Source organism: Nyctereutes procyonoides, unplaced genomic scaffold (assembly GCF_905146905.1).
Source record: "Nyctereutes procyonoides isolate TBG_1078 unplaced genomic scaffold, NYPRO_anot_genome, whole genome shotgun sequence".
NCBI lineage: Eukaryota > Metazoa > Chordata > Mammalia > Carnivora > Canidae > Nyctereutes > Nyctereutes procyonoides.
Genome location: NW_026575112.1, coordinates 708429 through 780517, shown reverse-complemented (window position 1 = coordinate 780517; position 72089 = coordinate 708429). Strand labels below are relative to the sequence as shown.

The following is a 72089-nucleotide window of genomic DNA, read 5'->3' as shown; positions in this document are numbered from 1 at the left end:
AAGGGAATTAATTAGAGGGAATTGGGACAATTAAGAGGTTCAATTGAGGAAAATGAGGAATGACATTAAATAATGGAATGTCAGTGATGATAAGAAGGAAACATCGGATATTTGCCATGTTTTGCAGATTAAATCAATTGTTCTTGTTCAGTTTTTAGTTAGAGAATGTTTCTTATTTGGACTATCAATGGAGGTGGGAGAGATATATACCAAGATAGGGATAGAATAGGCATAAATTATAGGAAGTGATGGTAATTACATTTTTGTTTTAAGCATGCTGAAATGCACATGTGCCTGCTTGATAGCTCCCTTTGAGTTTGGACCCATGTTTTGGAATGGGTATGTGAAAATTATCACTATATATTTGGCATTGTAAGAAAAGGCACAGAATTATGTAGAGAGTATATAATAGTGAGGAGAGAAGTAGGTTGAGAATGAAGCCCTAGGAAAGTGCCACCATGTATGAAGGAGGCTGAGAAGGACTGAAATCAAGAGAGAAATCTAGAAACTGAAAGATGAGGAGATGTTAAGAAGAAAGGAGAGATCAAAGCTATTAATGGAATAGAGAAATAGAGTTTATTACCTACTGAAAATCTCTGGATTTGACAGCTAGGATGTAGTTTGGGATTGAAACAAAAAGGACTTTAAATTGTAAGGATAAAAATCCTATCGGTAGGCTGAAGTGAGAAACTGGAAACCAGTGTAGATGTCTGTAAAAAAATATTGAAAAAAGGAAAAAAAATAAATGGAAGTAGATACAGAATATTATATTTAAAGGTGAAATTGACTTCAATGTGATATGCTGCAAGTTTATAAAGGAAAGATTTGTAATAATAGGATAAGTATCTTAATTAATGCAGATAGTCAGAATTGGATGCACAGTTAAAGGGATTAACTTCAGAGTGGCAGAGCACGATATTCCGAGAAAAGAAAGGAAGGGCCGGAGGAAGTCACTGATGAACCCAAAGGCTTATATGATGACTTGATGAGAAAGTTGAGCACATACTTCTTGGCTATCGGGTATTTTTCTCTACAAGGTAGAAATCATTTTCTGACAGTGAGAAGGTCATAGAGTGAAACCTAAAGAGAGTGATGCAGGTTTACAATAGTGATTAAAGGAGGAAAAAGGTTGTGTGAGATATGAAATAGTAAAGAACAATTTTATTCAATCATCCATACACATATATATGTCTAAGAATTGTGACTTTTATACAAATATAAATTGGAACTGTGTCAATGATTTTACTTCATTCATTCATTAATTCATTCATTTAACTGTTCCAACTGGTATAAAAGATAATGCAAAGGATTATAGATAAAGAATTCACAAATAAATATACAAATAGATACAAAATTGACTTTTTCCACAGGAGGGAGGGCAATTTATTGTCTGTACACTGAATAAAATGTGTATGTCTGTAGACAAGTATCATGTGTGTTGCTGTTGGTTGTCTAATAGATTTCTAAACCAGAGCAAGGACAATGAAAGGCAGAAAGGTATAGAGGTAGGTGCATGAGGATTTTTCCATATATTTTACAATTTTTCACTGTGGAGGGCATGGGAACATTCCTGGATAGCATTATCACATTGCCTGAATTGAATTTAACATGTTTGTAGGCATGAGGATGTCACTAGTTGTATTCCATAGTTTGAATTCCAAAAAAATAAAACAGATGCCTGGATTGACTCAGGATTGCTATGCTGCCAGCTTTAGAACCATGAAGGAACAAGATGATGAGGAGACTGAATCTGCAGAAAGACATTCCTTTAACACTTACAGTTTGAGGGGAAAGGTACTATCACTCTCATATTTTAGATGATGGACGGAAATTCGATGGTTCATTGACCTGACCGAGGTCTCACAACTTCTGAGTGACAAGAGCTGGGATTCAGTGACTTTTATAAATAATGCATAACCTTTCTTCTTTCTATTTTATCAGTGGATTTCAAATAACTCTAAGGTGTTCCTTAGTTCCTCAGAGGTGAAACCACATTGTAAGGTTAGAACTTCTGTTCCTCTATTTATACAGGGTTTCACCTGGAACAGCAATGCTGTCTGTTGTGAAAACAAAAACAGCACAAATGGGGACAGGGGATATTTTTCCAGTTTGCTATATAACCATGTGGTTGACCACAATTCCTTGATATTTGTGGAAGATGAGGGAGTTGAAGAAAGTGGAGTTCAACAACTGATTTGATGATGGTGCTCCTAAATTTGGAAAAGAATTGCTTTAAGTAATAGAAGTGATACATTCTCAATTTACTAAAAATGCAAAAATCTGGGGGGCCTGTGTGACTCGGTTGAGCATCTGCCATTGGCTTGAGTCATGAAAATTTATAATGCATGATACTACATGAGCTATAGATGTGCCTAGATGTTATGAGGATGCCCAAGTGGAGTTAGAATTCCTCTTCTATTTATTTTGACTGTTTTATTTCTTATTTTTTAGTGAATGCTGAGGTTGTTGTTAATATTGCCATCACTACCGTGCCACCACTTCAGAAGTCCAGGGACACTGCGGAGAATGGAGTTGGAGAACCACACTGTGAAGTCTGAGTTCTTTCTCTTGGGATTTAGTGACCATCCAGAACTTTGGAGGGTGCTTTTTGTTATGTTTCTTTTTATCTACTCTGTTACCCTCATGGGGAACCTTGGGATGATCTTATTAATCACAAGTAGTTCCCATTTGCACACCCCGATGTACTTTTTCCTCTGTATATTGTCCTTTGTAGATGTATGTTATTCTTCTGTTATTGCCCCCAAATTACTTGTGGACTTGATTTCCAAAGAAAAGACCATTTCTTACAAGGGCTGTGCTGCACAGTTATATTTTTTCTGCTCTTTGGTTGACACAGAATCTTTCCTCTTGGCTGCTATGGCTTATGACCGGTACATAGCAATCTGCAACCCTCTGCTTTATACGGTTATTATGTCCAAGAGGGTTTGCTCCCAGTTTGCCATTGGAGCATTTTTGGGAGGTACCATGAGTTCAATTATTCACACTACTAATACCTTCCATCTGTCTTTCTGCTCCAAAGAAATTAATCATTTCTTCTGTGATATCTCCCCACTCTTCTCTCTGTCCTGCACTGATACTTACATGCATGACATCATTCTGGTAGTCTTTGCTGGTTTGGTGGAAGCTATCTGTCTTCTAGCAGTCCTTCTATCTTATGTGTGCATCATAGCAGCTATTCTTAAAACAGGGTCTGCTGAAGGAAGAAAGAAAGGGTTTTCCACTTGTGCCTCCCATCTTACTGTAGTCACGATCTACCATGGTACCCTCATTTTTATTTATTTGCGCCCCAGCACTGGTCATTCGCTGGATATTGACAAAGTGACCTCTGTGTTCTATACATTGATCATACCTATGTTGAACCCCTTAATTTACAGTCTAAGGAACAAAGACGTCAAAAATGCCTTTAGGAAAGTAATAGGCAGAAAATTGCTTTCTTAAGGAAGAATAAAACTGAGCCTGACAATTTTTCAATAATGTCTGTTCTTTGAACTTTGGTTCTGTTGGGAAAGTCAGTTTAATATGAATGTTTCCCAAATTGTAGGTAATGAGGTCTCAACTACAGAATACTGCCCAGGCCTAACATCAGAGCCAGATCCCATCATATCATTGTATTACATCTCTCTATATATATATTATTTTAAATTTGACATTTTTAATATATATTCCAGAGTAGATTTACCTTTTGCATAATGTCCTATAGTCCATAGTCTTACTCCTTTTCTCTCCCATCCTAAACTTTATCATAATTATTCTCAGTATTGAATAAGCCATTAAATTATCACAACTTTCTTTTGCGGAAGAAAATAAATGCAATTAACTAAGACTTTTTCAATTAATTTTTATTTCCATGTAAATATGTGTGCATTGCAGCTAAGCTATACTCTCTCTAAAAATTTTTTTCCTCAAATTTTAACTCCTATATGATTTTTTTCTAATACCCTTTCAATTAGAGATGGTAAGTAACATCCTAAACCTCACTAGAACCTTAAGGGTACTTCTTTTAAAACTCTTAGAATTTTCTGTCTAATCTTGTAGTTTGTGTTTATCCCTCTACTAGACTCATCATTAATTATTGTTCCTTATTTGATGCCTTACCTCTTTATCACATTTTCTCCAGTGCAGTTACTGAGTAAGTTTTAATGAAATAAATATGAGTATATTTGCTAGTTTTTGTTTTTAATTTGGACTATACACCTATAACAGGCAGAAACTATTTCTCTTGCAGTTTTGTTTGTTTGTTTGTTTCCTTCTCTGGAGGAGTACTGTATACACATGTGACAATTGCATGATATTGTCAGTAGTGACTTATTAGAAAAAACAATTTGCAAATATCAACAAAATTAAAGTCTGGCTCTAAACTATTTCCTCAAGGATAGATTCAGTCTGAAATCTCTTGATTGTTAAGCAAACAGCTGAACTTTCTGAAGGAGGCTATCCTCTGACAACCAAATACGGGATCAGAAGCCAACAAATGGTGAGATCAAAGTTATGTAGGCTGTTGGGACATGACTAATAGAAATCATAGCTGAAAGCCTAAAGAAAGTGCTGAACCAAAGGAGAGGTTGAATAATGGGAGAGAAGGTAAATTAGACAAGAAAGTCGTATGACAGTGAAAATGCATGTTGGGGTATAAACCAACATCACAGTTCCATTCTCAGCCCCAGGCTTTAAAAGTAGGTTTTTGTTCATATAGCTCAGTGGTGAGGTAAAGCTCTGGTCAGTGTGGACTATCAATAGGGAAGAGTGGAATGTCAGCTAGTGCCAATGAAAAGCAAGTGTTTCATCCTAAACACTTAGTAGAAAATGTTCACCACAGTGTATGGGTTCATCACAACATATGGATATTGATTCCTTTTTCGTTAAGTGTATGCTGGTTCATTAACCTCTCCTCTCTCTCCCTAACCCTATGGAAAGTAGAGAGAGATGGAAGAAAGAAGCAGACAACTCCAGATCGGTAGGTGGCAGGTGCAATGAACTTATGTATGAGGGCTTATTTTGGGTAGCCAAAAGATGAGTAGATCTCCACTCCTGCCCTCCAGAATCTTAAAAATTTATACAGAGGCCTTAATTGAGCTTAGTCATATTAAGTGTCCAGGTAGTGTCAACAACACATTGATTTCTCAAGGATATGTCCTTGGAACAATTCAAACTGTAGGAATTGTAGGCAGAATGTACATTCCAAGGACAGAGGAGGGGTGAGGATCATTTGATTCCTTGAGTCCTGCTAACAGATCAACCAGTAATCACCTCCTCTCCATGACCTTCTCCAACAACATCCTATTTCAGCTGTGGCTCTTGGGATAGAGCTGCACAAATAACATAAAATAAGTATTCTGGGATTAATTATCTAAACTCACTTTTTTGCAATACGTCTGAGACAAATAAGTCTGAGACTTAGATCAGAAGTACAGATTCAGGCATCTAGCCTGGATATGGGAATGATGTGTCCAGCATGGGTAGTGGTGAATAAATCTTTGCTCAGCTCTAATGAGGAATGAAGGTAGTATCAGGAAAAACAAGTCCCAAAGTATCTGGACAGGGAGCGCCATGATGTACAACTGGAATCTGAATAACTGGGTGAGCAGGCTCTCAAGTAGATAAAAATGGATCTTGGAGATACTATTTCATGACAGGACACCAAGGATTATACCATGTTTTCTTGCAGCCTGAGGGTTTAGTTCTTGAGAGAGACTTAGTTGGCTCTGAGTGATCTTAGAAACTCCATTATCATCCTCAGATAAATAGATATATACCTGGTTATAAAAATAACTATGTCTATGAGGACCCTTAGTGTTCACAGAACAAGTAATCTACAGTCCCACAGCTAACAAGTAAATGATAGTATATAGATGTGAACCAGGTCTGTCTCTCTCTGAATTCCAGTTCTTATCTTAAAATTTCTCTCATCTTTACCATTCTTTAAAATGAAAATAAAGGGGATGCCTGGGTGGCTCAGCAGTTGAGCGTTTGCCTTTGGCTCAGGGTGTGACCCCGGAATCTTGGGATCGAATTCCACATCAGGCTTCCTGCATGGAGCCTGCTTCTCCCTCTGCCTCTCTCTCTGTCTCTGTCTCTTATGAATAAATAAATAAAATCTTAAAAAAATAAAATGAAATGAAAATAAAGCATAAACAAAAAAAAATCCTGGTTTCTTGACCATGTATAAAGGCTATTCATTCATATGGGGAATATAAAAAAAAATAGTGAAAGGGATTATAGGGAAAAGGAGAGAAAATTACTGTGAAAAATTAGACAGGGTAACAAAACATGAGAGACTCCTAACTCTGGGAAACGAACAAGGGGTAGTAGAAGGGGAGGTGGGGAGGAGGATGGGGTGACTGGGTGACGGGCACTGAGGGAGGCACTTGACAGGATGAGCTCTAGGTCTTATGCTATATGTTGGCAAATCAAACTCATATATATATATATATATATATATATATATATATATAATTAAGGTTTTTAAAAGAAAATATAAAGAAGAAAAAGGAATATCTTTTATTCTTACATATATATATATGAAAGCTGACCAGTGAATCCAATTTTGTATAATATGGATAGGTTTAATCTTTACAGATAGGAATATATTTAATACGATTTCAATAAAGTACATTGTGATGGGAAGGGATTTGAACAGTGATGGAGAGGTCCTGATATATGATATATTCTATGAACAACAAATTATTAAGATTGTAAATTAAATTACTCAATAGATAATGAAATACTAGTAACTTGCTGAAAATTGCAACTTTTAAATGTGTCATTTAATTCTTATGACATTTTGAAGTACACTTAGCCCATTTTAAACACTAAAGGAACATATAAAAATATGTAAGAAGATTTAAATGGAAAACTTTGTACTGCCATTATTTTCTCCTCATGGAACCAGAAAAAAAAAAATGCTCCTATATTCCCTTCTAGACAATGACCTAAAATAAAATGAATACTCTTGAGAACCTCTTGTTATGTTTTTCAGAAGTGAATTAAGTCTTATTTGATGACAGTACAAATAACATATGCAATTGAGTTTATGGAAATGATACAAGATTACTTAATATCAGGTACTCAGTAATTAAAATTGTGTTTATTTCATAGATGCACAGGGATCCAATTATTACAAATAGAATTCTATGTAAATATTACTTTGTCTTTATTTCATTAAACATAATATTAATACATTTTCTTTTCCACTTAAATTGTATTAATTAGGAATTTTAGGTTTTTTTATTATTTTGTTAGTATAATGCTGTGAACACATCAAGGGAGACTGAGTCATCTTTCCAGTGGCCTTTGGACAAGGTAAAGACCCTCAACTTTCTTTTGTACAGTTTCTGTACAGTTGTCAACAGCATCATATCTGCTCCCCAGAGTGAGAGCAAGAAGGGAAATTCACAGGCTAATGTGCAAATGAGGTGCAGCATAAATTAAGAGCAATTTTTCCTTCAGATGTCTACTGGGCCAGAATGATGAGGAATACATGGTCCAAAAAGATTTTTACTGCAAGTGTTATCTGTCCCTGATGGTTATTTCAGCTTAGGCCAAAATAAAATATGTGCAGGAATATTTAATCTAAGACAAACGTACTAGAATAATATTTAAAAGTCAAGTTTGTGTGTGGGTGTGTTTGTGTGTGAGTGTGGGTGTGTGTGAATTTGCAAAGGCTCCTTTGCATCAGTTTTGCAGGGGACACAGATTTATTTAATAAATGTTTTAAATGACATCTGGAGCTGAACTTTGTAAATAATAAAGTAGAAATATTGGTGAACAATCCTGGAAAGGGCATTGCATTTATGGAACTTTGAATTAGGGCACGAATTTTGTATTTATTCTTATGTATTTACTTACTACTGATATACATCTAAGTGCTATGATGGAACGTTTATAGGGTGATACCAGTCCCTAGAAAGGATACAAACAAACTCAGCTTAACTCATTAATACTACCTTCTGGCTGGGCAAGTTTATTGAATTCACGGCTTCAAAGATATCATAACTTTAAGTGCAAAAGTTTAACTGATGTGAGGAGAGTAGTTGCTATTCCCATGTGATTTCACTGAGCCATATCTATGAACAGAGAAGGCAGGTATAAAAAGATCTTTTGTTTTTTTTTTTTTTGCAAATCAGCAACCGAAACTAGTCCTACTCTTTCTTAGTTTAAACGGAAAAATAAGATCAATAATGACTCTCCCCACATTCAGTTTAGGTACAATGATAAATAGTAGGAAACATCTAGAAGCTTGTATTGATGAGACTACAGGAATTGATGTCAAAGGACCATACTTCAGCTCTCAGAATCTTTAAATAAACACTTTTGGGTGAAAAACACAACTTCACCCAGAACATAATTTAGTGCTGATTGCTTTTTTCAGGGCACTTTTCACATCCTTATTCCTTAAGCTGTAGATGAGTGGGTTTAACATAGGGATGACCATAGTGTAGAAGACAGAAGACATTTTGTCTGTGTCCATCGAGTAACTGGAGCTCGGTCGGAAATACATGAACAGAAGTGTGCCGTGAAATATAGCCACTGCGGTCAAGTGGGAGGCACATGTAGAGAAGGCTTTGCGTCTCCCTTCAGCTGAGTTCATTCTAAGGATGGTAGTTAGGATATAGCTGTAGGAGAGGAGAACAGTGATGATGCTGCATCCCACTACACAACCAATGAAAGTGAACATCACTATCTCATTGATGGATGTATCTGAAGAGGAAAGGGCTAGCAAGGGTGGGATGTCACAGAAAAAGTGATTGATGATATTGGAGTTGCAGAACGACAATCGAAATGTGCAGCAGGTGTGGATTGCTGAATCCACAAAACCGACGATGTAGGCAAGGGACACAAGGTGGATGCAGATTTGCCTGGACATGGCGATTGTATAAAGAAGTGGGTTACAAATGGCTACATACCGGTCATAAGCCATGACAGCCAACATGAGACACTCCACATCTGCAAAGACCCCAAAAAAATACATCTGAATTGCACATAAATCATATGGAATTCTCTTTTGCTCAGACAAGAAGTCAGCCAGCATCTTGGGAGAGACAGTGGAGGAGTAGCAGACGTCACAGAGAGACAGATTGCTCAGGAAATAATACATGGGCGTGTGGAGCCTGGAGTCCAGCTTGATCAGCAGGATCATCCCTAGATTGGCAATCATGGTTGTGCCGTAAACCAGCAGAAAGAGCACAAAGAGCCCCTGCTGCACATCCTTTCTGCCAGAAAGTCCTAGGAGTATGAAATCAGTAATCACAGTGCAGTTCTCAACAGCCATCACTCAGATCTGGGAACCCCTGCTTGTGAAAGAAGGAAATGGAACCAGGATTAACATCATCTTAGTAGTTAAACTGCTGGTCCTTTTATTATTTATTTATTATTTATTTTGTATTTAGGAAAAGAGGCAATGTCAAGACTGCTAAGGTGAAGCAGACTGTCCTGGAAATATATCCAAATCAATACATTGGTATCGTGATAGTGATCTTAACATTGCCTACATTTGAACAGCACTGTACAGAATTCATAGCACACTTTTGTTCAAATTAAAGCATACTATTTTCATACCAACATACACTGTATGTATGATAGATTTTGTTACTTCTTTCTTATATAAAGACATTAATGTCTTCATAGTTTGAGGCGATGGTTCTTACAATTATTTGGCCAGATAACCATGTATTCAACAAGATTTTCTTTTTAGATCTAGTAGAAATATTGATATATTCTATAATAGAGAAGCATAACTGAGAGGCACAAATAATGAATATATTCCTTTGTTTCCCCCCAAAAAAATCCAAAATAGAGGGCCATAGGAAAAATTCCTTCATGCAATATGCTTCCACTTCCCCACTCACCCCAGGTCCTATCCAGACTCAGTAAACAAGGGTTATAGATTGTGATTCAGGACCCACTAAAGCAGGGAGGGTGTGGTTGCTGAACAGGGTGGGAGGGTCTCCATGTTCAATACTCTAGAATGAGAGACCACAAAATGTCAAGGCTAATCATGTTGCTTTCTGACAGTCGCTGTTGCTCAGGGGAGATTATGGAGAACATTTGGGCTCTAATCATAGGGATTCTGGTAGTGGGTGATGGAGTGTTAAATGAGGGAATGTGGTTTACTGAGTCTCCCTGCCCCAGTTCATTAGAACCCTCATAGTCTATTCACCAACTGTTCAGATCTGTAAGAGGCGTGTTAAAAATACTGATGCCCACAGTCCCACACCCCAGAGAGATTTAAGCCTGACCTGTACCTTTTTCTCACTTCCCTAGACTTTTTAAAAAGATTTTATTTATTTATTCATGAGAGACAGAGAGACAGGCAGAAATGTAGGAAGAGGGAGAAGCAGGCTCCTGGAGGGAAGCCCAATGTGGGACTCCATCCTGGAACTCCAGGATCACACCCTGAGTGGAAGGCAGATGCTCAACCACTGAGCCACCCAGGCATCCCTTTCCTAGACTTTTAATTATTGTTTTACTTTACCACTTTGCCTTTAAATATCTCTGAAATCTATCTCCTCTTGCTTTAAAAAAAAAAAGGTGGTTGAGGGTCAGTTAAATTATATTGCCCCACTGTCTTATTTTAAATCAACTATATTGTATGCAATATAATACAAGTCCTCCTCTATTCATCAGAATATAGGAGATGAAATTAGATGAAGAAGAGATTAAAAAAAATACCTGAATGATGATCTAGTGATCAATGTGCAGGTCTCCAAACCCTTGGCTTAAACTCACTTAAATAACAGTCCTTGTAGACACATTAAAAAAAATAATGCTTCCTTAAAAGGTTTAAGAATAAGTTTTTTAAAGAATATATAAAAATACAAGTAAGAGATTAAAAACAATAAAAAATAGGTGATATCTCTGCAGTCCATACTTGCTTTTTTTCCTCCCTACTTTCTATGTGTATATTTATTTTAAATCAGCAGATTTATAAAAGTAATTGAAATAAAAGTTTATATAGCATATCACACACTTCTTTGGTTTTATATCATGTTTTCAGTTAAAAAAGGATAAAAGCCCCTAAAATTTAAAGTATAAATCAGAAAAATAGCAAAAAATGTTAGTACCTTCCCCAGAATTACTGACCTCTTTGTTCCATGCATTTCTGTCTGCGAAAGGGTTCAACATTGTCTCCTGATTGACCTGGATTTATACATAATTATCTCTGTGTCTGGTCCCTGGTTTCTTGGTCTCCCAGGAATAAGCAAGATATATTATACTTTGATGGTTTATTTTCTGTTATTTTACAGGGGTAAGGTGTTTGAACAAGAAACACAGACCATGAAAAAAATGTTGTCCCTCTCTACCTTACCACCTAAAATTATTCCTATTTCAGCAGTAGCAAAATGACCCCATTCAACAAGCATTCCTTATTTCTAGTTTCCCAATTCCTACACTCTTATAAAATTTATTTTTGTGATAATTTAATAATTTATAAAACAAATACATACCCATTCAAGACAATCCATCACAATGTAAAAATTTTTGTAGATACAGAAAAAAAAAAAACTGACCAAAATCACATAGCCTATCAATAACTATATATTGTTGTCAAAATCACTGAATTTTTAATTTTTAAAAAAGTGATATCATGATAAACATACTTTATGTATATAAATAAATATGATTAATACAGGCCATGCATTCCATTGTATTAATGTACATTAATTTGTTTTATTTATCCTCTGCTAAGTGATCACTTAATTTATATACAATTCTACATATCGCAAAAACTTTTATGTGACTAAAATTATATATATATATAATTTATCATATCTATATATTTTAAAAAATAAATTTTAAATGTCTTTTAAGAGCACAAAGATTGACTTTAAATAAGGCAATTTTGGCCTTTCACCATAGTCAGATATTTCATGTTATCTAATTATAAGCACATATTATGACATATTTCATATGTATCCCATGTCCTGACTTGTCTCTTCCCACTTCATAATATGATACAGAAATTGAAACTGAGAGGTAATAAGTAAAGCTCTAGAGTCTCACTGATACTAAGTTTCATTGAATCTATAGAAATTATTCACAAGAGAGTCTTGAAAATAGTGCAGTGAAACAAATTTTGTTCTAAAAAACAGCACTCTAAATCCTCTGATAGAATGTGATAGTGTGTTTGTGTTAAAGTGACATTCGACTTCCCAAAGATCCTTAGATTCCTGACAGAACTGAGAAGTTGTCTTGTCCCACTTCTCCACCAAAGTAGTATCCCAACAATAATGGAGGGCAGAAGTGTTGTCAGATGAGAGGTAATACAATTTATTTATATTAGCTGGGTACTTGCACATTATTAATGTTGGCATGAAGAAAAAGTGATTTGAAAAGAACCTGCATTGCACAATTCCAAGAATCAAATAGAAGAGAAAGAAATTGTATTTCTTTGAACTTGTGCAATCTGGCAATTTAGAGAAATCATCTCCGTATTGTCTGTTTTCTGAGTCATAGTATATCATGTGGGTGAATCGTGTGTGAATCATTGCTATGCACTTACAAGCATAGGTTGCTATGTATTCTTTAAATATCTAGTCTTGACTAATGTTACAAAGATTTTTAAAAAAATAACATACATTAAATTTTGAGGCAGATAATTTAATGGCCACAAATTTATAAATGCAAAATCTGTATAAACAAATAGCAAAATAGTAGGATGCACAGGCATCTACCAGTTCTGCATCCCAATGCTTCAGGTACTTTCCTGTTTCTCCTGACACCTCACCTGGAGCAAATAGAAACATAGGTTTTGTACCTTTTTCCCTCACTTGTTTGTCTTTTTTGTCATAGAATTTCCCCTTACTTTCTATAAAATTAGATTATCCTTCAAGCAAAAGTCAATGAAATAAATATATTTTTAATTTTTGGAAAAGTGATTTTCGTGACAATTGTTAGTGCATTTTCCTACATGTATTGTTTTTTGCGTGATGATCACAGTACCAAAATACCAAATGTACTCCTCTGGGAGATATTGTTGTGACAACTCCCAAAGCTCCTAAGTAATTGTCAATACCTTGCCATCAGATGAACTCAAGAAAATGATGTATTTGTGCTACCTCAGTGCTTTCCTACTGCTTCTATCTCTTTTTAGGCATCTTCAGTCACCTTCCTCTGATTCCTTTCCATACCCATTTTCCCTGCAGATGTTTCTCTATCTGCAGGGCGGTCAAATCTCCTCAGACTACACTCTGTTCATATGGGAGCCAGACTTGAACTTAAATATGGTCCCCTAGCCACCCCTCCCCTCGACTAGGTAGTCTAATCCTAGTCCCCTTTAGATCTGGAGGGGGTGTGGAAATACATTGCACAAAATTGGATAATCTAAATTAATTCCCAAAGGAATTTTTTAATAGACAGTAGCTTTCTTTAATTATAAGGTTGGGGGGGGGCAAGGCTAAAGGTTAAATTTAAGATGTCAGAAACAGACAAGTGAGGAAAAAAAATCTACGATTCAAGAACTCCCTTGGTGACATGGGTGCCCCTAAATATAGCACTACCGGGCAACCTGGGTGGCTCAGCGGTTTAGCGCCGCCTTAGGCCCAGGGCATGATCCTGTAGACCCGGGATCGAGTCCCATGTTGGACTCCCTGCATGGAGCCTGCTTCTCCCTCTGCCTGTGTCTCTGCCTCTGTGTGTGTGTGTGTGTCTCATGAATAAAATATATATAACACTACCTAGGAACTCCTTCCTTCAGGGGCACCTGGGTAGCTCAGTCAGTTGAGCGTTGAACTTTTGATTTCCGCTCAGGTCATGATCTCATGTCATGATCTCAGGGTCGTGAGATTGAGCCCTGCTTAGAGCTCCATGCTGAGTGTGGAGCCTGCTAAAGATTCTCTCTCTCCTTCCCCCTCTGCCCCTCTGCTCCCCACTGTGTGTTCTCTCTCTCTCAAAAAAAAAAAAAAAAAATCTGAAAAAAGTTCCTTCAGATAGTAGTGTCTGGCCCCAAGTTATGAGCCTTTATGAATAAGTTCTATATGTGATACTGGTATCAAGTTCAATAAGTCTTCCTGTTTCAGGAAGCATGAAAATCAGGAGTTGTAGGTTGCTAACATCTCTATTCTATAAGCAAACAATCCATTTTTAGTGGCATATAAGATAATTATTTAGTGAGATATTTTTGAAAAGTTGCAGGCTTTATTAGTTTTATATAGGTATCTTGAAAACATCATGAAAAAACTGCTAGAGATTTTAAAAATTAATATGAAATTCGGTAGTTGTCTACAATCTGATAGTAAATATCTTTCATTTTAAAATTAATTTTGAAAACAAAACAAAACAATAAAATTAATTTTGAAGTTATAATGTGTGTATTTACTACTTAAAAAAAACAACTAGTGACTTTTCAGAAAAAATGAAACATCTCTGCACACATAACTTAGACCAAAGCATGAACATAACAGCATTTCAGGGACTATGAGCCCTAACACAAATTGATATAAAATATGATAGTTTAGTATTTTTTTAAAAGTATATGGAGATGAAATTATGTTGTTTGTAACCTTGTATATCTGGATTCTTACACTCATTGTTATATACACGATTCCCTTATGCTGTTGCACGTGGTGATAGTTTTTTCACTCTCTTTGCTGAGAGGTATCCCGAATGAACAAATACCCTATGCTATTGTCAATTTCCAAATAACGCTACTACGATAATTTTTTGTACAAGCTTTGGATGTACATAGTCACTCATTTGTATTGGATATAGAGGTAGGGATAGAATTTGGAGGCCAGTTATAGTAGATCCTGCCACACAGCTGTCCAACGTTGCGCATCAATTGATCTCTGCTGTCAATGTATGAAAGCTAATTGCCCCGCATCCACACAAGTGGATGCTCGATGTTAACATTGTGAATCATTTTCATTATGGCCATTCTTTAGGTGGTCAAGGATTAGCACTGAGGTTTTAATTTTTATTTACCTGAATACTAATACTGTTGTATAACCATTTCTGTGGTGTCCATTGGATTCTGAAAACAGAATAGAAGACAAGGAAAGAAGCTCTATTTATAGGTATTCGGCCTTCCACCACTCATACTCTCTAGTAGTTAATATTACCACTCAGGTCAAATCAGCCTAGAGACACAATGCCATTCTTTTGTATAAAGAGGAAGTCACTTGTTTGGTTTGTTGGCTTATCTTTTTAAATATTTCCAATAGTGAGCACATGTTTACACAGCCGCAGAACCACAGTAATAGGAAGATGAATTATAGCAACTCGAAAGGGCCTTAGAGAGAATCTAGTGAGAGGTCCTCTTTTACAGAGTGGTGGGGATGAGGTCTAGTGAGGAGGAAGAGCGAGTTGTTAAACACCACAGTGATTTCAAGTTGTATTTGCTGCCAGATTCGCAGCATATTTCTGGGGAGGAATGACCAAAGAGGTTTAAAGTTGCTGCCTCTGACATTTACACAGGAGCACCCACTTACTGGGTTATTGAGCTTTACCACTGTTGAATTCTAACACATGGTGCTAGACAGACTACCACTAGTATGCGTCTATCTGCTCACTGTTATATGAATGCCTAAATCTATCATCACTATGTCATTTTTATCCATGGGATTTCAGTGGAAGGCTAAAGGAAAGGAGTCCAGATATAGAAACTAGCCTATTATATCAATAGTTATTTATCATATAATACTGGATAATGATTCTTTCATCTGTCCATGGTGGATATGTGAGAACCCTGTGATGTAGCCATGCAGAGAGTGGAAGGGAACAGGTGAGGAAGGAGATAAATGAACCAGAAAAGAGCAAAACCTTTTGATGTTTTTCCCTATTTCTGTAGAATCCCACATGGAAGGGTTAGTCCAGGCCATCTGTCCCAAGTTCCTATTTAAGTCATGAGTCTAGTAGTCAACATTCCCAGTGAGTGATTTTTTTACTAATTACATAAATTCAGGGGGATGAAAGCCTACAATTAATTATATTGATCTCTTCCATTTTTAGACATACATTTGTTGAGCTAAAAACATCTCATTTAATTGGTTTATGATTTTCTTCTTGTCAGTTCACATTCATTAGATGCAGATCAAATCAATCTTTACATGATATTGCTGTCATATGTCATATGGAAGGACGATGGCATATTTATAACTTCTGAATTAGAAGCCTCTCATCCACTGAGACTTTGCTTTGTTTAGACTTTAATACATTTTAAAAAAATGGCTTTTGCTTTGTTGTTTCTCCTAAGAAAGATTAACAAAAAAATATATTGATAAATTTTGGCGCACCTGGGTGACTCAGTTGGTTAAGCATCTGCATTTAGCTCAGGTTGTGATCCCAGGGTCCTGGGATCGAGTCCTATTTGGGCTCCTTGTGGAGCCTATTTCTCCGTCTTTTTTTTTTTCCTCCCTCTGTCTTTATCTGTCATGAATAAGTCAATGAAATCTTTTTTTTAAAGTATTTATAAATTAGGAAAATATGGCACAAGTGGAAAACCTTATAACTTTCTCCCCAAAAGAAGCCTTCCTTATAGACTTATTTTTCTACCACCACACTTTCCCCACAATCTGTCAGTTTCCCACAAATGCCACCGTCAAAATCAGAGGAGACTTTTGAGGTTTGTTTCCTTTCTGAAATTCTTTCACCAAGAACAATTATAATTACTTAAGGGGTACAATTCTAATAGTTGCTTAAGGATGTCATTGAGTCTTACATGGTTCTACAAACACATAGCCATATCCATGTTTTCTCAACAAGCTGCTTCCAGTGGTCGGCATCAGAAAAGTTGAGTAGAGCCAGATGAAGAGAGCACATCCAGAAAGTACACACATCTGTGTACTTCTTATGATTTTCTTCTTATTCCCATGTAATTAATATAAGTATCTTTATAGTTTTATTACTTTAGTATCCACAACCATTTTTATGTATTTTCTTAAAGGCTGTTAAATATATATATCACATTATACCCTTATTTAATTAGGTTTCAACAAATATAAACATTCAGAAATGTTATCGTGTGTGTGTGCGCACGCATGTGTTTAAGATTTTACCTATTTATTCATGAAAGATGCAGAGAGAGAGGTAGAGACATAGGCAGAGGGAGAAGCAGGCTGCCCACAGAAGCCTGATGAAGAACTGGATCCCAGGACCCTGGGAACATGACCTGAACCAAAGTCAGTCTCTCAACCATTGAGACACCCAGGTGCCCCAAGTATGTGCTTTTTATTATTTATTTGTTCTTCCATTTTGTGTCCCAGATATGATAAAGGAGCTGGGTTGATAAGAATGATACTCAACCTTCAGCAAACAATGTTCATGGTCTTATATTGGAGACAGATCAATTGAGCCATAGGTACAATGATGCCTTGAGTGGAGTTTTATTTATAAACCACAAAGAAGAGCATTTAACCAGGACTGAGAAGTTGGAAGAGGGGAAGAAGTGCCAAGTGGAAGTAACTGATTTGAATTTCAGTACAAGGATGTACTTTATAAGGACCCCCTACCATGCACTTTTATCCTTCCCATGTTGGACTTTGAGGAGGAGCAGACTATACCACACCAAAATAAACCACTTTGGCTATTGATTATTTTAAGTTAAAGTTATTTAGGAAACAGAAGGTGCAAGAAGGACACTCTGGCCCTCCTTTATCTTTCTGAAAGCAGGAAATAAATTTCCTATCTGAAGGGTACTCTCCCTGTACCAGGAGAAGGAGAGACCTCTTCATCACCAAAGAGGGAAATTAGGTCTGAAAAAGTTGTTCAAACAAACTCTGTCACTTTACTTATTTACTACCCCAAGTCGAAACTTTATTGGCATGTCAATTCTTCACAAGTACATTGTTTTTTGTCTAAAAAATATATCTAATACCTTCTTTGGTCACTTCTTTGAGTTTCATATTTTTATGAGATGCTGTACATATAAAGTTGAATTATTTTTCTCCTGTTAATTTATCTTATATCAATTAAATTATTAGATCAACCAAAGAACCAGGAAGGGTAGAAAGAGAAAGTTTTGTTCCCATACAACTATATAACCTCTAAGAAGACATTGTCTTGTCCACCTCAGGATCTGTAATTCCACCTTCTCTGCCTGGATTCTTCTCTCTATCCCCACTGTATCCCTCTTCACCATTTAGATCTGAATAGAATTTCAAGGAAGCTTTTCTTCTCTATACTCCAGAAGTAGATATTTTGTTTGAACTTACAGTATCCTGCCTTTTCACTTAAGAGAGATTTAGAGTTTATCATGAATAATTTGTAAGATTATTTAATTAATTTTACTTATTTTTATCATGTTATTGAATTAGTTGGAATACAAACTAGTGGAATCACCATGAAATGCAAGATACCTATAATGCAAAAAAGTGTATACTAAATACTTGTAGTTCCTAGAATAATTAAATTAATGCATAAAATAACTAATGCAAGACTGGAAGGTTTTCACTAAGATGAAGACTGGAAAGTTTTCCAAATATTAAGTGTGCCTTACTTAGAATGGACACATACAATAAAATATAGCATATTTAGGAAACTCCATTTATTGGTATCATAGTAACATAGTAAAATACTTACTGTATTAATTAAGATATTTAAGACAACTGAATAGTATAGTATAATATAGTGGTTAATAGAAGATTTGAAAACAGAAGAGTATGTTTGTGTGTGTATGTGTATGAATACATATTTATTCAAACTATATGACTACTTAAAATTAAATTTTAGTTTTCAAATTTTTCCACCATCTCTTTCACATTCTTTTCCATAGGCTGTAAATCAGAGAATTTAACATAGGAATTACATGAGTGTAAAACAAAGAGTTCATTTTGTCTTAATCTAAGGAGAAGAAAGAATTTGGTCCAGAATATCTGAAAAGCATAGTTCCCCAGAAGATTGCAACAGCTCCTAAGTGGGAGGTGAAGGTGGAGAAAACTTTGAACTTCCTTTCAGAAGAGTGGTTCTTCAAGATGAATAGGATAGTAAGAGTCAAGCTAAAATGGTACTCAGTTCAGTGAAGACAAAAATGTTAAAAATAATTAAATCATTGACCTGTATATCTAAGCAAGATAGTAATAGGAGAGGAGAGATATCACAGAAGAAATGATATATCACATGACCTACAGAAAGATAGTGGAATGTTAATGTCAGGAGTATCAAAGCATTTGACATCCCTCATGAAATCCTGGCCATGAGCAGGGAGCACAGGGGTTGCCAATAGCTTTGTATCAATCAGAGATTGTCACTGATAGCAGTAAACATTCAGAATCTGCAGGTGCAGAAAATCAAGAGTGATGGGAGCCAGTGATGGAAATTGTTTTGATGTTGGCAAATAGATCCAGCAACATCTTGGGTCCAATTGGTGTGCAGTAGCAAAGGTCACAGAAGGAGAGGTGGCTGAGAAAAAAGTATTGGTGTGTGAAGTTGGAAATCCATTTGAATTATAATGAACATTCCAAGATTTGCCAGGAGATTAATAAATAACTAGAGATATGGTACATGGGTTCCCTTTGATGTCCGATTATTGGTAATTCCCAAGAGAAAGAATTTACCTTGCCCATCTTCTTTATTTTTGCTGTAAACTCTTACAAAAATAATCAAGAAAATTATAGTTCAGAATTTGACTCTTTGAGATATATCCAAAAATTATTATTTCTAAGAAAGAATGTGATTTTAAAAAAATATTTCTTCATGGGAGACACAGAGAGAAAGAGGCAGAGACATAGGCAGAAGAAGAAGCAGGCTCTCTGTGGGGAACCCAGAATGTGATTTGTTTTTTGTTTTTTGTTTTTCATAAATTGTCCTTTTTAACCTCAGAAAATAGCCCGCCAAGTGTCACTTTTCAAACAGCATTTTTGTCTTGTGAAAAAAACAAATTTTCTGGGATTGGGAGTTGATAAACTTTAATTCTGAACCTGTATATCATTGCTGACATATGTGACTTGTCTTGGTTTCTGAAGCCCAGTACTGCATTTAAATGAACTAAAAACTCTTCCTAGATTCAAAATAACATTAAAGAGACAATAAAATTAGAGATAAGACTAGAAGGTACAATACTAATATATGCTTGACAAAAAGAAACACATTTATTGCATTATTAGGGAAACATAATTGATTCTATAACAGAATGATACTGCATATAAATTAATAAATGAAATTATACTACAGATTTTGGCATGTGCTATCTTTAGTGTTTATGGAAGCATGAAGCACTGTTTGTAGAACTATTTCACCATTCTTTTCCTCACTGGTTTGTCACAACATTTAGAACCATTTGTGCGACTGATCTTACCCATAGGACAAATTCCTTGATAAGCCAAAGAGAAACGATAAAGAGAAGAGGGAAAGATTATGATGCATAAAGTTGCATATTTTGGATTTTAAGTTGACTTTCTTTATTAAAATGAAAATGAGAAGAGGGAAAACAAATGTTCCTGAAGCATAGGGTTTTCTCTCTCTCTTGTATTTGTATAACAATTATGTATGTATATCTCTGTTGATAAATGGATATTGTAATATGGATGATGGTTTGATTTTTATATTTTCTAGACTTATATATTATAGTCCATAAGGACTTGGATTTATATATATTAGTATTTGCAATATGTTATCTCTAGAACAAATTTTAAATTCACATGTACAGCAATATCACTTATGCAGTAATAAAAAAGTGATGGTTTCCTTATCTATCTCTATTATAGTATGAGTAATTAAAATCTTTACTATCATTATAAAAATGTCAACCTAAAACTGTCAGGAGGCAATATTAAGTAAGAGTATTTGTTTGGGATCAAAGAATCACAATTCAGGGTATGTAGATTTGGGTAGCAATGTAAATAGTATCACACTAGGGAACAAAAGTGTTTAAAGCCAAAAGGAAATGTTTATATGCATTCTTTACAATAATTTTTTATTGGTGTTGGCAACAGAAAGCCAAATCTTGACTGAATATAATTAATTGCTAACACTGTTACTTAGCAAAGTCTCTTCCTGTAGCAAGTTGCAGGTGTTCAGGCTGAGTCACTGAAATATTTCTGGTTTGGCCCACTTCAAAAGTTTACACTTCTACCAGTGAGGATATGCATAAGGCCTATTTCCTTATAGTCTCCCAGTTCTATTTAAAAATCCCTTGAAAGGGGCATGTGGGTAGCTCAGTAAGCTAAACATCAGACTCTTGGCTTTGGCTCAAGTCATGAGTTCAGGGTCCTGAGATCCAGCCCATCTCAGACTCCATACTCACCTGGAGTCTGCCAGAGATTCTCTGCCTCTCCTTCTCCATCTACTGCCCCTTCTCTCTCTCTCTCTCTCTCTCTCTCTCTCTCTGTCTCTCAAATAAGTAAATATATAAATAAAATCTTAAAAAATAATAATTAAAAAAAATGCTTGGCACAAGTGACCCAATTTTATTTCATGTTTCACACAAACAACAAATTAGTCAAATGAATACAGACAGCTAACAAAGAAATATAATTGTTTGGCTATTAGATAGCAGAGTTAATTCAACTGAATAAATGATTGGTATAAAATGATTACTTTACACATTCCTCAGTGCTTCTTTATTCTTCATTTTTACAAAAAAAAAAAATTCTTTCTGGTATTCTTTGAATTTAGTAATTTAGAACCCTACTTGAAATGGGTGTTTCTGTTCTTAGAGAATACACAATAGCAGACTGTATCTATTTTCTATCTAGTGATTATTAAGACTTCAGTCTAAAGCTACTGCCTTCATTTATCTATGTTATGTTAATATAGTTGATTAGATTTCTGATTCTGTATTTTCCCTGGTGAGTGGTGCACCAAATTTAAGAATGGTCAAATTTTCTACTATTACCAAACTGATCATTGACAGAAATTAAGAGAATTTATTTTAAGGTTATTCTCATGGCCACCATGAATGTACACTCTCCTTTAGTAAAACCAGATGTCTAATGAATTTCAAATAGATCTACTTAATAATTTTCATCTTTGTCTCATTATTCATCCTGTTTCTTCCTTTTCTGAAATATCTCCTTCACCTTCTGTTTATAAATATTGTAATCTTACATACTGCTTTTTTCATTAATCATTTCCTGGTTCTTTCCCCTCAATTACATACCATAATACCCATTTCAATGATTTTATGACTGTATAACATTCATTACTCCTAATATACTCTTTATTGAATATGACTTTTGTCTATTCATATATGTGTATTTCTACATTCCCATAATCCCTGGCACATATATGTGCACTAGTAATGACTCAGGAAATATGTGTTTAATATTTTTGCATTGTAAAACTGGTGGATAGTCAACAAAGAGTAAAAGTAAAGAAGTTTTGAGAGCTCTTTCTACCAATATACTTCATTTGTACAAGAACAATTATTTTAAAAATGTGTTGGGATGATGCTTTAACAAAAACAACAACAAAACTTAAGTTTTGTTTATTTCCAAAAATAATCTTTGCGTGCTATAATTTAGGGTAGTAATTTGAAAATTGGGAAGTATTAGAAGTTTGAATTTTGAGTCTATCCAGATTCCTCCCCCACAGCTATCAATGTAATGCTCTACCTTCCCTGAATCTTGATCAATCATTTTGCTGTTCCCTTTGGACTCCTTCATTGGGACAGAGAGACAAATCCTACAGTCCCACTTTTCTGACCATAAAATGACCTCTATCATCATTTTAATAAATGTCTTTTAAGCATCTTTTTATTTGACACTGGATTCCTGAAAGCAAAAGGTGTGAACTTAATATAGTTTATTGTGGAGTTCTTAGCAAATGCTTCATGTTTTTCATATATAACTTAATTAACTTATCTCATATTTATCATCATACATTTCAAATAATATCTTGTGTTTTCTGAACTGTCTCTAACAACCTCATTATACAAATACTGAAAGTATGGTACAGAAGTTATCAGTAAACTGGAGTTCCCTAGGCATTATGTTTGTCTGATCCAATAACTTCCTCTTAATAAGTTCCCAACTACAGTGTAATTAAAAAAAAAAAAATCCCTCTTTCCCGAACAAATAACTCTGTTGACTATTGTCATGAAATGTTCTAGTGTGTTTATTTAAATTTACAAAAACAGCAATCCATGGATTCTTAGATTCGTAAAAAACTGAGACCATGCCAGTCCTACTTCTAAACCAAGAGAAGATTCAACAAGTAAGGGAGGGCAGATGAGAACAATAGGAAGGGGGTGCAGATTGAGAAAAGAATCTTCATTTTATTTTTTTACCTTAGCTTGACACTTCATTATTATTGTTGTTCAATGGGCTACTACTATGTTGTGCAAATCCAGGGAGCATATAGGAAATAAATAATGTAACAATTAACTTATTCTCTGTATTTATAGGTCTGATTTTTTGTCTTTCTGCCTTTTTTTTTTTTTTTTTTTAGATTCCACATTTAACTGATGGCTGCCAGAGGAGAGGAGGGCAAAATGTATGAAAGGGAGTGAGAAATGTAGACTTCCAATTATGGGATGAATAAGTCACGGACATGAAAAGTACAGCACAGGGAATATAACCAATGGTACTGCAATAGCATTGTAGGGTGACAGATGTAGCTACACTTATGGTGAGTATAACATTAAAGTATGGACTTGTTAAATCACTATGTTGTACACTTGAAACTAATGTAGCATCTTGTGTCAACTATATTAAAAATATCTAAGTAATGCAGTCGCCCTAAAATCTTGCAATATGGGAATCTTGGGGAGTACTCACTTGGCCACGTTCTGCGTGATACTTTATAGTATGTGAATCATTGCAGGATGCAAATGTGGGGGCCATGGCAGGCCACTTGAAATGTGCCACCTAGGCATATTGATTATTTAAAATAGAAATTTTTTAAGAGACAGCCTGTGCAGGGAGGACACTCTGATCCTCCTATGTCCCCCTGAAAACAGGAATGAAATCTCCCATGTGAAAGGTACCAGGAGGTAGAGAGGTAGAGACACCAGATGTCTAGAGCCTAGAAGGCTGTATAAACAACTCTTATTACATTTTTCTAATTTGCTACCATGGACCAAATTCTGTTTGAAATTTCTTTTTTTTTAAGATTTTATTTATTTATTCATGAGAGATAGAGATAGATAGAGAGAGAGAGAGAGAGAGAGAGAGAGGCAGAGACACAGGCAGAAGGAGAAGCAGCCTCCATGCAGGGAGCCCAACGTGGGATCACGTCCTGGGCTGAAGGCGGCGCTAAACCGCTGAGCCACCATGGCTCACCCTGTTTGAAATTTCTTAATTAAAACTTGAGAGTTCAGTTCTCTTTGTTCTGCCAATCTCTTACAGATTTATTATCCCTTTGTAAACGTAATATATAAAAACTGCCTGCCTTGGTCATTTCTTTAGATCTCAATTTCATTACTGGGCCACTGTGAGCATGTAATAAAATCTTGTGGGGTTTTTTTTTTTTTTTAATGCCTGCTAAGCTGTTTCATGTCAATTTCATTCCTAATTCACCTAGAAAACCTCCAAGGGTAGAAGGAAATTCCTTTCCTCCACTAACAAGCACAGATGTATATGTGTCATTAAAGTCTACTGTTTACTCCAGTGTATAGTGATGCATTTCTGCTCTATATGTTATCCTATTGAAATTAATTTATTTCTTTAAACCAAACCAAGTAATGCCAGATTTGTGTATTCAAAAAATAATTTAAGTAATAAGCACAACCAGTGTACGGGTACAAATATTCCAGGTGACTTTTCTTCACCTGAGTCCTCAGAAGGGACTAGACAGGGGCATAGTCTTTTATAATGGTTCCTATAAATCTAGATCACATCATAGGTTAAAATCATTAAAATAAAGTATTCTTGATGTGGGAAAAATGGCTTTGAGTGATACATTTCAACAGCCTTTTTATTTATTACTATACAAACATACTGAATCTCCTGCCTTCAGAGATACTATTGTAAGTAAGGCCAAACTCAAACCAAGTAATTGCAATAATTTGCCACCCATTCACCTGAAGACATAAATGCAGGAGTGGTACCTTAGAACCGTACTACCATTATTTACTTCTCTGGTTCATATTAAAGGAATGATATTTATTCTAGGTCACTTTATATGATTCCTTTCTAAATTCATTTTTGCATCAAGTGTTTCTCTGTGTCTAGGAATGACAAACCTCTTCAGGTTATGTATGCTTTGTTTAGATAGAAAGTAAATTTACCTCCCTAAACTCGACTGCTCCTTAGATCATCTAGTTTCACTTCCCTTTAAACTTTTCCATTAAAATCTGAGCCTTAGTGACTGTATTATTATTAAAAATTGGATAATTAACATCTCAAAGGATTTGTATTTAATTGAAGATGGCTTTCTTAAATAATGAAAGATAATGACTTTGTTGCAATGTAAAACACCAGAGACAAACACGTAAGGAAAAAAAGAGTATCTAAATGGCTTCTCTGGTGCCACTTTGATGGATGTAGGCAACTATCTACTTATAAAATCCATCCCTCAGAAAGCAGTTGCACAGCTGAGTCATAAGCCTTTGTGAATAAGCTTAGTGCATGATAATGATATCAAGGAAAACAAGGTTTTCTAAGTCTCCTTGTTGCTGAAAATAACATTAGAAGGGCTTACAGGTTAAATAAGACATATTTGCTTTATTAAAAGGATAGCAATTTTTAATAACAAAAGTCATGGTTGAAATATTCTATGAAATTTGCACCATTTATTTTATAAAATACATATTGAACTTTGTTGTCTACATGGCCTTACTAGAGATGAAAATTTATAATAATAAAATTCTGAAGTTTCCTACAATATAATGGTGAATACACTATGTTTTGGAAAGTTATTTGATATTTAAAATACATATAAAAATAAGTAGATGATAAGTATACCCCTAGATAAATGAAAGCAAAACAAAACAAAACAAAATACCTGTAACCAAGACACTGCCCAAGAAATAAAACATGACCAGAATGACCAAAGCCTTCCACTTGTTACTTTCTAAATTACTAGTCTCTTATCCCCAAGGAATATTTACTTTCTTACCTCTTATCACAATAGATTAGTTTCATATTTTTTGAGTCATATATAAGTAAATTCCTGCCTCGTATACTGTGTTATTCAACAACATACTTGTGTAACCCAGTTCATTCCTTCTTATTGCTGTATATACAGATATAGCATTATTGATTTATTTTCTCATTGATGTGAACACGAGTTTGGAAAGGAATCATATAAAGTGACTAAGGTTAAATCCCATTCCTTTAATATGAACCAGAGATGTAAATAATGGTAGTAAAGTTCTAGGGTACTATAAATGCATTAGTGTCTTCAGTTGAATGGGTGGCAAATTGATTTATCTACTTTGATTATAGGAAATTTCAGATAGGTAGTCAAGTTAATTTCCCTTTTTCTATTCCTAATATTGTTGAATGGACATTCTCATATATGCATTCCAGTAGAGATATACACTTATTTATTTTGTGTATGAAACCAGGAATAGGAAATGTGTGTTCACATGCACATGTGTATGTGTAAAATTTAGATTTACCTAGTGTTAGCATACAGTTTTCCCAAGAAGTATACCAATCTACACTTCTGCTATCACTCTCAGTGAGTGAATCCTGTGTGTGATCCACATCCTCACTAGTAGGTAAGGTTGTCTGCTATTTTCATTTTGGCTATTTTGTGGAGTACATGATTCCAAGTTGGATATCCACTTTTATGAAATGTGTCTTAAAGTCAAAATGAAGAATAGAAAATCAGTTGAATGGGTCCACCTTCTTGGTATGGGAGCTCCTACAGTCAATGCTATCTGTCTGTCATTATTGCCAATTCCATTTCAGGTCAAATTGGCCTGGGATTATAATATAGTCCCACCCATCTGTTATATTCCAAATCTCCCCAAAGATAGAAGTGGGTTTATGCATTATGCATTTAGAGAATCATATCAGTACGGGTACAAAATGTGGTATCTGGAATGCACAATAAGGATTATTCAGTTTAAAAATCCTTTCGATAGAGTGAAAACTGTGGCCCAAAAAAGAAGAATGATTCGGTGAAGGTCACAATTACTGTGACTTGATAGTAGAGAGTCACATCCAATTTTGCTGTCATTGCTTTTCCAATACACAGCGTGTTTGCAGAGTTCAAACAAAATTTGCTTTCTCTGAAGAACTACTTATTACTGTTTTGATTTAACAAATTTTCCTAACCAGCTCTTCCTCAGTATAGAGCTGATTGCTTGAATCATTATACACATTTCCTAATCTTTTATCACAGTAACATTAATGTTTAGGGATGCCAGTCCCTGGTCAGAATAAGAAATTTTTAAAAAGACCTATAATATTGACTCATTACATAGAAGCATTGATAAATGAACTATAATTGCTGCCAATTGGTGGTGGGTATATTATGAGAAACATATGATTTATGGATAAAGAGAGTCTAGGAAATAGTTAGGATTGAATTAGATAAAATGAATTAAAGTACTTTGTTACTAACATTCCCTGATTTTCTATGGAAAATAAAGATATAAGTCTTCCGTAGGTCATTCGCCCAAGCCCCTACTTCATTCATTAGTTCCCTAAGTGATTATTTATCCTCTAGTATTACAAGTTTAGGCATAGGCATCTCACAGATTTTCCAACTCAATCAACTCCATTTTTGGACACCCTTTAATTGAACTTAAAATACCTCATTTAATAGACTTAAAATTTTTTTCTCTAATTCACGCATTAGACTTAGATTTGCTTATAGAAACCAAGATTCAGATCAAATACATTACAATAGTCTTATGCGAGAGTAGTGTGCTAGTTGATGGCATCTTTATGACTCTAAAGACACCCCTCTGTGCTTGGGATTTAGTTGATTCAAATCTTCTGCTGTCCTGATCTTCAAGACAATGCCTAATTCATAGGTAAATTAAAAAAAAAAAACAAAAAACAGAATCATTGAGGAGAGATTGTAACTAAAAGAAGCATCCCCTGTTTGTTTTGTTTATCTGTTTGTTTTACTTTTACACCTCCTCCTTCCATGTCTCAGAATCCCAGGAAAAAATATCATCCTAGACAACAGAAGGAGCCTCATTGTTCTACATGAGTTTTATTGGCAATCTGAAAGGTTTTCACCAAAGCCTTTTATAATGGCACCTAGGTAGCATTAAACATTAAATAACTTTAGCTTATGTAATTGTAGAAAACATTTAAGAGTGCCCCTGATTCTTGTATGGACCTTCAAATATGTCATTTTTCCTGCTTACCAAACAAGTACCGCAGTGATTTGATCATTATCAAACTAGAGCAGAGCCAAGGTTAGTCACAAATATCTTGTAAATGCCTGAAGCTCTTTGGTTTAATTATTTTCCAAATAACTTTGTTCTAATTATTTTCCAAATGATTTGTACTTCTTTAACTTTTCCTTATGTTTAGCATCCACAACTATTTTATGTGCCTACATATATGATACAAAAAATGTATTTAAGACACATACTTGAACTCAGTGATTTTTTTTCTTGCTGCCCATGAATAAATATTCAATAAAAATTAACTTTTTTTTGTATGTTTCTTCCTTTCTTTACCCAGATGCTATGGTGGTGCTCACGTAAAGAGAGACAAATGCATAGTCCTTAAACTCTGAGTGTTCATTACCCCATACTGAAGGGAATAATTTAGGAAGCAGTAGTAGATTCAACAATGTTCCCAGACACGGGGTGGTGTGTGAACTAAGATTAACAAATGCTGGAAGAAGGAAAGCCCCTGGAGGAAGTGACTGATTTGTGAAATGTGGCACTAGAATCCACTGGTTTTCTTTAAATTCCACAGAAACTATAAGATCTTGTGCCACTGACAACCTTCTAGTTGCTGATTCATCTGCATAGAATGGTTTCTCTACTTACATGCCTCTCTCCATTGATGCTTACTATTCATTTAGATCCCAGATTGTCTCCATTACCAGAAAGCACTTTTCAACATTCACTATATTTGAACGTTGTGCATGGTTTCATAGGGCTCAATCCTTTTACTTCATGGCATAATTACGGTTTATCATAAAAAATTTGAAAAATATTTAATTAATATTTGTCATTTCCATTAGAAGACAAGATTCATCAGCGTGAAAACTACTGGATTTGCTATAAAATGCAAAACACATAGAAATGGAATAAGTACCTAGAAAATGCTCAATAATATTTAGAAAATTCAATTTATGCCCAAATGAAAGATTGAGGAAACAAAAATTTGGCAAACTAGGAGTCTAGAAATTTTCAAATAAAGACTACCAAATACAAACTCAAGACATAAAATGAAGCATGGAGTACTTAGGGAATGACACATTTGGGTACGGCTGAAATGTATTACAGATATTTTTTAGATCATACCATATTAGTCAAAACAATTTTGATTTTCTTGAATTATAGGGTAAGACTGGGAGAAAAATATGCACATGTAAGTTTTCAATGAAACCACTTTTTAAGATTCTTCAGGGCCTCTTTCACATCCCTGTTCCGTAGGCTATAAATCAGAGGGTTTAGCATGGGAATCACAAGGGAGTAAAACAATGAAGTAATTTTGTCTTGATCAAGGGAGTAGGAAGAGCTTGGCCGGAAATACATAAAGAGCAGAGTTCCCTGGAAAATTGCAACAGCAGTTAAGTGGGAGGTGCAGGTGGAGAAAGCTTTGAACCTCCCCTCAGCAGAGTTGATCTTTCTCACCGCTAGCATAATATAGCAGTAAGACACAAAAAGCCCTGAAAGAGTAATCAGTTCAATGAAGCCAAAAATGGTGAATATCACTAACTCATTAACTTGTGTGTCTGAGCAAGATAACAAGAGGAGAGGTGGGACATCACAGAAGAAATGGTTAATCACATTCGACTCACAGAAACATAACCGGAATGTTAATATTGTATTTACTGAAGCATCCATAATTCCCACCAAGTAAACCCCAGCCATCAGCAGGGAGCACACTCTGCTGGACATGCTGACTGTATAGAGCAAGGGCTGGCTAATGGCTTTGTACCGATCAAAGGCCATCACTGCCAGCAGTAGACACTCAGAATCTGCAAAAATACAGAAGATCAAGAATTGCATAGCACAGCTGTAGAAGGGAATTGACTTGTTCTTGGCAATGAAGCCTACCAGCATCCTGGGTCCGACTGCTGTAGAATAGCAGACGTCACTGAAGGAGAGATGGCTGAGGAAGAAATACATGGGTGTGTGAAGCTGGGAGTCCATCCTAATTAAAATGATCATCCCGAGGTTTGCAACAAGAATGATGAGATAGACAATTAGAAATGTGATAAACAGAGTCACTTTAACTCCAGGCTTATTGCTAATTCCCACGAGAAGGAATTCATTCACGGAAGAGCAATTTTTTCCATCCATTCTTCTTGATTTTTCTAAAATGCTACAGAAATGATCAAGAAATGGTATATCAAGGTTTTAACTCTTCTTGACACTCAGAAAAATATGATCTATGTGTCAGAAAGGATTTATTTAAGAAAAAAACCTGGACATATATCATTGTTATATTGCTGATAAAGTTAAAATTGTTTGACATAGTATTTAGGGAAAGTTTGATTCTAAATTTGGAGATCACCCACAAAGTATATGGCTTGTGTGCACTTTCCCTGCTTTATCTCAGTAGCCAATCAAGAATGAAGTCTCAACACAGGTCAAATATAATTTGAAAGTCACATCTAAATTAAAGACAAAGCTGAATATACATCCTTGTATCTGAAAAACAAATATCCGGTTGAGTATGAAAGTAATTACACTTACCAAGTTCAAGAATTATGATTTCTTTAAGAATGTATTAAATTTGATAATAGTAAACAGATATCCAATTTAAAAATAATAAAGAATACAACATTTTTACTGCTTTGCCACATTTTTATTACTTACACTCAGGGGTAGTCTGGTGCTAGATGTCATGTCCCTTGACCAGCAAAGGAGAAATGCTAAAAAATAAATGAAAATAAGAGAACTTAACATATACAGTTCCATCTTTTTGGTTATTTAACTTGACTTTTTCATAAAAAATAAGACAAGGGAGTGACACCAGGGTAATGTAATTGATTAGGCATATGCCTCTTGGTTTCAGCTCAGGTCATGATCTCAGAGTGGTGGGATTGAGCCCCAAGTCAGGCTCCACACTCAGGGTAGAGTCTACTTAAGATTCTTTTCCCTCTCCTATTGCTCCTCCCTCTGCTTTCACGCTCTCGCTCTCTCTCTCTCTCTCTAAAATAAATAATCTCAAAAAATTAGAAATGGGAACAAAATGTATATATTTTTGATATTTTGCAAATTTTATTTGTATTGTGATATCTTAATTATTATTGGTTTAAAACTAGAACAAAATTAATTTGCATATACCCTTTCACATGATTAAAAATGTTTTTCTTTACTTTGGTTTAGCTATAAGTAAAACTACACATTTGCTAATGAAAATTACTCCAAAACATCCTACTTTATAAGAAAAATATATTTTTGCCACTAGATTGGTGATTATTATCCAAAGGAAGAAAAGTAAAAAAAAAAAAAAAATTCATTTACAATTTTCTTAATATTTGATTACTCATTTTTTCAAATGTAACATTTTTTATTCTTCATTCTTTAAATTTAGTGACTTGGAAACCTACCTGTGATGAGCAAGTTCTTCTGTGTTTGCCCCTGTTAGCTGAATACAGATTGCATTTTGTTTTTATTTAGTGTCATTTGGGACTGAAGTCTCTCAAGCCTCTGCCCTTATACTTCTCTATTATACAAACATGTGATTAATTAGATTTCTAGTTCTAGTTCTGTGTTTTCCCCCTTGAATGTTGCAACAGTTTTAGCAAAGGCTGAATTTAAATTTTTTGCACTTGAACCAGATGGATCATCTTTAGGACCATAAAATGATTTTTATAGTGTGATTCATTCTACCCTGAGTCTGTACCATCTTCCTCCAGACTTCTAATGAAATTTAAATAGACTATTATGTAATTATTTTATCTCAGTTACTATTCATTATGTTTAACTTATTAAATAAAATTACCATTTTAATTGTTAAGCATTATGTATTACTAATTACTTTTATAGTTTTTTTTTCACTTCAGAAACAATCTCTTTTCCCTTCCCATTTAGAAGTATAACCATTCTTCAACTGTTATATTTAATAGTTTTTTATCATGAATCACATTTGATGCCATTCTTTCAACTACATGTTATCCAACAGGATTTCAATTATTTTATGATAAACATCCATTTACCTAGCACACTTTTTCTTGAATTATTTTTATTTCATTTAGATGTGTGTCTTTTACTATACTGTAAATTCCTTAGAAATAATAGCTGGCCTTGGCTAATTTCTGTATATCCTATAGCCCTAGCACCAGGACTTGCACAAGCAATGTCTAATTTACTGCTAGTCAGTAAATATTTTAAGTGATTAGATGAATTGGTGACAGAAAGAAGAGTAGATAAAGAGGTTTTACAAACTACTTCAAATTATAGAAGTCATACATACATTTATACAGAGAAGAGGCTTGGGATGCCTGGGTGGCTCAGTGGTTGAACATCTGCCTTTGGCTCAGATCGTGGTCCAGGGGTCCTGGAATCAAGTCCCATATCAGGTTCAAATATCATTGTTATATTGCTGATAAAGTTAGGGTGCCTGATTCTCCCTCTGCCCGTGTCTCTGTAGGTCTCTTTCTGTCTCTCATGAGTAAATAAATAAAATCTTTTTAAAAAGAAGTTTTAGGGAACACCAGGGCTCTATTTGTTTCTGTTTTTTTTTTTTAACAGTTTTCTTTCATTCATTGCAACTTTTACGAAGTTAAGAAGCATTGAAATGTAATTTTGTGTCCTCTCCAAATATTTTTAAAATAGCCATCATATTACCTACAGTTATCTACATATTCATTGCAATCCCTATCGAAATTCCAATGGTCATTATCACAGAAATAGGAAAAACCATATTAAAGTTAGTATGAAACAAAAAACAAGCTTAAAAAGCCAAAGCAATCTTGAGAAACCAGAACAAAACTGGAAGCATCACACTTCCTGATTTCCAACTGAACAGTAATTCTTCCAATATATAAGCATGAAATACCTTTCCATTTATTTGTGTCTTCTTCAATTTCTTTTATCAATAACTTCTAGTTTTTAGTGTACAGTTCTTTCACATCCTTGATTAAATTTATGCTTAAGTATTTTATTTTATGTTAATGTAAGTGGCATTTTATTTTTAAATTTCTCTAATAAGTCATTGTTAGTGCATAAAAAAACAAATTTTTTGTATATTGATTTCATATCCAGTAACTTTACTGATATATATATAATATATTATTTACTATCATATATAATATCTAATATATATTTTTTATAATATATAATATATATATTATTAGTTCTGGTTTTTTGGTGGAGTCTTTAAGGGTCCTATATATATTATATCATGTCATCTGCAAATAGAGACAATTGGATTTCTTCCTTTTCAATTTGGAGGATTTTATTTCTTTTCATTCTTAATTGCTATGGTTAGGATTTTCAGTATTTTCAGTATTGTTTTCAATAAAAGTGGCAAGGGTGGATGTCCTTGTCTTACTCTTCATGTGAGAGGGAAAGTTTCACCTTTGCACTGTTGAATGTTATGTTAGCTGTGGGCTTTTTATATATTATCTTTATTTATGTTGAGGTAATTTCCCTCTCTACCAAGTCTTCTGACAGTTTTATCATAAAAGATTGTTGCATTTATTGAGATGATCATATAATTTTTTTAATCTCTTGTTTTGTTAATGTAGTATAACACATTGATAAATTTAGGGATGTTGGAACTTCCTGTATCCCTGGATTCTTGATTATTGCTTATGATTCTTTTTACTCACTGTCGAATTTGGCTTGTGAATATATTGTGGAAGCTTTTTGTATCTATGTCCATCAGGGATATTGACCTTTAATTTTCTTGTAGTGTCCTTCTTTGGTTCTGGTATCAGGGTAATGCTAGTCTCATAAAATGAGTTTGGATTGCTTTTTTTCTAATTTTTGGCAGAGTTTGAGAAGATCTTTCTATTACATCTTAAAATATTTGGTAGAATTCACCAATGAAGATATCTGGTCCTGAATATTCCTTTTGAGGAGGTTTAATTTTTTATTTATTTTTTCAAATATTTTATTTACTTCTTCATGAGAGACACAGAGAGGCAGAGACATACACAGAGACATACACATACAAGCAGGCTCTCTGTGGGGTGCCTGATACAGGATTTGATTCCAGAACACCAGGATCACAACTTGAGCCAAACAGATGCTCAACCACTGAGCCACCCAGGTCTCCTTTGAGGAGGTTTTAGATTACTGATTTAATCTCCTTGATAGCAATTAGTCTATTCTGATTTTCTATTTATTTGTGATTCAGTCATGATTAGTTGTGTGTCCTAGAAACTTACTTTTTACTTCTAGGATGTCCAAATTGTTGGCATATAATTGTTCGTAGTAGCCTCTTATGATTCTATATATTTATGTAATATCACGTGAAATGTATCTTCTTTCAGTTGTAATTTATTTATTTAAGTCTTCTCTGTTTTTGTATTGGTAAGTCTAGCTAAAGATTTGTCTTTTATCTTCCCAGAAAACCAGGTTTTAATTTGATTGATCTTATTTATTTTCTTTTTAGTGTCTCTTTCACTTATTTCACCTCTGATCTTTGTTAATTCCTTCCTACCACCAACTTTGGGCTTAGTTTGTTTTTCTTTTCAGGTTTCTTGAGGTGTAAAGTTAAGCTGTTTATTTCATTTCTTTTTTTTTTCTTAATGGTAACATTTATCACTATAATTTCTTACTTAGAATTGTTTTTGGTGTATTCCTTAACTTTCAATACATTGTTTCCATTTTTCTATCAAGATATTTTTTGAGGTATTTCTGAGTTTCATCTTTAACCTACTGTTGTTCAAGGACATGTTGTTTAATGTCCACAAATTTGTGAAGTTTTTGTCTTCTTTTTGAGTTCTAGATTCATACCATTATGGTTGGAAAATATGCTTGAAATGATTTTAAAATACTATGGTATTGCTGAATGGAAACACTGTTGGCTATCAGAATCCAATGATGTGGGAATACATTCCTAAGAATACAGTTGCAAAAACTGGGGTGCAGGCATGTGTACAAACTCTTTCCTGGGAGATATTGGTGATTTGGGGTCAACGGGAGGGAAAGAGTTGGGGACATATCCATAGGCTTCTCTGGTGTACATGGAGGATCCCAGTCAGCTCCTAGAAGCATGCAAAATCAGAAGCCTGACACTTAGGTTTCTAAATTGTACAAAAGACAAGACTGATAGATGGGCTTTTCTGTTATCTTTGCTCTGAGCTCTGGTGTGATAGCTGGAACTCTTATTTTATTTGCTATAGTCTTATGAATCTTGTGATTTAAGACTAATTGGCCTTTGGAGGGAGAGGATTTGGAAGTCAGTCCCTTTAGTGGGACTATTAAATGTTGGGACATTGGATGTGTGGTATAAACCTTTCACTTCTCATGGAGAGGGTGGGAGCCAGGGGATCCCTCCCAACTACATGTCCCTGTGCCAAGGGTGGGGTTTATAGCAAAGTTGTGTCTTAGCTTTTCTTCTGATTTAATGTGGATATTTTCTCATTTGCGCATTGGGTAATAGTTACTCAGATAGTTTCTTGTTTTCTTTTAGAGGGAGTTGTACTGTCTGTAGCTGTTAATTTGGGGTACCCATGGGAGGAGGAGAATTTGACGTCTCTTAAAACATCATCTTTAAAGACCTCTCCTTTACTCCAAAAAGCTGCATTTGGACTATAATATTTGCTATCAGTCATTTGGTATATGTGATACAGAGATTATGGAGGGAAGAGAATGATGAGGATTGAAGTAGGCTAGAATATATCAAAGCCTTTTGATGTGAGGTTCTTTATTTAGGTAAAATAACAAGATAGAAGAGTTATGGTAGGCCATATACTCAAGCTTCTATATGAGGCACAAATCCCCTAAAAATTGTTCCCCATAATGTGTTACTAAACCTCTCAAAATTCAGGAAAAGGAAGCTCATAATTATTTTTTTTATTTATTTATTTTTTAATTTTTTATTTTATTTATGATAGTCACAGAGAGAGAGAGAGGCAGAGACACAGGCAGAGGGAGAAGCAGGCTCCATGCACCGGGAGCCCGATATGGGATTCGATCCCAGGTCTCCAGGATCACGCCCTGGGCCAAAGGCAGGCGCCAAACCGCTGCGCCACCCAGGGATCCCAGGAAGCTCATAATTAATTAAATTAGTCAATTCTACATTTGAAAATTACATTTATTGGGCTTAGAATTTCCTCTTTAAAATCTCCTTCCCTTGAAAGATGAATGGATAAAGAAGATGTGGTTTATGTATAACGATGGAATATTACTCAGGCATTAGAAATGACAAATACCCACCATTTGCTTCAACGTGGATGGAACTGGAGGGTATTATGCTGAGTGAAATGAGTCAATCAGAGAAGGACAAACATTATATGGTCTCATTCATTTGGGGAATATAAATAATAGTGAAAGGGAATAGAAGGGAAGGGAGAAGAAATGGATAGGAAATATCAGAAAGAGAGACAGAACATGAAGACTCCTAACTCTGGGAAACGAACTAGGGGTGGTGGAAGGGGAGGAGGGCGAGGAGTGGGGGTGAGTGGGTGATGGGCACTGAGGGGGCCACTTGACGGGATGAGCACTGGGTGTTATTCTGTATGTTGGCAAATTGAATGCCAATAAAAAATAAATTTATTATTAAATATAAAATAAAATAAATAAAATAAATCAAATCAAATCAAATCTCCTTCCCTCTAGTTCAAACTCACTAGATCTGATAAAACTGCCAGTATATAGATCAAATCAGTCTAAAGGCTGATGTCTTTAGATGTTGTTAATATATAGCTGTTGAAAGGGAGAGAGATAGGTTTACTAAATAACATATCACATTCCCTAAATTACCAGCAATCTACTTACACCTTACTTTTTTTGTACAATGTATTTCAAACAGTATTTTCTACTATGCTCCTGCTCATAAGTAACAGTTTCAAAAGAATATGTGTTAACTGAGGACATACGGTTCAGATACAAACACTTAAAGCCTTTTGTATTAAAAAAAATATGCTCCATAGATTTTTTTTTCCCCAACATGATACTGTATGACAGGTGAGGGGTCTCACAAATGCTCCTTTGAAAACTGGAGAACCTTCTTGGGTTTATGTCTTTTTTTAATATGTTTTTATATGAAGGCATTTCAAAATAGCAACTAGAAAATCTAAGATATTCAATGGCTTTTTTAAAAAAAGATTTATTTATTTGAGAGAGAGAATGCACAAGTGGGAGAGGGACAGAGGGAGAGAATCTTTAAGCAGACTCCCTGCTGAGCACCAAGCCCAAAATGGGGCTCAATCACATAAACCACGAAATTATGACCTGAGCCAAAAGCCAAGAGTCAGATGCCCAACCAACTGGACCACCCAGGTGCCCCTATATTCAGTAGCTTTTAATTTTTATAATTGTAATTAATAATTAAGAGTGTCCTTGCATCTTATATGATCCTGCAAATATATGCCATGCCCATGTTGTCTCAACAAGCAAATGCAGGGCTTTAACCATTAGAAAGCAGAGTACAGACAGATGAAATGGCATATATCGAGCAAGTACATGGAAAGACACTCTATTTCTAGTATAATTAATATGTAGTTCTTTATAGATCCATTACTTTAGTATCCACACCATTTTATGTATGTTCTGAAAAGATATAAAATATATGTGTATATGTGTATTCAATCCATATCTCATACCCTCAGTTAATTGTGTTATTGATGTCTAATAAGCTCTTAAAAGTGTTACTTAATATTTCATTTGATGTATGTTTGTTTTGCCATTTCTTGTCTTTGACAAGACACAGGTGCTTAGGATAACAGGTATAGAATGCTCAATCCTTGAACAAAGAATGCTTACTATCTTATACTGGAGGTAGTGATTTAATAAACCAAACAATATTAAAACAATACTTAAAGGAGATATTTGCCTATGAATTATAAAAAGGGACATTTAACCAGAGCTAAGAAGGGGAAAGATGTTAAGGAAACTTTAAATTACTCATCAAGATGTGATGGACTTCTTAATAATTTCAGCACAATGATGTAATTTACCAAGGTACTTTACATCACTCTTTATAACCTATACATGTTGGACTTTGTGAATTCCAAAAATACCAAAAAGGGATAAGGTATAGAACTATTCACCTCAAGACTTCTGTAACTGTCAGACTCTCTGCCTAGAATCTTTTACTTTCCAACTTGCATTTTTTTTTTAAGATATGAGATTGAATATCATCATCCAGGGAAGTTTTTCTTCTGCACACTAGCTTTTGACATTCTAGAATTTTTCCATTTATTTCTAGATATTTTTCATTTTATCTAGCTTATTAACTCCTAATATTTTACTTCATGAGAGTTTTAAGGCTTATTATGAACTATTTGAGTGCTTAGCTAATTAACATTTGTTTATTCCTCTAGATTATAGAATTCATTAGTTTAGAACTACTGGATTTGTGATGAAATGCAAAGCATGTAAATGTACAAAAAGTACATAATGACTACTCAACAGTAAATCAGAGTATACTTGTAATAATGCTTAAATGGAAAATATACAAATAGATATATGGCAAAATTAGAAGAGTCAGGATGTTTTGCATAAAGTAGTTTCATAAATAAATTGAAGACCATAGTGAAGCAAGATAGGTTTGAGGAACTACAGCATTTTCCTATGGATGAATTTTAGTACAGATACTCATTTATTTAAGTATTTGAGAAAATTGTGTTTTTCATAGATCATACCATATAATTTTATGAAAATAACAATCACTATGTGTGCATGTATGATATATAAATACTTAAAGACATATTTTATTTTTCAATTTTTCTAGAGCCCCTTTCACATCTTTGTTCCGTAGGCTATAAATCAGTGGGTTTAACATGGGAATCACAAGGGTGTAAAACAATGAAGTAATTTTGTCTTGATCAAGGGAGTAGGAAGAGCTTGGCCGGAAATACATAAAGAGCATAGTTCCCTGGAAAATTGCAACAGCAGTTAAGTGGGAGGTGCAGGTGGAGAAAGCTCTGAACCTCCCTTCAGCAGAGCGGATCTTTAAGACTGATAAGATTATATAACAATAAGATACAAGGACTCCTGTGATGGTACTGAGTTCAATGAAGCCGAAAATGGTGAATATCACTAACTCATTGACCTGTGTATCTGAGCAAGAGAGCAATAGGAGAGGAGGTACATCACAGAAGAAATGATTAATCTCATTTGATCCACAGAAACATAAACTGAATGTTAATGTTGTGTGTATCAAAGCATCTGCCGTTCCCAGCAAGTAAACTCCAGCCATCAGCAAGGAGCACACTCTGTTGGACATGTTGACTGTGTAGAGTAACGGGTTGCTAATGGCCTTGTACCGATCAAATGCCATCACTGCCAGCAGTAGACACTCAGAATCTGCAAAAGTACAGAAGATCAAGAATTGCAGAGCACAGCCTATGATAGGAATTGATTTGTTTTTGGCAAATATATCCACCAGCATCTTGGGCCCAATTGCTGTGGAATAACAGAGGTCACAGAAAGAGAGATGGCTGAGGAAAAAGTACATTGGTGTATTCAGCTGAAAATCCATTCTAATTAGAATAATCATTCCAAGATTTGCCAGGAGATTAATGAGATAAATAACCAGAATGATGGTGAATAGGGTCACTTTCATCCCAGGATTATTGGTAATTCCCAAGAAAAAGAATTCAGTCAAGGAAGAGCAATTTCCTTTGTCCATCCTTCTTTCTGCTTCTTCTGAACTGTTTAAAAAATGATCAAGTGAGTGATAGATCAAGATTCGACTTTACTGAATACACAATACACTATCTGTAAGACAAAATATGATTTTATATTATCTTCTTAACCCTCAGGAAAGAGCCCAATGAGTGTCACATTCAAAGAAACATCATTGTGTTATGAAAAAACTGAACATGTTTGGGATAGAAAGTTGATAACTGTGGATTCTAACTACATATGTCTTTCCTGAGATATGTTACTTGTCTAGGCTTCTGTTGTCCAGTGTCAAGTACTAGATCTGAATAAACTGAAAGGTTGCTCTAGATCCCTAATAGTATAAAAGAAACTACAAATTGTTGAGAAAACTCCAGAAGATACTGGGCAATATGTGTTAGACAATAATAATTTAAATAAAAAATAATAATAATTGCATGTGCTACTTTATCACAGAAAAATAATCGAGTTTATCACTGAAAATGATATTGCATATAATACATGAAAATTATTATGGTATAGTGTTTGATGTATGCTGACTTTAGCGTTCACTGAAATATGAATATGTTCTATACAATTAGTCTATCACTCCTCCTCACTGGTTTGCCACAGCATTTAGAATCCATTTATAAGACCAACCTTTGCAATAGGACAAATCCTTTGAAAGACAAAGACTGGTGATAAACAGAAGAGGAAATAACAGACTATCATGTATAAATTTGCATATCTTTGGGTTTTAAGTTGTCTTTTCCATCAAAATAAAAAAGGAAAAAAGAAAAACAAATGTTTCTGAGATATATAACCTCCTGTCTTGTGTTTATATACACATTCTGTATGTGTGTGTCTGTTAATATACAGAAATTGTAATGTGGGTGGTGGTCTCATTTTTATTTTTCTAGACTTAAATACTAGGATATGTAGTCTATATATACTTGGATTTATTTGTAAGGTGTTATCTTTATTATTTTTTAATAAAACTAGAGCAAATCTCAAGTTTACATGTACAATATCACTTGCATGGTGATAAACAGTGATAGTGTACCTATTGAACTTGGTTAAAATATAACTAAGTAAAATCTTTACTAACCTTACACAAATGACAAACAAGGTCAAATCCACACAGGCCTCATAAAGAAATATCATTGTTTGGATGATAGGTTGCAGAATTTGTTTAACTTAGTTAAGCAGGTATAAAATGATTCATTTATAAATTCCTTAATACTCAATTCCTATTTTTTCCAAAATTAGTAAGGTACTCTGCATCCTATATTTTTAAAACTTAGTTGTTTAGAAACTTACCTAAAATGATCATATTTCTGTTCTTATTTCTGGCACACGGACAGAAAGCAGATGGCATTTTATTTCTACCTGGTGACTTTGGGGACTTTAATCTCTAAAGACTGCCTTCAATCTTCTGGGTTATATGAACATGATTAATTAGATTTCTGCTTCTGTATTTTCCCTCATGAATGTTTCTTCAAAAGCTAAACTTTCAATTCTTTGCTCGTTACCAAATTGATTGTCAGAAATTTACTAGAATTTATTCCAATGCTATGCTCATGGCCATGAATCTACAGCCTCCTCCAGTGAAAACAAATGTCTAATTAAATTCAAATAGACTTTCTACTTAATAACTTTCAGTTCCTTTTCATTGTTCACCCTGTTTCTTCCATTTCTGCTTCATCTCCCATTTGGAAGTATGATAATCTTACATACTGCTTTTTTTTTTTAATTTTTATTTATTTATGATAGTCACACACACACACAGAGAGAGAGAGAGAGAGAGAGAGAGAGAGAGAGAGGCAGAGACACAGGCAGAGGGAGAAGCAGGCTCCATGCAGGGAGCCCGATGTGGGACTCGATCCCGGGCCTCCAGGATCGCGCCCTGGGCCAAAGGCAGGCGCTAAACTGCTGCGCCACCCAGGGATCCCCTCATACTGCTTCTTTAAGTAGTCATTGTTTCCTTTCTCTCAACTACATCTCAACCACCTATATTTTTTATTGTGTTGAGGTGCAAAACTTTTCCCTTCTTCTAGGTTCTTTCAGTGGCCTAGTAATTAAATTGGCATAAGACAGATTAACAGGGAAAACAAATTTAATTTCATACATATGAAAGCCCCATATAAAATATGAGACTCAAAGAAGTAACCAAATCAGGCAGCCTTTGTACCTTTGGTCAAGAAATTGATAAATCTGTGAAGAATTGATAAGGCAAAGGTTTGGCCTCAGGGTAGTATATTAGTGAGGAATTAAGGTTTTGTTTGTTTTTACAGCCTTCTTGGGCCTAAATTCCCTCTCTGGTAATAAGGATATCACTGTACCACCTGGTACAGGGAGATTAATTTCCTGCTTTCAGAAGCCTATTCTGCTCTCCTTCAACTGTATAACATTTACTATACCTAACATCCCTTACTGAATCATTTGTTTTGCCTATTTGTGTCTTTTTACACTCCTACAATCCTTAATATAGACTATGCATGAGTAATGACTCAGTAAATGTGTGGTATTAAATATTTTCCTGTTGTTAGGCTGGTAGTTATTCAACAAAGAGGAGAAGTAAATGTTTCTACTTATATAGTTCACGTTTGTGAGGATGAACTTTTATTCTTTTTTTAATTTTTTTATATCTTTTTTTTAAAATTTTTATTTATTTATGATAGTTACAGAGAGAGAGAGAGAGAGAGAGAGAGAGGCAGAGACATAGGCAGAGGGAGAAACAGGCTCCATGCACCGGGAGCCCGACGTGGGATTCAATCCCGGGTCTCCAGGATCGTGCCCTGGGCCAAAGGCAGGCGCCAAACCGCTGCGCCACCCAGGGATCCCTCTTTTTTTAATTTTTAAAAAGATTTTATTTATTTATTTGAGAGAGAGAGGGAGCATAAGTGGGGGGAGGAGAGGCAGAGGGAAAGGGATAAGAAGACTCCCTACTAAGCAGGAACCAGGACATGGGGCTCAATCCTAGGACTCAGAGATCATGACTTGAACAAATGTCAGACATTTAACTGACTGAGGTACTCAGGTACCCTATGGGATAAACTTTTATTAAAAATGTATTGGAGGGGAAGCCCAGGTGGCTCAGCAGTTTTGTGCCACTTTCAGCCCAGGGCCTGATCCTGGAGACCTGGGATCGAATCCCATGTCGGGCTCCCTGTATAGAGCCTGCTTCTCCCTCTGCCTGTGTCTCTGCCTCTCTCTCCCTCTCTCCCTCTCTCTCTCTCTGTCTCTCATGAATAAATAAATAAAATCTTTAAAAAAAATGTATTGGAGGGCAGCCCGGGTGGCTTAGCGGTTTAGCGCCGCCTTCAGCCCAGGGCGTGATCCTAGAGACCCAGGATGGAGTCCCACATTGGGCTCCCTGCATGGAGCCTGCTTCTCCTTCTGCCTATGTCTCTGCCTCTCTCTCTCTCTCTCTCTCTCTCTCGTGTCTCTCATGAATAAATAAATAAAAATATAAAAAAATGTATTGGAATATGCTTTTAAAACAAAACCAACTTTTGTTTGTTAAAAAAAAGTTTTGTGTGCTATTATTTTTTTATTTTTTTAATGTTTTATTTATTTATTTATTTATTCATGAGACACACACACATACAGGGCATTATTCTGCCCTATAAAATGTCTCTATTCCGTATCCTGTAACCATACCTTTCAGCATCTCTTTATTCAACACTAGATTTGTGATACAAAAAGTATGGAGATCTTACCAAATTCTTTGCGGTTTTCATATATTATTTAACTTATTCGTATATATCATCACATGTTTTTAGTATTATCTTGTATTTTCTGAGCTGTCCTTAATAACCTCAGTATACAGACTCTGAAAATGAGAGCCAGATAAAATCAGTAAACTTCTGGGGTTTCATAGCATTATGTTCTTAAGAATCAAAAAACTTGCCCTTAATAGTTTCCTGACTACAGTGTGATGAATTGCAGCTCATTATGCTAAGTGAGCTAAGTTAGACAGAAAAATAAAGACACTGTGTGATATGACATATATATATATATATATATATATATATATATATATATAATCTAAAAAAAGCCAAACTAACAAAAACTTGTAGGATGTACAATGGTGGTTACCAGGGACAAGAATTGAGTGGCGGAATTGGGAGATGTTGGTCAAAGGGTACAAACTTGTGGTTATAGGATGAATAAATTCTGAAGATCTACTGTACAGCATTATGATTATAGTTATAATATAATACTGCATGAGATACTTCAAAGTTGCTAGGAGACTAGATTGTAAAAGTTCTCACTACAAAAAATAACAATAATTACATGATGGAATGCAGATGTTAGCTAATGCTATGATGGTAATCATATTCCAATATATAAATGTATCAAATAGACACTGTACTTCATAAATCCAGGAAGCCAAGAAAATAAGTAAAATGGTGACTTTCAGGTTGTGCAATTTGGCAGTCTTGGGGGACACTCTGTGTTGACTGTGTTCTGAGTGACATTTTAGAATATATGAATCATTGCAGGATGCTAACAAGTACAGATGTTTGTATGTTGTTAAAAGTCCACCCTTAATTATAATGTAAATAATATATTCTTGCTCTATATTTTGCCTTACTACAGTTAATGTATTTCTTTTAAAAAGTCAAGTAAATACCAAATCTATGTGTTCCAAAAATAAACATGTGCCACCTAGGAACTTTATTTTCCAAATTCATTTTCTCATCAGATGAGAAATGCCTCCAGGGATGAAAATTCTTTTCAGGTTGCATTTTGTTTAGATAGAACTTAAATTTTCCTTCTTAAACTTAACTGCCCCTATAGGCAATTTAATCTAACTTCCCTTCATACCTTTCCATTAAAATCTGAGCTTCAGCGACTACATTATTATTAAAAATTGTAAAATTACTATCTTAAAAGGCTTTGTTTTTAATTCAGTTGACTTTCTTACATTATGAAAAATTGTCAATTAGAATTTAAGACATGAGGGTCAAACAAGCGAGACAAAAAAAAATCTTTGCCTGCATGACTTCCCTGACACCATGGTGCTTGTATATGTGATCCTATATAGGCAAGTCCTTACTTATAAACTCCTCTCTTTGCAAAATAGTTGTATGGCATTGAGACATGGGCAAGTGTGTCATGGGCCACTGTGAGGAAGTTTAGTGCATGATAATGGTGCCAAGAAAAAGCAGGTCACTAAATTTCCTTGTTGCTTTAAAGAGGATGAAGAGTGCTTATGGTTTGAGTAAGACAATTTTGCCTTTTTCTTTACATTAACAGTAAAAGATATAATTATTCACAGAAATATGAAAGTTGCCCCATTTATTTCACAAAAATATGCTGGATTTATTGTGTATAAAACATTTCTAGGGATAAAATTTTATAATAATAACATTCTGAAGTTTCTCATAATCTACAGATGAATAGCCCTTGCTTTTGGAAAGTCTTTCTGATGTATAATATAAATATAGAGAATACTTTAAAAATATATATATATTTACACACATAATATATATAACATCTATAAATATATGACATAACATAATATGTATTATATTCATACACATATATATAGAGAGAGGGTGGGGGAGAGAGAAAGAGAGAGAACTTAAATGATAAAGCATACTGCTAGATAATTTTTTTAAAAATACCCCTATATCCAGGTGGTATTTTTAAATACCAGACCTAGAACAGGAACATTATCAGAATCAACAAAGACTTCTACATGTTCTTTCTTAAGTCATTAATTGTCTAGTCCTTAGGAGTAAATAATTTCTTGACTTTTATCATGATAGATTATTTTAGGATTTTTTTTTTTTTTTTTTACTCACATTTTAGTGGATGCCTACAGTATGTGCTGCTTCATTCTAAAACATACTTGGGCAATCCATTCATGTTATTTTCTCAGTTACAGTCCATGTAACTCTTATTATTGAATAGTATCCGTCATAGAAAAATATCATTATTTATCTAACTTTAATGTTAATAGGCAATTGAGTTATTTTATTTTTTTCTAATACCAGTTGTTAGTTTGAACATTTTCATACTTTGGTGGAAGTATGTATTCACTTATCTTGCATGTAAAACCAGAAGCTGGAAACATGTGCACACACATGCATGTATAAAATTTAGATTTATTTAATTTATTTTTTAAAAGAATTTGTTTTAAAGATTTTATTTATTTATTCATGAGAGAGAGGCAGAGAGACACAGGCAGAGAGAGAAGCAGGCTCCATGCAGAGAGATGTGCATGGGGACTCGATCCTGGGTCTCCAGGATCACGTCCTGGGCTGAAGGCAGGAGCCAAACTGCTGAGCCACCCAGGTGTCCCATAAAATTTAGATTTAATAAATATCTTTACATAGCTTTCTAAAGAAACATGCCAATCCATGTTCCCAGTATCACACTTTCAGTGTGTAATCCCTCTGGCTGTTCCACATCCTTGTCAACCCTTAATGATGTCTGTCATTTTAATTTTAGCTATTATGTAGAATATGTGATTTCCCAAGGACTAATAAAGTTGGGTATCCACTTTTATTAAGTGTCTCTTAAAGTTAAAATGCAGAGCAAGAAGACAGAAAAATGAGTCTAGTTTAATGGTATTGAGGTTCCTACAACCTATGGTATCTGTCATTATTACAACCCTTTATTTTGGGTCAAATTGGACTAGTGATGTAATGTGGTCATTCAGTAGGAATATATCCCCCCATATCTGTTTTTATTTTTTAATCTTCCCACAGATAGAAGAAGGCTTGTACATTATTCATTGATAGAATCGAATCAATTCAGATATAGAACGTGGTACCTGGAACATATGATAAAGATTATCTAGTTAAGACCCCTCTTTTGACAGGGTGGTACTGAGACCCAAAAAGGAAAAGTGACTTGTTAAAGGTCACTGTTATACTGAGTTGCAAACAGATTCAGACCCAACTTTTGTTGCTGCTTCTGCAATGCATAGCATGTTTCTAGGGAGGATATCAAACTAAGTTAAATTCTCTGCCTCTCTTAAGAAAGAGCCACACATGGAGTGCCTGGGTGGCTAGTCAGTTAAGTGACAGACTCTTGATTTTGGCTCAGGTCATGGTCTCCGGGTCATGATATCAGCATCCTGAGATTGAGCCCCACCTCATGCTCTGCATTCAGTGGAGCATCTGCCTAAGATTCACTCCCTCGACCCCTCCCTTAGTCTCTCTCTCTCTCTCTCTCTCTCTCTCCCTCTCTAACGAGGACATGGACCCATCACATGCAGACATTGATAATGTCCTCCTAGGACAGTTATATTTGCCACCAGTAAGTAGTGAGTACATTATGAGAAGCATATGAGTTAAAGATATAGACAGTAAAGGGAATGATAAGGATTGGATTTGATAAGTTAACATAAATTATTTTGATAAAACACTGTCTGAATTTCTGTGGAAAATCAAGAGAGATTTCTCTACTGACCTTTTGCAGGTCTTAATCCCAAGCTCCTATCTTGGTCTTAAATTCCCTAGTTTTTCATGAAATGGTCACTCATCTTCCACTCTCACAAATTTAGGCACAAGGATTTCACAAATTTTATAGATCAGTCAGTTCCATTTTTGAACACTTTTTTATTGAGCTTAAAATGCCTCGTTTAATACACTTCATGTTTCCTTCTTTTTAGTTCACACATTCGACTTAGATTTGCTTATAGGAGCCAAGATACAGATCAAATCTGAGCTTAAGCCCACTCCAGTTGTCTTAGGGAAGAGTAATGTGGTAGCAGGTGGCATCTTTAAGATTCTAAGATTGACACCCATCTGTGCTTGGGCTTTAGTCTGATTAAATTACACTCCTGCCATGCTGTTCTTCATAAGAATACCTGATTTATAGGTAAAATGTCCAAATAGCATTGACTAATTAAGAAGATATTGTGACTAAAGGAAACATCCTCCATTTATTTGTTTGTTTGTTTTTTACTTCTATACCACCCCCTACCAAGTCTCAGAATCTCCAAAAGAATTTCACCCTGGACAACAGAGGACTCTCATTATCTTACTTGGGCTTTACTGGCAATCTGAAAGATTTTCACCAAAGCTAACAATGACATCTAGGTAACCTTAGACATTGAATGGCCTTTAGCCTGTGTAATTGCAGCAAACAATGAAGATTGCCCCTTGTGCTTTTTTTTTTTTTAATTTTTAAGATTTATTTATCCATTTGAGAGAGAGTGAGTGAGTGGGGGGAGGAAGGGAGTAGAGGCTGAGGGAGAGGGAGAGAGAGAATCCCAAGCATACGCTGTGCTGAGTTTGGAGCCCAATATGGGGCTCAATCCCATGACCCATGAGATCATGATCTGATCTGAAACCAAGAATCAGACACTTAAGTGACTGAGCCACCCAGGCTTCCAAGGATGCCCCTTATTCCTGTATGATCCTTCAAACGCAAGTCCTTATCTCTGTTTACTAAACAAGACACTTTAGTGATTTTGATGCAGGCAGGCTGCAACCAGGGACACAGAGGAGGTCCTGCAGGATCAGCCAAAAAAGTCTTTGGCTTCATGCAGGATAGAAATCAAACCTGAGCCAACAGGAGATAAAAGCAGAGTTTATTGAAGATATATATATATATATATATATATATATATATATATATATATATATAGAGAGAGAGAGAGAGAGAGAGAGAGAGAGAGATACAGATGGATCATCTGGGAGATTTGGAAAAGGAAAGAGGGAGTCTTTTCTTTGTTTGGGTTTGAAATTTTTATTGGTGATTATAGTCTGGTGCATGTGTTTTCTCAGGCTTCCAAGAACTGGTCGGAAGAAGGATGGGGTCTAGGTGTTTTTCAGAAGTCACTCATTCCTTGAAGTCAGGGATCTTTTTTTTTTTTAAGATTTTATTTATTTATTCATGAGAGACACACACACACACAGAGAGAGAGAGAGAGAGGTAGGCTCTATGAGGGGACCCCCATGTGGGACTCAATCTCAGGACTCCAGGATCACACCCTGGGCCGAAGGCAGGTGCTAAACCGCTGAGCCATCCAGGTGTCACCAGGGATCTTGACCTTGAGATAATGCCAGTGGTCTGGCCTAGTCACATGACTCGGCTCCAACATTCCTTATATATCATCTACTGTGCAGGAGAACTACAATGCTATCATTACATCTTTGTCCTTCACAAGGAGGGCATGTGTTATTTGCATTCCAAGGCATGTGTAGAGTGGGGTAGGGTGTAGGTGCTAGCAAGAATAGAAGCCAGAAAAGAAGTAAAGGGAAAAAAAACAGCTTTTTCTCTTATGAGGTTCTTTCAGTTTTCCTGTCTCAATTTCACCATAGACAAACTAGAGCAGGGCCAAGTTAAGTTGTCAAATATCTTGTAAATACCCAGATAAGGGCTCTTTGGTTTAATTATTTTCCAAATAATTTTTATGCCTTTAACTTTCCCTTAACTCTTAGCATTCACAATTATTTTATGTGCTTACATAAATGATACAAAAATGTATTTAAGGAAACATACTGGAACTCAGTGATTTTTTTTTTGCCCCCATGAATAAACATTCAATAAAAATTAACTTTTTAGAAAATATTTTTTTCTTTACCCAGATGCTATGATGGTGCTTGAGTAAAGAGATAAAAATGATTAAACTTGGAGTGTTCATTAGCATACAATGAAGGGAATGATTTAGGAAACAGTCATGGGTTCAACAATGTTTCCAAGCACACCATGGTTTGTGAACCAAGTTTAACAAATCCTGGAGGGAAGAAAAGCCTCTGGGGGAAGTGACTGAATCTTGAATTTCAGTGATAGAATCCAGCCACACTGGTTACCTTTAAATTCCACAGATGACTAGGTCCTGTCTCCCTCAGCACTCTCTAATTGCTGAACCATTTGCATAGAATGCTTTTTCAATCTACCTAAATCTCTCAGCTAGTCCCTATTTTATCTTTAGTTTCCAGATTAATTGTCTGCATTTGTAAGAAGTATTTTTTAATTTATGGGTTTTTTGGGGGATTGTGGGGGAGGCAAATAAATGCTCAGAGACTGAGTTTGTCTTTGCTAGCAATTTATGTAACAGAAGTTCACTGTAGAAATGTCACTAGCCTATAGCACACACAATAAGGTCTCTTCACAAACCATTAAAGGAATAACATACTCCAATCAAAAATAGAAGAATCACATTATTGCTCCAGGTAGGGGGAGATGAAAGGAATGAAGTCCAAATTTAGTTGAAGTGGAACTTTATAAGAGTTGGTAATCAGGAAAGACAGCTTTGCCATTATGTCCAGCTGCCAGTGCAAAAGTAAAAGCCCCGTATTGCTAGAAAGAATTACTAGAGAATGACAGATTAAGTGTTGAGGAGCAGGATGATCTTCATAGGCTGCTACCTGGCTATCAGTTATCACCACTGCCCCTAGAAGAGTCACCTTTACCAGGCAGAAGCTACTTGTTCCAAAATCATTGGAGAGCTAATTAAAACAAACAAAACAACAACAACAAAAACAACTTATTTCATTCTTCCATCAAAACACATTACTCTTTATTTTTTTAAATATTTTATTTATTTATTTATTTTAGAAAAAGAGACAGCATGCATAGGGAGAAGGCCAGAGGGAGAGAAATGCAAACAGACACCCTGTAGAGCATGGAGCCCAATGTGGGGCTCAATTTCACCAACCTAAGATCTTGACCTGAACCAAAGCCAAGGGTGAGAAGTTCAACCAACCAAGCCACCCAGGGGCCCCCAGCTCTACTCTTATAGACAAATTTATTTTCTCATAAACAAGTAAATTTGAAGTCATCTCAAACAACAATTTCCTTCACTATATTTGAACAGTGTACTTTGGGGTCATAGTGTCTAGTTTTGTTTGTTTTACATATGAGTAATTATAGTTTATTATAATTAATTTAGTATTGCTTAATTAACATTATAATTTGCATTAGGTGATAAGATATATTAGTAAATAAATTGCCAGAGTCAAAATGAAATTCAAAGCTCATAAAGGTACTTAGAAAACACTTAATAACACTTAGAAAAGTCAATTCATGCACAAATGAAAAATTGAAGAAACAAAAATTTGGCAAACTAGGAGTCTAGAAATTTTCCACAAATAGAGAGTACCACATATAAATTCAAGACATAAAATGAACCATGGAGTATTTAGGGAATGACACATTTTGGCATGGCTGGGACACGGTATAAATACTTGTTGAATCACACCATAGTATTCAAAACAATTTTGATTTCCATGAATTATAGTGTAAGATTAGGAGAAAAAATACATACATACATGTTTTCAATGAAACCACTTTTTATTTTTAAGTTTTTTCAGGGCCTCTTTCACATCCTTGTTCCGTAGGCTATAAATCAGAGGGTTTAGCATGGGAATCACAAGGGAGTAAAACAATGAAATAATTTTGTCTTGATCAAGGGAGTAGGAAGAGCTTGGCCGGAAATATATAAAGAGCAGAGTTCCCTGGAAAATTGCAACAGCAGTTAAGTGGGAGGTGCAGGTGGAGAAAGCTTTGAACCTCCCCTCAGCAGAGTTGATCTTTCTCACCGCTAGGATAATATAGCAGTAAGACACAAAAAGCCCTGAAAGAGTAATCAGTTCAATGAAGCCAAAAATGGTGAATATCACTAACTCATTAACTTGTGTGTCTGAGCAAGATAACAAGAGGAGAGGTGGGACATCACAGAAGAAATGGTTAATCACATTCGACTCACAGAAACATAACCGGAATGTTAATATTGTATTTACTGAAGCATCCATAATTCCCACCAAGTAAACCCCAGCCATCAGCAGGGAGCACACTCTGCTGGACATGCTGACTGTATAGAGCAAGGGCTGGCTAATGGCTTTGTACCGATCAAAGGCCATCACTGCCAGCAGTAGACACTCAGAATCTACAAAGGTACAGAACACCAACCATTGCATAGCACAGCTGTAGAAGGGAATTGACTTGTTCTTGGCAATGAAGCCTACCAGCATCCTGGGTCCGACTGCTGTAGAATAGCAGACGTCACTGAAGGAGAGATGGCTGAGGAAGAAATACATGGGTGTGTGAAGCTGGGAGTCCATCCTAATTAAAATGATCATCCCGAGGTTTGCAACAAGAATGATGAGATAGACAATTAGAAATGTGATAAACAGAGTCACTTTAACTCCAGGCTTATTGCTAATTCCCACGAGAAGGAATTCATTCATGGAAGAGCAATTTTTTCCATCCATTCTTCTTGATTTTTCTAAAATGCTACAGAAATGATCAAGAAATGGTATATCAAGGTTTTAACTCTTCTCGACACTCAGGAAAGCATCATCTGTAAATCAAAAAGAATTTATATCCGCACATTCTATTCTTTATATTCTTAATTTTCAGACAGTAGTCAAGACAAATTTCATTGTTATATTGCTGACAAAAGTTAAATAACGTGTTTGGTATAGAATTTAGAGAACGTTTAATTCCAAATTTGGAGACATCCAAAAGGTATATGATTAGTGTTCACCTGCAGTGCTTTTATTTCAATGGTTGATCATGAATGAAAGTTCATTACACGTCAGATATAATATGAAAGCAACATTTACATTAAACACAAAATTGGAAATTGCATTTTCATATTTTTAAAATCAATAGAATTGAGCATAAAATGTTTACATTCACTGACTTCCTCAAGAATCACGATTTGTTTAAGTCTCTGTATTAAATTCAGGAACAATGAGCATATCTTTGACTTAAGAATAATGAATATGTTTGTAATTGTTCCCATTCACATTTTTTTTGTATTTATTGAGACATTAGATATATTTTAGTAAACCTGTCTCTAGTAGTATATTACTACTTTGCTTTGTTTTTATTACTTAAAATGCAGGAGTGATCTGGTGTCAAAGGGTGCTTCTTTTGACCAGTAAAAAAAGAATACTAAAACCAAGTGGAAAATACAGTATTGAACACAGACATTTCCATCTCTTTGGATTTTAGACCTGACTTGTTTATTAAAAATGGAGACAGGAACAAGAGTAATAAATATATCTTTTATAGGCTTCCAAGTGTGTATGCATGCACCTGTCTTTCTGTTGATATGTGAAAACTGGCATATGGGTGATGATCTGATTTTTTTTAGATTTAAATAAATATTATTTGTGGTTTGTATGGGTTGAATTTACACAAATTAGTGTTTGTGTTGTGATACCTCAAGTATTACTGGGAAAAAATAATAAAGTCAGTGTTCTTTTTTAATTTTGATTAGGATATAAGTAAGTAAAAACTGTTCATTTGCTAATCAAAATGAATTTGCCTCACCCTGCTTAAATGGGAAACACCTTCTTTTCTGCCATCAGATTGCAGACTATGAACCAATGAAAATAAGTAAAAAATAATTTTTAACTTTGTAAATATTCAATTCCTCATTTTTCCAAATATAAGCATTTTTTTCTTGATTCTTTACATTTAATGCCTCAGAAACCTACCTGGGAAGGGCAAATCATTCTGTGCTTGCCCCTAGCAGCTGAACAATACAGACACATGCATTTTATTTTTACTCCATGTCATTTGGGACTGAAATCTCTCAAGCCTCTGCCCTCACACTTCTATATATACAAATGTTATTAATTAGATTTCTAGTTCTGTGTTTTCCCCCGTGAATGTTGCAACAATTTCAGCAAAGGATGAATTTAATTTTTTCACACTTGCACAGAATGGACCATCTTTGGGACTATAAAATGATCTTTATAGTATGATTCTTTGTTACCCTGAGTCTATACCATCATCCTCCAGTCAGATCAGAGCTTCAAAGAAACTCTAATAGATCTTCTACTCAGTTACTTTATCTGTTAATTATTATCTATTCTGTTAAATGTATTACATTAATAAGTTTATGAAATAAAATGATTATTTTCCTGTTAATTATTTCTTTTTTTAAATTTTTATCCTGTTTCTTTTATTTCTGAAACAAACTCCCTCACCTTCCCATTTACAAATAGAACAATTTTTCAATGGTTATATTAAATACATTTTTTTCATTAAGTACATGTGATTCCATTTCTCCAACCATGTCACCTGATTGGATTTCAATTATTTTATGACTATCATATCCATTTGTGCATAGCACACTTTTTCTTGCATTATCTTTATTTTATTCAGATATGTGTCTACATTGTAAGAATAGCTGCATGAGCTAATTTCTGTATATCCTGCAGCCCTAGCACCAGCACTGGTACAAGTAATTGAATTTTTGTTCTTATTTTAGGTAGATAGGTTATGGGTGACAGACAAATAGTTGAAATAAAGTGGTTTTTAGTTGCAAATGGTTTCAACTAATATATATCATATATACATGTGTGCATAGAAGAGTGTTTAAGAAAAAACAAGGTACTATTTGTTTCTTAAAATTTTTGTTTGTTTTTATTTTACTTATTGAAATTTTTACAAAGTTTAGAAGTATTGGAGTGTAATTTTGTGTTTTTTCCAAATCCCTTCCAACAGTTATGATGTAATGCTCAATGATCCCTGAATCTTTTCCTGACCTCTTGGTCCCTGGCACCACTGATATCCATCAGCAGTAACCAAAGCTAATCAATCGTTCACACCAGCCTGACTGATACAAACTTCCATTTACCTTTCCTTTCTGTAATGTGAAATTCAAGTATATTTTCAACCAGTGCATTTTGTTCTGTGTATGCTTGTAAGGAAGAAGAAAAAATTCATTCACACATACTTATGTATTTAATTTGAATATATTAAAAGCTAATAACAAAAGAATGGGAAAATGAAAATTTTCAAGGTTCTACTACTGACTGATGGTAACTGTGTCTAATTAAAGATGATTTAAAATTCTGACGTATCTCCCATGGACATGCAATGTCTCCCCTCACCCCCTTACATTGAGCTGGACTTTGCTTGGATGAATACAGTATGGAAAAAATAATTATCTTTCTGGGATTAGTTTTCAAGAGGTATATACTCTTTACAAACATAATTATTTTAACAAAGTAGTGATCAAAACTAGAAATGAAGAGATGCTCATGAATCGGTCATAAATAAATGGATTAAGATAGCTCCATTATATGGAACATTATATAATCATTAAAAGGAATATATGAGAGTCCTTTATATAGGTGCAGAAGATTTGCAAAGGATTACAGTTAATTGGGATATTTAACATGCAATGAATTATATATACACTATTTTCTGAAAAGCAAGTGATTGATCATATATTAACTAATGAATGAGCTCAATGAAAAACTAAGAAAAGATAAAGAATAAGCTGTTATCATGGGTCATGGGATTTTTGAGCAGTACATTAGAAAAAAAAAAGATGTAGCATACTAGAGATGAATGTGTGGAATAGAGTAGTGAGGGGAAAGATCATCTACTAAGAAAATAAAATTTAAAAACTTTAAAAAATTGTATGTGTATGTATGTGTGTGTTTTGTGTGCATGTCTTTTCATTTATGTATTTCCTTGAGGATATTATTTCCTAGTTTTACTGAGATAACAATTGACATGTCACATTGTACAGGTTTCTTCTGCTTTTAGAAAGTGTGTATTACACTACATTTTTACAGAACATCTACATTTATACTTGCTTTTGCTAACTTCCTGATGTGTAGGAGTCCCTCAACTAATTTCTTGATCTCTTTCAGAAGGAATTTTGCCATGTGAGCTACTCATTTGGTGTGTTCGTGGAAAGAGAGGTATTGGAGTCTCCTATGTTGCCATATTTAAAGACTTTCCCTTGGCCCTGGTAATACTGCCTTTGGAAACAGCTAATTTCTATCAGTCTCTGGGGATATGTGAGAAGGATATGATGTAGAATGACTCAGAAGGGAAGAGAACGATGAGGATTGAAGTAGACAAGCAAGAATACAGAAAGCTTTTTGATGTGGTGTCCCTTATTTATGTAAAGTACTGAGATAGTCATTATAGGCCATCTGCCCCAGCTTCTGTTTGAGTCACGATTCCCTAAAAAATATTTTCCATAATGTGTTATTCAATTTCACAAATTCAGAGAGAGGAGGCCCATGATTAATTGAATCAGTCAATTCTACTTTTGTAATTTCTTTGGTAGGGCTTAAAATGTCCCATATTTTTAGTTTAAAAACCACTGGATCTGATAAAACAGCCAATGCATAAATCAATCCATTTTTAGATGCCATGATATATAGCTGTCATAAGGCAGAGAGATGAGTTAATCATATTACAGGTTTACAGAGTCTTAGTAGTAATCCACTGACATCCCATCTTCTTGGACAATATATTTCAAACAATGTTTTCTACCATGCTGACGCTGATAATGCCTCCAAAAGAGTAGGTATTAATTGGAAAAAAATCATACAGGTGAAAACCCTAACAGCCTTTTGTAAAAATAATAATAATAATTAATAATAATAATAATGAAATTCTTCATAGGTTTTTCCAGCATGGTACCTCATGAAAAATCAGAGTATCCCACAAATGCTCCTTTTAAAACCAGAGACTCTTCTTGGACTTTACATCCATTTTGAAATGTTTTCACACAAAGGCATTTTGCAATAGCACCTGGAAAATCTAAGACAAGTCGCTTTAAAAGGCTAGGTAGTAGTTTTCATATATCATTTCTTTCATTACTTTAAACTATCACATATTTACTATGTTAGCTCATATATTCCAACTGGTTATTAACAACCTCCTCGTACAGATGCAGACACTGCATATGGAATCTCAAAGACACTAGGTTTTTCTGGCTGCAAAGCCCTTGCTCTTAATAGAGTCCTGATGACAGCATCATGAAATAAGTTCCTTTTAGCAAATAATTCTCTTCGCTAATCTTACCGAAGGTTAAAGTGTGTTTACCATTAAGTTTCATTTGAAAATGAATAAAACCTCCTAACTCTGGGAAAAGAATAGGGGGTAGTGGAAGGTGAGGTGGGCCGGGGATGGTGTGACTGGGTGACAAGCACTGAGGGGGGCACTGGACGGGATGGTCACTGGGTGTTATACTATATGTTGGCAAATCGAACTCCAATAAAAAAAAGAGAGAAATAAAAAAAAAAACAAAATGAATAAAACCAGGGAGGACAGGTTTTCAGGATTCTCAGCATCTGGGAACTCCTCTAAGTATGCTCTCTAATGCAGCAAGATTTCAGTCTGTGTGATGAATGACTGAGAGGGCAGCCTAGACGGAGGGTCACCAGATGGAGCCATGGTCTATGTTATATATTATAATTGAACTCTTGAACCTCACTGACATTAGTGTGAAGAGAAAGTAATGTGGAAAGTGGCTGCACTGCACAATTCCAGAGACGAAATAGAAAATAAGACAATTGGTGGCCCCTGAAATTGTGCACCATGGCAGCCCCAGGGGAAACTCTCTGGACTGGCCATGTTCTGAGTGACACTTACAATATGCCAATCAAGACAATACGCCTGGCATCACAGATTGCTATATATTCATTGATGATCTACTGTTGATAGATATTTCCCATAATGTATAATAATCATGCACAGCCCCTGTATTTTCTGAGTCTTACTGTAGTTAATTTTATTGTTACTAAACCGGTAAATACAAAACTTGAGGAGGGAAGAAAGTAAGTTGTGTTAGGCATAGACTAGTTTCTGTTCTTGAGTACTCCAGGCACTTTCCTGTTTATTCAGAAACTTCACCTGGAGGTTAGCAGAGGCACAGGGTTTCTTCTTGTTTTTTTTTTTTTTTTTCTCTCTTTTATTACTGTCTTGCTTTTGTCCTCTGCTTTCTATAAAGCTGGAACAATCCTCAACGAAATTAATACATTTTTAAGTTTGGGAAAAGTGGTTCTTAGTGACAATTTTGATGCCTTCATATATTTCTTTGTCATTCTTTGTGTGATGGTCCCAATACTAAGATACCAAAAGTATTCCTGTGGGAGATTTTATGGAGGCATGCAACCAATTGCTAATAATTGTTCACCTGTTAAACTCAAGAAACTGATGCATTTGTGTTCCTCAAGACATTTTCTATCATTGTTTACTTCTTTGATCCATATTTGGAGGATGTGGAATTGTCCTTGGTCCTTTCGTCTGATTCCTTTCAAATTAATTGTTCCCTCAGGGGACTTCCCTGTCTAGAGGGATGTGAAAATTCCTCAGGTTCCATTTTGTTCAACCAGAACCTAAGTTTAGCCTCTCAAGCAGGGCTTTCTCCTCAAGACCATTCAGTCTACTTCTTCCCATGATTTACACTTGAGCTTATGTGACAACATTATTACTGCAAGTTAGAAAACCTAATTTAATTCTCAATGGATGTCAATTTTCATTAAGAATAGAGTTATAAATAATTGAAAAAATAATGTTTTAGGATAAATTCTATACATCAGTTAAAAGCAAGTGAGGAAAAATTATCTCTAACTACAGTTTTGTGGATAACCATGGTGATACTAAAGCAATACCAAGTAGGTGACCATCCACCCAGAAGATCATATTCTTCCAAAGTAGTTATCTGTCCCTGAAACATTGAGTATCATGACAGAGTGTTCCTGACATGATGCTGGTACTAAAGTACACTAAGTTTCAATTGTCTGCATTTTTTTATAATCTGGAGGGGGGAGTCATAATATACTACATTTAAGTATTCATTTTTATTCCTTTAATATCAAGAAAGTTGGATATCTATTTTAGAAGTGTCTACGAAATTTTGAATTTGCATAACTGTCCACTGAAATGGGTCATATTTAGAAATATGTGACTTTCTGAAATATACATTACCTGGCTTTAATTTTAGGAAGAGGAAGACCACAATCGAATCAGTTCATTCTATTTTTTAGAATTCCATTTCTAGGGTTTAAAAGTTCTATTTCTTATTTCAAGCTCACTAGATCTGATAAACTAGACAGTATGTGGATCAAATTAGTCTTTAGATGCTGTAAAATATGGCTGCCATAAGGGAGCAAGGTTGGTTAATCAGATTACATATTAAAATTCTCTAAGTTAAAAAAAATAAAAAATAAACAAAATAAAATTCTCTAAGTTGTTTGTTTGTTTTTAATGATTTTATTTAATTACTTGAGAGAGAGGGAAGCATGGAGAAGCATGAGCAAGGGGGAGGCAGAGGGAGAGGCAGAAGCAGACTCCCCGCTGAGGTGGGAGCCCTATGCAGGACCTACCCCAGGACCCTGGGATCATGACCTGATCTGAAGGCAGATACTGACTGAGACACCCAGGTGCCCCTAAAATCCTCTAAGTTTTAACAGCAATCCACAACCTTTCTATTTTTCTTGGACTTTTATATTTAAGGCAATGTTTTCTTCCATGCTGCTGCTCATAAGTAACAATTTCAAAAATGTATATGTTCCTTGAGAAAAAATGTACACATAGAAACCTTTAAAGCCTTTATTTTAAAAAAAAGTGTTTCTTTACAGTTTTGTTTTTTGTTTTTTTTTTTTTTCCAGCATGGTTCCTAGTGACAGGTCACACTCTTCAACAAATTCTGTCTTAAGGAGCAGAGGAGCTGTTTCTTCCACTCTGAAAGGTTAATGCCCAAAAATAATTAAAAACAGCAGCTACAAAATCTAAGAAATTCAGTGGCTTTTAGCTTCTACAATTGTAATGGATAATTAAGAGTGTCCTTGGGTCTGATATGATTTTTCAAACCTAAGAGTATTTCCATGTTATTTCAACAACTTGCCTTTTGCTTCAATCATTAGAAACTAGAGCAGAGAGAGATGAAATAGACCAATTTCAAGAACATACACACATGAATACTCTTTATCTCTAGTGTAATTAATACGTAGGTCTTTTTTGATCCATTACCTTAGTATCCACAACCATTTTATGTACTTTCTTAAAAGTTATAATATATATAACAATATAATGCATTATGATACATAATATACATATATGTAACATATATAATGTGTATATATATATATATATATATATATATATATACTGGCCACATACCATATAGTCATATAATTGTGTTAATAAGTTCTAATAAACACCCAAAAATGTTAGCCGGTGTTTTAAATTTCTTATTTATTTGTTTTTCCATTTTGTGTCCTAGAGTATATACAGGTGCTTTGGATAATGGGACTGAAATGCTCAATACTTGACAAACAATGCTCCCAATTTCATATAAGAAGCAGTGAGTTAATAAATAGAATTATATTAAAACTGTTTTTAAAGGAGATGTTTAAGATCTGAGACTCAGTATCTCTAGCCAATGAAGCTTTTATTTTACACTAGATTCAGATATTTTCTTTGGATAAAGCCCCTTGTCTTTATTTCATATTGAGTTTGAGATTTGTGAATTATTTGGTGCCTTGTTAAGTATTGTTGGTTACTTTGAATAGATTATAAGATTCATTAATATGGACACTACTAGGTGTACTATGAAATTTAAAGCACTTAAATACCCAAGTTCACTTAGTAAGCACACAGTACATCGAAATGTAATAAATTCATATTTGAGGGATGCCTGGGAGACTCAGTGGTTGACCCTGTAATCCCAGTGTCCTGGGATGAAGTCCCTCATTGGGCTCCCTGCTGGGAGCCTGCTTTTCCCTCTGTCTCTGCCTCTGTGAGTGTGTGTGTGTGTGTATCATGAATAAATAAATACAATAAAATAAAAGAAATTAATGTTTGAATGAACAAATGAACACATAAAAATCTGGCAAAATTAGAAAGGTAAGAAGAGTTTTCCACAAAGATAGAGTACCATATATAAACTCTAGACACCTAATAAAGTATATTTAGGTAACTGCAAAATTTTTGTGACAGAGCATTAAAACAAACTCATTTTGTTAAATTAAGGTTTTGAGACAACTTTCTTTCTCTTGTACGATGCAGTATAATTTTACAAAAACAACAACCATGATGCCTGTGTGTGTGGTATAAATATTTAAAACCACTTTTTAATTTTCAGTTTTTTCAGCGCTTCTTTCACATCCTTGTTCCGTAGGCTATAAATCAGTGGGTTTAATGTGGGAATCACAAGGGTGTAAAACAATGAGGTCATTTTATCTTGATCAAGGGAGTAGGAAGAGCTTGGCCGAAAATACATGAAGAGCATAGTTCCCTGGAAAATTGCAACAGCAGTTAAGTGGGAGGTGCAGGTGGAGAAAGCTTTGAACCTCCCCTCAGCAGAGCGGATCTTCAAGACTGATAGGGTTATATAACAATAAGAGATAAGAACTCCAGAAATGGTACTCAGTTCAATGAAGCCAAAAAAAATGAATAATGCCAACTCATTGATCTCTGTATCTGAGCATGAAAGGAGGTAGAGTGGAGGTAAATCACAGAAGAAATGATTAATCTCATTTGATCCACAAAAGCATAAGCGGAATGTTAATGTTGTATGTATCAGAGCATCTGCCATTCCCAGCAAGTAAACTCCAGCCATGAGCAGGGAGCACACTCTGTTGGACATGTTGACTGTGTAGAGCAATGGGTTGCCAATGGCCTTGTACCGATCAAAGGCCATCACTGCCAGCAGTAGACACTCAGAATCAGCAAATATACAGAAGATCAAAAATTGAAGGGCACACCCAAAGAAGGGGATTGATTTGTTTTTGGCTAAAAGGTCTACCAACATTTTGGGCCCAACCGCTGTAGAATAGCAGAGGTCACAGAAAGAGAGTTGACTAAGGAAAAAGTACATTGGTGTGTGAAGCTGGGAATCTATTATGATTAAAATGATCATTCCAAGATTTGCAAACAGATTAATGAGATAAACAACAAGAAATGTTGCAAATAGGGTCACTTTCATTCCAGGGTTATTGGTAATTCCCAAGAAAATGAATTCTGTCAAGGATGAGCAATTTCCTTTATCCATTCTTGTATATTCTTGTCTCAACTTTTGAGACAATGATCAAGAAAATGATAGATGCACATATAACTCTTCTGACAACCACAAAATACCTGTAAAGCAGAACACAATTTCTTTTTGAGATTGTCTTTTATACTCATAAAATTACTCGGTCTATAGTTACTCTTTAAAGAAGCGCTACTATCTAATATGGCAATAACAGAAAATATCTATGGTAGGTGGTTGAGGAACTTTGATCTAAATCTAGGTGTCATTTATGAGGTCTGTGACTTTCTATAAGCTCTTTGATTTCCCTGGCCATTATCTTCCTTGTGTCAAGGAAGATATTTGGATGAGCTAATAGATTATTACAGCTTCAAAATTATAACACCAATGTTAGACCAGGATGCAAGATGTAGGACTAAGCATTTTGTACACTTGAAAATGTTCCATGAACACACAAAAAAAGAGTAATTATTATATCCTTTCAATAACATGATTAGTTTAAAAGATTTTTTTTCTTTTAGTTTTAGAAACAATGACTATATTACACACTAATAGTAATGAAAATAATTATGTTACTGATTCTGGTCTGAGTTGACTTTAGCTTTTGCTGAGACATGAAATAAGCGTTATTGACCTTTCTCTGGAAATGTATTATTGCTTTGCCACAGTACTCACGACCTATTTGTGGAGTGGTCTGGTGCTGAAAAAGGAGTCTTTTCACCAAAGAAATGTGCTAAAAACAAAAACAAAAAAAAAAAAAAGTGAAAACAACAGAATGTAACACACACATTTGCATCTCCTTGGATTTTGAATGGACCTCTATAATATAAAATGGAAATAAGATAATGGCTGAGTCAGCTAAGTGTTTGACTCTTGACTTTGTCTGAGGTCATGATCTCAGGGTCGTTGCAGTCCTACATAGGTCTCCATGCTCAGCATGGAGTCCACTTCAGAGTCTCTCTCTCTGTCTTTGTCTGTCCCTCCACACCAACCCTGTTCTCTGGCTCTCAAAAAAACAAAAAACAAAACAAGAACAACAGCAACAAAAAACAAAAAAAACAAAAAGGAAAAGGAATTAAGATGAAGTACATCAAATGCTTCTGAATGATAACGGTTTGTGTATGTATGAATGTGCCATATATTTTCATGTGTATATGTCTCTGTTGTACCTGAGAATAGAAAGTGGACAATGGACTTGTTCTTTAGACTAAAGTGAATATGGCATGTGGTTCACATGAAAATGCATTTGTGTATATTGCTATTTGTAAGGTTGTACCTACATTATTTTTTAAAGAAAACAAAACAAAACAAAACAAAACAAACAACAACAACAAAAAAAAAACCACCTAGATTCACGTATATAATTACCCAGTGATGAAAGGAATAGAAGGCTGGTTGGTTCCTGTAAATCAACATCAAAGTAAAATAACCAAAAGATTATATTGTGAATACTAAGTTCAGATAGATCTTTTCAGTTTTGAAAAGAAAATATATTTGGTCATTAAATTGTGGAGTTTCTTTAAGTGAGTAAGCAGGAAAAAGATGCTTTTAGAAAAACACAAACCTTTTTTCCCCCTACACTGTAAGGATTTTTCCTTATATTCTATAAGTTGGAACCTTGAAGCCTACCTGGGATGAGCGGGTCTTCGGTGGCTATACAATAGGCAGCTGGCATTTTATTTTGGTAGATGCTTTGGGGACTTAAATCTCTGAAGCTACTGCCCTTAGGCTTTGATGTTACACAAACATGTCATTAATTATATTTCTGGTTCTGTGTACCCTCTGTGAATTCAGAAACAACTTTAGCAAGGGCTGAGCTTTAACATTTCACTACTGTCACCAAATCGATCTATGCCAGAAAGAAAACTTCAAATTATTATTATTATTTTCAAAGATTTTATTTATTTATTTGACAGAGGAAGAGAGAGAGAGAGAGAGAGAGCACAGGCAAGGGGAACTGGAGAGGGAAAATCAGGCCCAGCTGAGCAGGGAGGAACCCAGCACCCTGAGCCAAAGGCAAATGCTTAACCGACTAAGCCACACAAGCACTGCACCCCCAAATTATTTTTATAGTATGCTTCAGCTTCTCCATATTTATATCATTCTCCTCTAGTCAAAGCGAAAATCTAATGAAACCCAAGTCGACCCCTCCTTAATCATTTCTAGCACCTTTGGATTGTACATTTAGTTTCTTCTGTATTTGAAACATTCTCCTTCACATCCGATTTAGGTATGTTACTACAATTCAATAATACTTTATTTTTTTATTAAAGTGTCATTGAGTGCTGTAAAACTTACTCTTTCAGAGTATATAGTTTTTTTGGTTTTTAACATATTTTTAAGGTTGTTGAGCCATTACTACAGTCTAATCCCAAGGACCAATAACCAATTTTCTAATCTGCACACTGCCTGCTCTGCTTAGAAACAGCATTATATGGCATTTGTTAAGTGGGGTGAAACTTCTTTCCTCCAGCCCAATGATTATAAAGTTCATCCATGATTATGCTCGCATCAGAATTCTTTTTTTTTAAAGATTTTATTTATTTATTCATGAGACACACACACAGAGAGAGAGAGAGAGAGAGAGAGAGAGAGAGCATGCAAAAGACTGAGAGAGAGAGGCAAAAACACAGGCAGAAGGAGAAGCAGCCTCCATGCAGGGAGCCGGATGTGGGACTTGATCCCGGGTCTCCAGGATCATGCCCTGGGCTGAAGGTGGCACTAAACTGCTGAGCCACCTGGGCTGCCTTTGTGCCAGAATTCTGTTTCATTTTACGGCTGAATAATATTTCAGTTTCTGGATATAATACTTTTGGTTGATTCATTCTTCAGTTGCATGAACATTTGGGTTGTTTCTGCCTTTTGGCTATGTGAACAAACGTGCTAAAAGCATTCTTGTCAATTATGCCTTGCTTGCCAGGCTGCTGCTCATGAGGGAGCATATCTTCTTCCCACCCCCCACCACACATCATCCAGCATTTCATTGCCTTTAAGATTCCATCACCTTTTCTATACCTAGTATATACTTTACTGAATTATGTTCCCTTTGTTCATATAAAAAATATATAAGAATATATAAAATCTACTACATTTGAGACACTTCAGGAATAAGACCAACTTTTATATTTTGTGTTCTCTAAGCTTCTTAGTACAGGATTTGCAAAAGTAACTGCCCTGGGATGCCTCGGTGGCTCAGTGATTGGGCGCCTGCCTTTGGCTTGGGTCGTGATCCCAGGATCTGGGATTGAGTTCTGTATCAGGCTCCCTGCGAGGACCTGCTTCTCCCTCTGCCTATATCTCTGCCTCTCTCTCTCAGTCTGTGTCTCTCATGAATAAATAAATAAATCTTAAAAAAGTAACTGCACTAAATATTCATTACTGAGTCTTTTTAGCTATTTAAAATGAAAGATGATATGCAAAAAATAGTAATATATTGGATTTGGGGATTTTTCTATTTTTTGGATTTTTCTATTAATATAACTCATATATCTAAGGATAATGCATGTAAAAGAATTTTACCTAGATTCTGGTAATTCTAAAAAGGCAGAGAAAAAGAGGTAGCCCCGGTCTTAGTATTCCTAATGGCACACTAATGAAAAATTTGCTTCCTATCCTCACAATTTTAGGGGCTGTTGGCCTTTATTTAAAAAAAAAAAAAGTAGAGATGCCTACCTGGCTCAGTGGTTGAGACTTTAGCTCAGGGCATGAACCCAATCCTGGGATCAAGTCTTTCATTTGCCTCCCTGTGAGGAGCCTGCTTCTCCCTCTGTCTATCTCTCTGCCTCTCTCTGTGTGTCTCAAATAAATAAATAAATAGATTTTAAAAATAAATAAATAAATAAACAAACAAACAAATAAATAAATAAATCTTTAAAAAAAAATCTTAAACAGGGAACAAAAAGTGGTTCCAAAGAACTAACACCAAGACTGCATCTGGTCACTTTGACCTTATGCTACTTAGTCAACAGGCAAACAGTAGTTTCTCTACCATTTGAGGGTGATTGTTCTTAAAATAAGGGGAACAGGTGATTATTACTATAGAGTTAGGGTAATGAGGTGTGTTTCTGGAGTGTAAGAGAGCCTCTGGGGGTACCTCTGAGAACTCCCATGCCTGGTATTAAAAAGAGGATGGAAGGATGCCTGGGTGGCTCAGTGGTTCAGTATCTGCCTTCAGCTCAAGGCGGGATCCCAGGATCCAGGATCAAGTCCCATATTGTGCTCCTTTCAGGAGGATGGAAAACTTAAAGAGACCCAGATAAAATGATCTAGAAATGATACCTATATTGAGGGATAAAGCTTTGGGCCACTTCACAAGACAAAAAAAAAAAAAAAAAGACAACTGGGATGCTTCTTAAAATTAAAGGGGATACAGCAGAGGCTGTGGAGGAAAGGAAATTCTACGTACCAGCTATGATCATGTGGCCTGTGGGGAAAACAAGACTGTAGGAGTTATAATGTTGCTTTTCCTTTGTTGTGATATAAATATATTGACTAATATTTCCTTGTCTCCTGTTCCCCTGATTCCTAACATAAGATACAGTGAGAAGGTTTAAACTTTTATCTCAACTTTTTGCAAGTTACAGAGTATCAAAGATGTGTGACTTAGCCTGAAGGACCCTGGACCACTGCACAAGGATAAATTGGCACAAATACTTTACATTGCATCTTTTTTCTTTACATTGTATGCATGCATCTGTTAGCAAAAGTAAGCATACTTTTGCTGTTGTCTTATTTGAAAGTTGATTTTGTTTTCAAGATGCCTCTGAATGGCATGTTGAAAAAAGGGGTGGATTATTTGAGAACCTGCTGCCAATGTGGTTGTGGCTGAGAGCTGCATTTCCCAAATCTTCCCAGCTTGGTTTCGATTTAGCATTATTAAAAAGAGAAATTTGCATGAGGTTTGGGCATAAATCGCCTCCTTCCTTAATGTTTATAGTGGTTTTGTTTCTATTATCAAAATGCAGCTTCAATAATACAGGGCCACACCGCTTCAACACAAACCACAGAGGAAGGCCCAGTTAAGTGTGTGGCTTCGGAAAGTTCAGACTATGCTGGAGCTAAAATATAAATTCAGGCCGTGGAGGCAACCATGCAGTCTTGGGAATTTAGCAGGTGCCTGTACTCCCCAGGGATGAAATATAGGATGCTCCCGGTGGGAAAAGCAGTGTGGGCCATCTAGAAAGCTTTCCAAGTAACAGCAGCCCTGTGGACCTTGAAAAAATTACAATACCCTATAATTTTATATGTGTCTTCACTTGGAAATGGCTATATTTTCTCATAAATAGTGTAATATTTGGTGCCATGATTATTGAGCATCAAAGGCAGTGCTGTTTCAAAACTAAGAGTTTCATAAGCAGCTGGATATGTAATATTGCTCCATATACTCTCTGCCTAATAGATACTTGTGTAATTTTAGAGCTTAGCAAACATGAAAAGCTGTAAATAATAAATCATCTGATATGGCTTTGTGTGATTTTTCTATAATCTCAGACAAGTAAATCTTGCTAAGAAATATAAACTTAATATTTGAGTACTTTGGTGAGTGTGTAGCTGTGAGTGACTCTTCCCTTCTTAGCAAATGAAACAATCAAAATGCTCAGGAGAAACACTATTGGTCAGAAATCCAAAGACAAGATTCCTGCAGAAATTTAAAACTGAAAGTTATTCACACTGTGTCTTTTGTGGATTTTTGCAACAAAGAGTACACAGATTTAAACATACTTTGTAAACGTTGATATTTCCAGGTCAAAGCTTATAAATATTTATTATCATAGAGAAAAAATAATATAGTAATAAAAATAATGTACAGTAGAAAATTTTAATTGTGGAAATACACTTTGCAGGTACATGCCTCTCATTTCAGTCCTCAAATGTCCCACCAGGTCATGTGGGTTGATCTCTGCTTGAGGATACAGGTGATATATTGTAGGGCTGATTCTGTGTCTGAGACACCAAAGAAAGATGTTCCATCCCTCTAGTAATACTTTGGTGTTTAAAATAAAAATATAGACAGGAAGGCAAATAGTCTTCCTCGATATTGATCTATATTCTTCAAGGTGCTACTCAGACAAAGTTTCCAAATTACTTTGGAGTAGATTGGGTAGAGAAGGTTAGTTAGCATCATATTATTAAACTGAAGTTAAGAAAATGGATTTATTTTGTATTATTGCTTCCAAGACATTCCATGACATTCCATAACCATCTCATTGTACATGTACATTTCAATTAATGTGAGCTATTACACAAATATATGTACTTAACATCTATCAAGGGCTTAAAAAGGTGCAGGTATTATTTACAGCATAGTACTATTCATGTTTCATCCGTAAATCTACCATGTGAATGAGATACACTACTCACGAACAGACACATGCACACTGCTACACACTTTTCTGAGGTATTTACTATATCCCTTAAGACAACATGATAAAACACATTTTAGCATTAACTTCAAGCAAATAATCTTTCAATAGTAGTCTTATTATTTAGCAGCAATTTTGAAACTTTTAAATGCTTTCTTACATTGTGAATTTGGCTGTATGAAAAACGAGTGTTTGATAACATCCATTGTGTATCTGCTGGTAGGCATGTCACAAATTCCATTTAGAGTTTGTAACTGGGTATTTAGATGAATCCCAGAACCTTACAGCTCATGAGGAATCCACTTTTAACCTTACAGCTCTCTTAGCGGCATCTTTTACATCTTTATTTCTCAAACTATAAATCAACGGATTCAGCACTGGGATAATAATGGTGTAGAACACGGAGATAATTTTATCAGTGTTGGGAGAATACAGATAGCTGGGCCGTGAGTAAATGAAGAGAAGAGTCCCCTGATAGATGGCCACAGAAGTCAGGTGAGAGGCACACGTGGAGAAGGTTTTCTTTCTGCCACTGGAAGAGCGGATCCTCAAGACTGAGCGCAGAATGAAATAGTAGGAGATGACAATGACGATGAAGCAGATAATTTCCACTGAGCTGCCATATGTAGAGAGAAGCCACTCATTAACTGAGGTGTCTGTGCAGGATAGCTTAAGCAGGGGAGGGAGGTCGCAGAAAAAATGATTAATGACATTTTTATCGCAGTATTTCAGAATAAAGGCAAAGGATGTGTGAACCAGGGAACTCATGTTACCTCCAATGTAGGACAAGACAATCAACCATACACAGATGCCCCGAGACATCACAACTGTATACAGTAAAGGATTACAGATGGCAACATAGCGATCGTATGCCATGGCAGCCAGGATAAAGGATTCTGTATCAGCAAAAGCACAGAAAAAATAAAACTGTAGGGCACAGCCATAATAGGAGATAGATTTATTTTCTGAGAGGAAATTGACCAGCATTTTGGGAACAATGACTGATGAGTAACAAAGATCTGCAAAAGATAGGTTGCTAAGGAAAAAATACATAGGGGTTTGAAGGTGAGGGTCGGTCCTGATTAACATCATCAGTCCAATATTCCCTGTTAAAATCATACCATACAATGTCAGAAACATGAGGAATAGGACAATCTGCAGTTCAGGGCGGGTCGGAAACCCTAAAAGAATAAACTCGGTCACCAAGGTGTAGTTTCCATCCATCAATTCCATATTCTGTGTTGTTTTCTTTCTATGAGAATTCAAACATCCTATAACGGTATATTGAGGGAAACAGAAAAGCAGATATAATAATGTGGGTATTTCATTGTTGCGGTGAACAAACAAACAAGCAAGCAAATAAAGACTCCAAGCCCAAACGCCCTTTCAAATATAAACCTGAGAAATGTATTTCAGAATTTAGTAGCTATTAGGTCCCATGGCTGAGAGTTTTATCTTATTTGTTTGATGAATGACTCTATCTTCCATTGGACAGTTGGCTTCTGCATGTAGGGATCTGAATTTGCTTACTTTTCTTTGCCTAAATATTTCACAATAGCTTGTTCAGAGGATTAAAGAATTGATGGATTAATGGATGTACTGACGATGATATAAAGAGAAGAAGAATACAGCTATTATTAAACAGAAATTGACTTTAGAGTCTGCCTTAGAATGATGGATAGAGATGAGTTTGCTCTTTCTGTCCAGATTCAATAGACAGTGGTATGCTGTACTCTTGGCAGAGCAGATGGTGTGGTATAATGAAACATTCTGGTTATTTTTTAATTTAAAGTATAAGTGATAATGATGAAGTGAAAACAAATGCCAGGAAACATCATCTGCGAATATGTTTTTTGATAGGAAGGCGTTTAGGGTGACTCCACAAATCCTCTCAAGACACTAAACCAAAATGATTAATAATTTCTCCATCTTTAGCATTTACTAAAATTCTTGACTTCTAGTGAGTGCCTGATGAATATTAGTTGACTGATTGAGGAAAGTGGGCAAAAAATTACTCATAAGTTGTCTTGTAATTAAAAAAATATTACTTTATTGGCCTCCTCACTGATTATATCTTCTGTGCAAACAAAAATAGTTAGCTGCCATTTACTTTCATGCTAGTATAATTCAGGATGTTGAGTCTAAAAATTCTGCCAATGCTTTCTTCTGGGGTCTCTGAATTTTTCCAGGAGTGGAAAAAAATCAAACTCGAGCTTGAAATGCAAAAACTTTTCTCATAATCTTAAAAGATATGCTTGGAAATATTTAAAGCAAACAAGTAAAGTATTCAATGAGCTGTGTTAATATTGCCAGCAAGGAAACAAAATGTTTTTGGTTGTTCTCTCATTTATGTAAAGCATATCCTGTCAGTGATTGTGATGCGAACTTCATTTGTTTATGCCATTTAACCATTCAAACACCCTGTGGGGCAGGCACAGAGAAACCTAAGGGAACCAGAAGGATTAATAAACTGTCATGTTATTGCCTTGGACTGTGAATGAGATGTTGGACTACAATGGACTACAGTGGGACAGTGGTTCATTTATTCTTTTGTATGTTTTCAAAGTCATCAAAATATTTGAAAAAGACAGGATTTTACTCTAGAATTAATAAGAATTTGGTTAGAGTCTCGTCTTGGCCACAAGTGAGCCATGTGTCCTAGTGCAATTTAACATATAAATCTTCATCTGTATTATAAAAATGACAAGTATCTCACAAGGTTGCTGCATGGTTTAGAAAAATTTATCTGTCTGTCTGTCTGTCCCTATCTATCCATCCATTCATCTACCCATCTATGTATCTATGCTTCTATGTGGTCAAAATTTTACAGAGACTGACACATGGGAGGTAAACAGCAAGTATTAATTTCAATTGTTCCCCTGCTCTCTTCCTTCCTTAGCTTATGAGCAGCCCTAAGTGGCAAGGCTTTATTACTAATGGCTATTATATAATGGTTATCACATTCAATACAATATTCTAAACACATTATATAGAATTTGTCAGACACACACATACACAATAACAAAGTAAAAATGATATTAATGTGTGAAAACAAATGCCAGCAAACATCAGCTGTAAGTATATCTTTGACAGGAATTTCAGGGTGACTCCACAAATCCTCTCAAGACACTAAATGAAAATGATTAATCAGTTCTCTATCTTAGGCATTTATTAGAATTCTTGGCTTACTCTCATTGTCCTCTTTCTTTTTCAGATGAGGAAACTAAGGTACAGAGAGTTTGAGAGGTAAGATGTGAAAGAAATGAGATTGAAACCCAAGCTCCTGACCTCAAAACCTTGTGATATACTGGGTCTCTTAAAGCTGCATTTCTATTATTAATTTCATATTTTAGATATAAACATTATGAGTAATATGCCACGTCATTGAACCTCTCATTGATAGGTGTAATTCAAATCCAAGTGTGTTCCCTGCCAAAGCTCATGAGAGCAACCATGTGGTGGTTGGAATTTTAAGGAGGGGTGGCTATGGTGAGACAGGCTGAGCTGCAGATAGGTGCCGAAAGGGGGAAGAAATGCTTATATGTTTATAGAAAAGCAGGGATGTGTTCACGAGAACTTCTGATTGGTCACCTTTTCCATTTAGAGAGATGAGGGAGGCATGTGGGTCAAGGTAAGAGAAGATAATGAATCTTAGATTCTTGCTTCAAAAAGCAATGAAAAGGATTAAATCAAAATATTACGATTCAATTGTTGGTGGGAATGCAAACTGGAAAACAGTATGGAGTTAAAAATAGAACTACCCTACAATCCAGCAATTGCACTAGTAGGTATTTACCCAAAGGATACAAAATACAGATTTGAAGGGGTACATGCACCCTGATGATTATAGCAGCATTATCAATAATAGCTGAACTATGGAGAACACTCAAATGTCTATTGACTGATGACTGATGAATGGATAAAGAAGTGGCATTCATATATGTATGTAATATGAATAGGTTATATTCATTATATTCATATATAATATATGCATATATATGTATATATATGATGGAGTATTACTCAGCCATCCAAAAGAATGCAATCTTGCCATTTGCAAAGACATACTTAGAGCTAGAGTATATTATGCTAAGCGAAAAATGTCAGAGAAAGACAAATATTATAGTATTTCACTTATTTGTATAACTTAAGAAACAAAACAGATGAACATATGGAAAGGAGGGAAAGAGAAAAAAAGAGAGTGAGAGAGAAAAGCAAATCATAAAAGAGTCTTAATTGTAGAATGGAAACTGAGGGTTACTGGAGCAGGGAGGTGTGTGGAAAGATGGGTTCA

At 35.2% G+C, this 72089-nt stretch overlaps 7 protein-coding genes and 1 pseudogene across 7 annotated transcripts; 1 reads left to right on the top strand and 7 right to left on the bottom strand.

The window, feature by feature from the left end:
• Nucleotides 1-2523: 2523 nt before the first annotated feature.
• On the top strand, nt 2524-3459 carry LOC129514883 (olfactory receptor 5I1-like). Its single transcript, XM_055333576.1, has one exon. The coding sequence runs from the start codon at nt 2527-2529 to the stop codon at nt 3457-3459; it is 933 nt and encodes a 310-aa protein (XP_055189551.1). The 5' UTR covers nt 2524-2526.
• Nucleotides 3460-8350: 4891 nt separating this feature from the next.
• On the bottom strand, nt 8351-9289 carry LOC129514913 (olfactory receptor 5W2-like). The gene has a single exon (XM_055333601.1). The coding sequence runs from the start codon at nt 9287-9289 to the stop codon at nt 8351-8353; it is 939 nt and encodes a 312-aa protein (XP_055189576.1).
• Nucleotides 9290-18709: 9420 nt separating this feature from the next.
• Nucleotides 18710-20230, bottom strand: LOC129514912 (olfactory receptor 5W2-like; annotated as a pseudogene).
• Nucleotides 20231-29356: 9126 nt separating this feature from the next.
• On the bottom strand, nt 29357-30286 carry LOC129514962 (olfactory receptor-like protein OLF2). The gene has a single exon (XM_055333651.1). The coding sequence runs from the start codon at nt 30284-30286 to the stop codon at nt 29357-29359; it is 930 nt and encodes a 309-aa protein (XP_055189626.1).
• Nucleotides 30287-38810: 8524 nt separating this feature from the next.
• Nucleotides 38811-39746, bottom strand: LOC129514958 (olfactory receptor 5W2). Its single transcript, XM_055333649.1, has one exon. It carries the CDS (start codon nt 39741-39743, stop codon nt 38811-38813), a length of 933 nt encoding a protein of 310 aa, XP_055189624.1. The 5' UTR covers nt 39744-39746.
• Nucleotides 39747-50964: 11218 nt separating this feature from the next.
• Nucleotides 50965-51900, bottom strand: LOC129514966 (olfactory receptor-like protein OLF2). Its single transcript, XM_055333655.1, has one exon. The coding sequence runs from the start codon at nt 51898-51900 to the stop codon at nt 50965-50967; it is 936 nt and encodes a 311-aa protein (XP_055189630.1).
• An 8621-nt stretch (nt 51901-60521) lies between these two features.
• Nucleotides 60522-61454, bottom strand: LOC129514946 (olfactory receptor 5W2-like). Its single transcript, XM_055333638.1, has one exon. The coding sequence runs from the start codon at nt 61452-61454 to the stop codon at nt 60522-60524; it is 933 nt and encodes a 310-aa protein (XP_055189613.1).
• Nucleotides 61455-68083: 6629 nt separating this feature from the next.
• On the bottom strand, nt 68084-69028 carry LOC129514885 (olfactory receptor-like protein OLF1). Its single transcript, XM_055333578.1, has one exon. The coding sequence runs from the start codon at nt 69026-69028 to the stop codon at nt 68084-68086; it is 945 nt and encodes a 314-aa protein (XP_055189553.1).
• Nucleotides 69029-72089: the final 3061 nt, after the last annotated feature.

What these genes read in the sequence shown, in the direction of transcription:
- LOC129514883 (XM_055333576.1), top strand. Translation starts at nt 2,527, where the DNA reads ATGGAGTTGGAGAACCACACTGTGAAGTCTGAGTTCTTTCTCTTGGGA.
- LOC129514913 (XM_055333601.1), bottom strand. Translation starts at nt 9,289, where the DNA reads ATGGCTGTTGAGAACTGCACTGTGATTACTGATTTCATACTCCTAGGA.
- LOC129514962 (XM_055333651.1), bottom strand. Translation starts at nt 30,286, where the DNA reads ATGGATGGAAAAAATTGCTCTTCCGTGAATGAATTCCTTCTCGTGGGA.
- LOC129514958 (XM_055333649.1), bottom strand. Translation starts at nt 39,743, where the DNA reads ATGGACAAAGGAAATTGCTCTTCCTTGACTGAATTCTTTTTCTTGGGA.
- LOC129514966 (XM_055333655.1), bottom strand. Translation starts at nt 51,900, where the DNA reads ATGGATGGAAAAAATTGCTCTTCCATGAATGAATTCCTTCTCGTGGGA.
- LOC129514946 (XM_055333638.1), bottom strand. Translation starts at nt 61,454, where the DNA reads ATGGATAAAGGAAATTGCTCATCCTTGACAGAATTCATTTTCTTGGGA.
- LOC129514885 (XM_055333578.1), bottom strand. Translation starts at nt 69,028, where the DNA reads ATGGAATTGATGGATGGAAACTACACCTTGGTGACCGAGTTTATTCTT.